Below are 60948 nucleotides of genomic sequence, written 5' to 3' on the forward strand. Positions count from 1 at the left end.
TAAATCTTATCTATAATTTCACACATAAGATCTGATGATGTTTTATTGTCATCTCTACAGTTCTGAAGAGGATGCAGCAGTATGCAGGTACTGTGTGTGTGTGTGTGTGTGTGTGTGTGTGTGTGTGTGTGTGTGTGTGTGTGTGTGTGTGTGTGTGTGTGTGTGTGTGTGTGTGTGTGTGTGTGTGTGTGTGTGTGTGTGTATGTGTGTGTGTGTGTGTGTGTGTGTGTCATTAAACACTTATTACATATTACAAACATCATCACAGAATGTGTGTATTGTGTTATGATTCATATTCTCTGTTTTCTCAGTGGATGTGACTCTGGATCCTGATACAGCTTATCCATATCTCATCCTGTCTGATGATGGAAAACAAGTGAGAGATGGAGACATTAGACAGAAACTCCCAGACACACCAGAGAGATTTGATCAATGTGCATGTGTCCTGGGAAAAGAGGGATTCTCCTCAGGGAGATTTTATTTTGAGGTGCAGGTGAAGGGAAAGAGTAAATGGGATTTAGGAGTGGCCAGAGAATCTGTTGATAGGAAGGGAAAGATCACACTGAGTCCCAGTGATGGATTCTGGACTGTGACTCTGAGGAATGAGAATGAATATAAAGCCTGTGCTGGTCCTTCAGTCTCTCTGTCTCTGAGAGTGAAGCCGCAGCGGGTCGGTGTGTTTGTGGATTATGAGGAGGGTCTCGTCTCCTTTTATGATGTGGAGTCCAGCTCTCATATCTACTCTTTCACTGCTCAGGCTTTCACTGAAAAACTATATCCATATTTCTGCCCGTGTACAAATGATGGAGGTAAAAACTCAACTCCTCTGATCATCACACCTGTCAAATACAATAAATGAATTTACAGCCCAATATGAAAAGGAGATGAAAGTAATAATCTTAATAATTAAATTGGAAAATATTATGTATGTGCTGTTTTTTTTTATCAATATGGTATATTTACATTTTTTTATTTTATAAACATCTGATGCTTGTTTAATAAATTATTTTTAATTAATTTTATTATTTCATGGCATTTTTTTTTCTCCCATCTCAACTTGGTTCAGTACTGTATATTAAAAATACTATATTAATAATCTGAAGAAAAAAATACCTTATAAAAATACCAGATTAATAATCTGAAAAGCAAGCTTTGTGCATTATAATATTTTGAGAAATGTACAATTGTTTTGACACGTACATGATCTGCAGCAATGCTTAGGTAGGTGGAGCGTGTCAAAGTAACATCCACATGGATGGAGGACCCAAGGTTTCCCAGCAGAACATCGCCCAAAGCATCACACTGCCTCCGCCGGCTCGCCTTCTTCCCATAGTGCATCCTGGGGCCATGTGTTCCCCAGGTAAGTGACGGCGCATACACCCGGCCGTCCACGTGATGTAAAAGAAAACATGATTCATCAGACAAGGCCACCTTCTTCCATTGCTCCGTGGTCCAGTTCTGATGCTCACGTGCCACTGTTGGTGCTTTCAGCGGGGTCAGGGGTCAGCATGGGCACCCTGACTGATCTGCGGCTCTGACCCATACGCTCCCCACGTGCATCACCGAGCCTTGGCCGCCCATGACCCTGTGGCCGGTTCTCCACTGTTCCTTCCTTGGAGCACTTTTGATAGATACTGACCACTGCAGACCGGGAACAGCCCACAAGAGCTGCAGTTTTGGAGATGCTGTGACCCAGTCGTCTAGCCGTCACAATTTGGCCCTTGTCAAACTCGCTCAAATCCTTACGCTTGCCCACTTTTCCTGCTTCTAACACATCAACTTTGAGGACAAAATGTTCACTTGCTGCCTAATATATCCCATCCACTAACAGGTGCCGCGATGAAGAGATACTCAGTGTTATTTACTTCACCTGGTCATAACATTATACCTGATCAGTCTATATTTAAATTTTCACTCTTGTATGATTAGACTATTCAGGATTTGTCTACTTTTGCTTTTGTTGTGCAAGTGCCTTCTGCAGCGTTTGTTGTAGCAACCGCATAGCAACGTGCTTAAAAACATTCTAAACACCATGGCAACAGCATAGCAAGTGCATCCTGGTAATGAGATTTGAATGAATATTAAAATGATTATTCAAACTGAAAGCTAATGAAAATATTTCTGGCTCCTTCCTCACTTATCCTTCTCTCCGTGATTATCGGCTTTCTCCCACCCCTCCGTTCTTCTCCAGTATTCTTCTTTGGTTGATGCAAGACCCCCTGATTTATTCCCCCAAAAACCTTCCTGCTCCGGCCCGGGGCTAATCCCCACCCCAGCTGTGGGGTCCCGCCTGGGTCATAAATCTGAGCCCCTAAATCCTCACCTGGACAGCGTTCAGAAAGTGCATTCCCTGCAGGAAGCTGGGGTGTTTGTTGCCGAGACGAGAGGAACGGAGCAACGTGATCCTCAAGCGAGCCTAAGTGGTTTGCACCAGCGCAAATCCGAGCATTTCTCCGTTGTACAGTACATCACTCACATTCAGACGGGAAGCATTCGGAAAGTGTGAGCTTTTGCTTTTCTGGGCTTGCTGATCAAGATGATGAAGCAATGTATTTTTATATTACAATGCATTGTGGGTAACTGGCCTCTTCCCACAGGGTTAAGTGGAAATCCCTTGTCCTGCTAGGTTGTGATTCCTAATGTAGCATGTGAAGGGGTTCGGAAGCGGTTTTATAGCATCCCTGCTCTGTTTGTTTGTTTTCCTGCTGTACTCAACCGATGGATAGGAGCCTAAAACTGAGACGTGGACAGCAGGAAAACCGTGCTGAATTCAAATAATAAAATACAACTGACCTAGTAATTGTGTACAGTTGTGCCTGGCTCACACTACAGGAGTTTTAAAATCCTATCAGATTGTAAAGTCTGGTTGCAGTACACACTTCAGGAGAATCTTTGCAGATTTTCTTAACTCAAATATTATTAAGATTATCGTGCCAGAGAAAGTTCGTCACGTGATCTACGCAGCAGATCGTAAGCGTGAAAACAAAATGGATCAGCCTACTACACAAATGATTGCTGTAGCCTACCAATAATGATCATTTGTTGTGGAAAAAAAACAAAAGTGTAAGAATAAACCAGTGTGGATTATAAAATGGTTGGGGAGACTGGCTTAACATGGATTGTCAGTTCGTCAGCGAAAAATGGAGGTAATTTTATTGACCTTATTTGATCATAGACAGTAAAAGAAATGGACAGAGCGATCCCATTGACGTCAACGGCGAAAAAATGAAGTCAACCTAGGGGCACTCACTTCCTGATGGCTGAGCGAACTGCGCAGGCTCAGACTGAGCTTGAGGACGTAGATGTGACGTGAGCCTCCTGTCGGACAGCTGGAGGTCTTCTAGTAGTTGTGGAAAGTGAAATCTGAATCACGTTGTTTAAATGTTTTGTCCCGTTGCTTTTGGCTCACTATGGGCTTCTCCCCATTCTTCTCCCTTGACTTTATCAGACTTTATGTCTCCACGTCCCCCCGACTGCCTCATAGACAGTAAAAGATTGCTTCTGAGCGTCTCCTCAGGTCTATACGGTAATTTCTCAACTGTGCGACAGAGTCGAGTTGGTTATGACGCAATCGTTAGCCTATTCTTACAAAAACAGCTTCTACGGGGCGATAGTGTAAGATACAAGGTAACGGAGCCTTTTATGCATTGTCGTGTTTCTTTATAAATAAACAATGGACAAATGGAGTCTTTAAACGTCTCAGATGTAAAGTTATTCACTGTCAAAGTGACTCAAAAATGAATGGGAGTCAATGGGATGCTAACAGCAGGTGATGGCTTGGTTAGCAATGGCAGCCCTTAGGGGTGGAACGCTTTCCGAGTGCTAGATTACCCCCTTGTATTTGATCCTGTCGTTCTGGCGCTCGTTGTGTGTTTGCAATGTATTTTTCCCCTCGGGGCTTGCCGTTAGAGGTAGTGCATACGCACTTATTGTACTGGAGTGTAGCGGGTTTTTCAGGCTGGTTATTACGCGTGTGACGGAGAATAAAGTGAAGGAACGTTCAGACGACTGTCATTTATTGTTTTCTTATTTCTGAGTATTTTAGGCGAACCCAGCACGAACGCTAGGTCGCACTAGTGTGCTAGAATGTTTACCAATGCCTAGTTCAAAAGCAATCATCACCTATTACAGTGTAGATTTGTGCTGTCAAATGAAAAACAAGAAATGCTGATACTCACTCTCTCTCTCTGTCTGTCTCTCTCTCTCTCTAAACTCAGAGCTAACTTTACAGCAAACTACCAAGGTGGTAATCTAGCGCTCGGAAAGCGTTCCACCCATAGGGGCTGCCATTGCTAACCAAGCCATCACCTGCTGTTAGCATCCCATTGACTCCCATTCATTTTTGAGTAACTTTGACAGTGAATAACTTTACATCTGAGACGTTTAAAGACTCCATTTGTCCATTTTTTATTTCTAAAGAAACACGACAATGCATAAAAGGCTCCGTTACCTTGTATCTTACACTATCGCCCCGCAGAAGCTGTTTTTGTAAGAATAGGCTAACGATTGCGTCACAACGCGACTCTGTCGCACAGTTGAGAAATTACCGTATAGACCTGAGGAGACGCTCGCAGGCAATCTTTTACTGTCTATGAGGCAGTCGGGGGGACGTGGAGACATGTCCTGGAGACTAGTCTGATAAAGTCAAGGGGGAAGAATGGGGAGAAGCCGATAGTGAGCCAAAAGCAACGGGACAAAACATTTAAACAACGTGATTCAGATTTCACTTTCCACATCTACTAGAAGACCTCCAGCTGTCCGACAGGAGGCTCACGTCACATCTACGTCCTCAAGCTCACTCTGAGCCTGTGCAGTTCGCTCAGCCATCAGGAAGTGAGTGCCCCTTTACTGACCTCACTTAACGCCGTAGAAGTCAATGGGATAGCTCTGTCCATTTCTTTTACTGTCTATGCAAACTACAGCAACTCAACTCGCGGTCGCCATTTCGGAATGTCCGTCTCGCCGTAGACTTGTTTCCTATTGGCTATTGTGACAGTACTGACTTTATTACAATCTTGCTCATCCCGATAAATATCAAACATGTTTGATGATCGGGGCGAGCCCGATTTGCGTGAGAGCAGATCGGGAGGTGCAAGATTTGATCTGTGAACGCCACACATTACCAGATCATCTGCGCCGAACATCGGAACCGATCGAGTAATGGAAAAAAAAATATTCTCGGTCTCGGGAGGGGAAAATCGGGCATAAATCGGCCTAAAACTCCGGTAGTATGAGCCAGGCATTAGACTGTTAAACAACTTTTATAAGGAAGGAGAAAACCCTTCTCATATCTTTTATAGTGAATGTTATTCAGTGTCCATTTAAATATGGTATTTATGTGCAAGCAATGCCAAAGTTAACAGTCAAATCTCATTGATTTTGGATAAAGTGTCTGCCAAATGCATGTAATGTCAGACACCATGAATAAAACTACACAAAGTTTATGAAAATATGACCCAGACTACATTATGTGGATACTTGCAATGAGAGGAGAGTTAAGATGGTTTGTGTCGACCACACTGTGTTTGGCTGCCGAATGCATGAAACTATTGAAATTCAAGAATATGTCAAAATTTAGAAGCAAAATTGGTCCAAAACCTCTTCAGTCCGGGTCATGTTAATATTTTTGCATATTATTGTTCTTATGCTAATAGAAGTCCATGTTAATATTTGAATTTAAGGATATTTTTGCTTGATTTGTTCACCTTGTGTAGTCCAGTGGTTCCTGAAGCAAAGCCAGTGGAGAACCGCCGGTCTGCCTCACAGGCCGAGGGCCGGTTGGGTCAATCACAGACTACAGCCTGCGGGGCCTGAGACGGGCCGCTGAAAATGAACCGTGGTGTTTGTTGGACCGCGGCTCTCTGGCCGGTAAGAAAATAAGTTAATGTGTGCTTTGAGCTTCTAAGCAGGGGACGGTCAGACCCCCTGAGAGCCGCAGCGCTAGTCTGAGGAGAGGACGGTTGGCAGGACTGCTGTCTGTTGTGCATTAGCCGGATTTCACTTCAGAGGGCCTGTGATTACAGGGCTGATGGGGAAAAAAGGGTCCGCTTGCCCCGTCATGATAAATGTGAGTAAAGAGGGTTTGATGATGTCATAAGGGCCATGTACACACTGCACAGTTTTAGGAATGACACCTGCATTTAAATGGCAGGAAATAAATCACCAAAATTCAGAGTAAGGAAAACATGTTGTTTGTTCTCGTGTTATGCAGCACGTTTGAGCTTCAGTAAGAACCAATGAGGATCATTCTCATGTTACGCATCACGTTTGAGCTTCCTCAAGAACCAATGAGGATCATTCTCGTGTTACGCAGCACGTTTGAGCTTTAGAAAGAGCCAATGAGGTTCAGTCTCGTGTTACGCAGCACGTTTGAGCTTCTGTTTATAATAATAATAATAATAATAAATTTTATTTATAATGCACTTTATATTAAACAAAATCTCAAAGTGCTACAGAATTTAAAAACAAAAACAAAACAATCAACAACAATAAATAAATAAAACCGAAAAATAAAATAAAATAAATTAAACAAGTAGCAAGTCAATTAAAAGTCAATTAAAATTATGTTCGCTGATAAATGTTTAAATATAAATAAAAGCCTAAATTCAATCTGTTCATCATACAAAGCAATTGTGTGTCTTAAAAAATGTGGACTAAACCACTCAATTCATATGGGTTAGTTTTACGATCTCTTTATGAACTTTTTGAAGCTTCAAAGTGGTAGTTGTGTAGCTGTCAGTGGGGGAACATAAATCTTTCAGATTTAATCAAAAATATCTTAATTTGTGTTCAGAAGATGAATGAAAGTCCTACAGGTTTGGAACAACATGAGGGTGAATAAATGATGACAGAATTTATTTTTTGGGTGAATTATCGCTTTAACTAATGTACATAAATGGAACCTTATTGGAAAGTGTTACCCATTAAATGTTTAATTCATTTGGTGTTAGCTTTTTTGACAATTTTTCAATCTTTTTTCAACAATTTTCACTGAAGCGAATTGGGTTGAGGTATGGAGGTCACTAAATAACCAAACTCTGTGTGTGCAGGTTGTGATCGAGTGTGTGCATTGCCAATGTGTGTGTTCCAATGCCACATCATTAAACTTCCTATTGGACATTGAGGAAATAATGACTCAATTAGATCATGATTTTGGTGGAGTTTGGTGGATTGGACATCTGTGAAGTCCTTCTGTGACCTCACAGGATCTTTATATTAGAGTTGATCCCTTCAGCTGAGTGGATGTAACTGCATAATGACAGGCCGCCCTCACTGCGGATGAGCCAATTTTCCCTAAACTCACTGAAAATTAGTCACAACTCCACCATCTCAAGAATTCATCTGCAGGCTTCTCTATTCCTTCAGTTTATTCCATCATTAGGTCATCTTCCAGTGTATGTTTTCTCCCGAAATAAGTATGTGAGGTAATTTCCTAATTCCAGCCTCTATTGCTCATAAAACAAACATACATGCGCTCTTCATTACAGTGGCACCGGTGAAAAGTTCACTCATAATAATGTTTAGAATAATATCCGTATGACACATTTTTAGCAAATTTAAAAAAGGTTAAACTACAAGCAACAAGAAATGCAAATGCTTGATTTTCATTTCATTGTCAGATTATAATTCATAATGCATCTCTTAATGTGCACAGCATTTTACATTAGCACAACTGCTGCAGTTGGGGGGCGTTTACAAAACACCATTTTCATCTAAAAACTGAAAACTTTTATGCTTTTTGTCTGTTTATTTACTCAACTTCTTTCGGAGGCCTGAAAAGGCAAACTTTTGAAAACGATACCATTGTCGTCTCTGTGTAAACTACAAAATGTGAATTTGTGAAAGCTGTGATGTCATGTACATGCGTAGTTTGTGTGTGCAGTGCTTCTTTACAAAGTCACATCGCCATCTACTGGCCTGGCATGAATAATACAGCATTTTTTATTGTTTTCGCATATCCGTGTGAACCGGGATCTTTTCGTCTGTATGTGAAACTTAAAAAACACAAATGAAAAAACTTTTCTGTTTTTAGTACACTGTTGTTGTATAAATGCACCCTTAAAGTTAGTTGACATGTTTAAAGTCAAATTCATTTTTATTTAAAGTCAAAAAAAAAAAAAAATAGAATATTTCAATATTTATTATACATTACTGTATTTATCCAAAAAATGAATGAGCCTCATCAAAATAAATAACAATGATGATGTGTTTACTTGCACAAGGGCGGGACATCCTGTCACTCACTTGAGATCCACCAATAGCAAGCCACAATCAAGCCCCGCCCTACATTTGATCTTGTCCGAGAAGATGTTTCACACAGATATACGTCACAATAGGGAAGAAAACACTATTGCAACTTCCATTTCATGCCGACTGTCCACCTCAATAATAACACCGGGTTTAAAGACATCTCTGGAGGAAACTCTATCGCCCCCTAGAGATTTGTTTTTCTATTTGATTACTATTTTTTCTTCTAGTATACTTCTGTCTTTTTAAGTATTTGTGAAAAATGTACTCAATCTCTGAGTGAAAATTGTTTCAAAGTCCGATATAGCTAATATTTTCTTATATTTTCTATATTTTTCCAGTGTAAATATGTGTGTGCTTGCAGTGCATTGGCAAAACATTTGTCTTTATTTGCATACTTGCATAGAGACCTAACATCACCAGATATTACTTTTTTTTTTAAATATAACTCTAATATTACCAATATGACCATAAGTGAATATATGTAATATAGCCAACACTTAAATTATATAATTTAGCACCTAACTATTATCTATTGTTATCTATTCAGACAATTTTACAAAATAAAAATATTAGTTGCATTGAATGCATGGATTAACCAAGATGCTTTAAAAATGCTGATTGTTAATGTTCCTTTAAATACTCTAATTAGTTCATGTAACCAGCATATACACCTTATAAAGTTAAAAGAACTAACATTAACTAAGATCAATAAATACTGTAAAACTATTGATTGTCGTCAGTTCGTTAGCTATTGAGTTACCAAATGTTGACACATAGTAAAGTGTGTCTGATTCATTTAAGGATGTTATTTATCAAGCTTCACATTTGGTTCTTTTTAAACCATACACATTAATATAAGCTTGGGCACAAACATAATTGTTTGCCTCATAGACTTCCATTGTAATAGCATTACTGCAGATGCAGTTTCCCGAGGGATGACTCAAAACTCTTTTCTGCGGTAATCAACAGCATGGCTCAGATGTTGTAACCTTTAAAGAAACAAGAAAGGCATTTGACTTAATTTACAATACACAATAAATAAAGCAAGTCACAATTAATAGTGTGTTTCCTGTCTTCTAGTTCAGAGTTCATCCAACTGAAGGAACAGCCAAACCTCACTCTCTCACTCTCCTGCTCCCACAGCCCAAAAGCTGAAAACAATCAATTTTACACACAAAAGACTGAGCAAGCAAAATCTTAACAATTATATCAATTTACCGAGGCCGTAAACCTTTGTGGAAATGTAAAACCTGATGTATGTCTGAACCAAATACAATTCATATTGAATGCAATCAATCTGGCCACCTTAAGAGAGCCATGAGGCTTTGCTGAAATGAGTCGAGGCCTCCGGAGAGCTCTTAAAAATCCAGTATCACACTTAAGGTGGTCCGGTTCAAGGCAGCGTGCTAAATGGGAGGCAGATGCTTGTGCGTGAGCCCCGGATCATTCCCTTTGAGTGCTTTTGGATACAAATGTGAATCTAAATCTGTCAGTGCACATCAGCTCACGCTCAAGCAGAAGATGCTCACGGATTCACTTCCGTCAGGCTCGTGAGGGCCCGGTTTGAGCATCTTAAAATCTGTGTCAGTATAACAGCATCAATGCTAGGTCCGAACACACCAAGCCGACGGTCGGCCATCGGGCACTTTTTGTGTGTCGGCCAACTAAGTTTCATTTACATTACATTTACATTTAATCATTTAGCAGACGCTTTTATCCAAAGCGACTTACAAAAAAGGGGAGAGTAATAGAAGCAACGGAACAGACAAGGCCAAAAACCTGTAAGAGCTGCAAGAAATCTCAATTAATTAGCACAATACACAACAAATTTTTTTTTTTTTTTTTTTTTTAAAGACAGACATCTACAACAAAAACTCACGTCCGCAAAGTGCCGAACACTGGATTTTGATAGCTAAGATTCCTCGGTGTGTTCCACACGGTTCCAGTCGGCTGGCGTTGGTCCTCATTGGCTGTTTTTCAGCCGATTTGACAGGTTAAATCGGCGTCACCACTTGTCGGTCAGTCGGTACATATGATCGTTCTGGTTTACTGTTCAGCGAACCAGTGCGTGAGAAGAAAAAAACAGAAGTGACGAAGCAAGTAAACGACAGAATCAAGAGGAAACACAGAACGCCTGTTTCGTCTCATTTGTTTATATTCCTCATTCCGATACACATGAATATTTAAAAAAAGATATGGCTGTGTGGACGAGGCAAGTGAAGACAAACTGATCGGCATGATCCAGGAAAGGCCGGCTTTGTATGACATTACGGAAAAATGTTATGTCAACTGTGTGGCGAAAGCGGAACTGTGGCGTGAGAATGCCAATGCCATTTGCAACGTATCAGACAATTCTGAAATGCACGAATCCGTCTGTGTGGTGAACGAGATTCTGAGCTGATTTATATCTTTATAGCTCTTCCGGTTTCCCGCTTCGAATAACGAAAACAGACGACTGCCACCAGCTGGTACGGAAAGGTATTTCCTCTTACACAGGCGCAGAGCGGACGTGCAACTTGGCCGTCGGATGTCAAGGGTCGGCTTGGTGTGTCAGGGCAACTTTGGACCCAAGATGCTGCCGACGTGAGCCAACTAAAGCAGTTTGCTTTCGTCGCCACTAGTGGCATCTACTTGGTGTGTTCCTTTTAGGGTATCTAATCTTGAATAAGTCATGCTTTAAAGTTGCAGATATATAACATGTTGTCCGTCTTGCTGTCCTGTTCAGATTTTTGCACTGTGGATCTCCAGAACGAGGAGGGATTGAGCCTGCAAATAGAAAATAAAAACCCAGAGTCGTACTGTGAAATGAGATTGAACTCCGTGGTGCAGGAGAAAATAGTGGTTCCTGCGGGCTCCAAAGCTGACCTGTCCTTCCTCGACTGTCCCGTGCAGGACCTGCAGCTGACGGCAACCAAAACCATCGGTAACTATGAGCGCATAAATCCTGAACACTTTCTCAGTGGATTGACACACAAACACAATGACAAGACATGAAGAGTCAAAGCCTGACCAAAGAAAGCATTGTTTTCAAAACGGAAGGACGGACGTACGGACTGAGACTGACAGACTGAGACAGAAAGACAGACAGACAGAGACTGACTGAAAGACTGAGACAGACCGATCGAGAGACAGACGGACCGACAGACAGACGGACCGACCAACAGACAGATAGACCGACCGACCGACTGACTAACTGATGGACTTCATTCATGATAGATGGATTTTTTGTGTGTGTATTTTTTTACAGTCAATGGTTCCTAGCTTTAAAGGTGATCATTCAAACTCACAGGGAAAAAAGAGTTAATGTCACAAAAAAGGTCCAGGTCATTTCACCCAAAATTAAGAAAGAAAAGAATGAAACCAGTGAGATTATTTAAATTTTCCCTACATTTACACAATTTTTGTTTTGTTTTTTGAAATTCCCAATATTCTCATTAGTTTGCTTTGTAAATATCAGTATAACAAATGCTAAACAAATACTTAGTTTAGTAGTATTTTATATATAGTTTGTATTTTATTTTAGAAATTGTATTATATATGCATCATGTATATTTGTATATTCATTTTACATTATATATTTAAAAATATATTAGGCCTGCTTTTTTATTTCATGTTATAAAAGATAACTTTTGTCATACATAGTGCGCATTACTTTTTTCTTTTTCTTTTTTTAATTGAGAGAAATGTAATCATAAAAATATTGCAAAAAAAGTTAGTCCTTAGGGTCCTAATATACAAAGAAGGAAAAAAATGAGGTAAATACTGTATTTGTGACAAGTTTAGAGTGATTCATGTGAATTGAAGTGAACCAAAAAAGCTATTAAAGGTTTAGGATAGGCTACCGTTCGGATATATTTTTAATATGCTGTTCACGTGTCGTTTTGTCAATAACAGTGATTTTCCTAATAATCAGTGCATTAAATGTACTCTGTGCAAAAACCCTTGAAAGTTCGCCGAGGTCAGACGCAAGCTGTGTCCCAAAGTGAAGTGCGCGCACTTCGAAGGCCGCATTTGAAGTGCGATTACGTCATACCTGCACTACGAAGACTGTCCCAATGTGAAGGCTGCACCCTCTGAAGGCCGCATTTGAAGTGCGATTACGTCACAGCGGCACTACGTAGGCTGTCCCAAAGGGAGAGCTGCACCTGTGAAGGCCGCATTTGAAGTGCGATTGCGTCACAGCGGTGCGACGAAGGCTGCCGCAATTCATGAGCGACTTCAAAATGCGCCCTTCGGTTCTCAGGCAAAGGAAGGGTACAGCAGATGGGACCTTCCCATAACTTCGCACCCTTCCCTATCCCAGAATTCATAGCACACTGGTGACTACAGGATTTGACTGGTCCGCATTCCCGCGGCACTCGATCAGATTCCAGTTAAAGACGGTAGCGGTCGGTGCACTCAAGTGTAGCCTGGGTACTATTGAACACAACAGCAAGCGCTGGAAGTAAATAAAACGTTCAACGTTAGTGCATTCACACAGTTCCCAGTTCCCTGCCCTGAGCAAGATAAACTTTAATTTCCCAATTTTTAAATGCTATTTATTTCTCAACCATTATCTCAAGAAGAGGAATTAGTCCATTATCACCCTTTTCGCTGTTTCTTTTTTCCCCCCATACACTTTCTTTAAATAGCCTTCAAAATATAATCTGCGCGGCGCTGTATTTTCGTCCTGCTCCCGCTATTCCGCACCATTCCGCTCGCGCAAAATTCACTCCGAGCTCACCCGCAATAAATTATTTTATTCCCGACCCTGATCCAGCTAAATTTAGATTTTGTTTCCAGAATCTATCTTTTAAATTTCCCTTACAGAAAGAGAGACACTGGATAGGAATTGTCCGTGCAATCATTTATTTTTCTTACAGCCTATTGTAGCCTAACACCGTAACTAAAACAAATATCACAGAAAAATAGGCTAAATCAAATGTGACATCTGTCACTCAGAAATATAAGAAAAAATACAAATAAAACGAAAACTGCTGACTTAGATGCTAAAATAAAGTTTTTTTTTTATTATATGAATGAATGAATGTTCTCTGACGACGGTCAACGAAACATCGATCCTCCAAAGGCTGAATGCGTGGCCGACACAGAACAATTTAAATGGCTAGCTTATTATTTTTTATGCAAGTTATTTGTAAATTAAACGAACTGCTGTCTATTGTTCATTTTCGTTAACTTCAAACGTAGGCTAAATTAAAGAGAAGTGGTTTTTCTATAGCCTAGCTATTGTTTATTTTTGTAATGCACGTTATAATTTGTAGCTACATTAAACACATTTATGTTTAGGCTATACATATATTTTCTTGTCATGTAATTTAAAATGTGTAAATGAAAATAAATTGGTCTATTAGCCTACGTAGGCTTTTTACAACTATAGCCTATTTATAGACCAATAAAATAACTTAAGTTTAACATTAGAAACAACAAATTTTTATTATCAGCCAAACCAGAAGAAAACACTTTTCAACACTTTCATTGCGCTGAGCGGGAGAAGCTGGAGCTGGACCGGGATGGGGAATAATGCACAACAGAGACTCTGGTAAGGCCTGAGCGGGACATCATCTTCTGGGATGAGTGCATATTTCCACTGTCCGCAGCTTTGCGGGGCCGAATCGGTCGACGGCTGCATGGCATGCCATAAAAAAATGCATCAGAGATGATGAGTTGAATAAAAATAAGTAGGCCTACTTAAAAAATAAAAAAAAACTTGGACGTATATAGGCTAAATGTTTAAAATATATTGTAACAGTTACATTTAACATAAGAAATAAACTGTTAAAGAATATTTGCAATTTGACAATATTTAACCGGCTACAGATTTACATGCTTATGGTCCAGCCCTTATCGTCGCAGGCTTTGAAGCATGTCAAAACCCAATAGAAAGCTCAAAAAAAGTATATATATATACTTTTTTGCTTTGGGGCTACTGTTGCTTTGGGGTGTTTGTAGCCTATAGTCCACAGGTTAAGTTGTCTTTACTTAAGCAATATTTCTACTGCCCGCGCCCCGCATTTTGGGATATTTTGGCCCATTCTGGCTGTGATTCCGATACTTTTGAATAACAATTGGAGGGGTTTTATTATTCAGACCTGGCAACCCTGTCCCTTGGTTCGCCCTTCGTGCCGCTTCGTGCACTTCGTGCACTTTGAAGGCGTGGCCTGGTCTGGCCTTCGAAGTGCATGGCCTTCGAAGTGCGCACCCTTCACTTTGGGACACAGCTGCAGTGTGGCCGGCTTTAGTTCCTGCTCCTCAGACAGGCTCAGGCGACCTTGGCCGGTCCAGCTTTTGACTGACTGCATTAGCCTGTGTTTTGTTCCGAGACTGAAAACGATCCGGGGCTGACGGCAGCCTCTCGATCCCGCTGAAGGATCAGGTGCCGTTTAACAGCGGAAGAGCGAAAGCCGCAGATTCCACAGCGACACTCGGCGCGTCACGGGCGGGAGCAGCGCTGCACTACCGGGCTCAATCATTTGAATCTCTCTCATGTTTGCCCCCATGCTGACACTCCCAGCGCTGCTGACGCCCCTCAATCCATCTTCATCGGCCGGTGGAGCTCCGTGACCCTCCGGGTGGGGCGGCCCAGGTAGCGCAACATCACAGGTCTTTAAAAGGCAGTTCGTGGGAAAAAAAATGGACAGAAACGCTCGCGTTGACAAAGTGCTAAACTGTGACGCGCACTAATGCACATGTGGTTTTGATTCCTTGTCCCACGTTAATGGCAAATGTCAACCTGAGGTAATAACTTTAGTCTATGGGACAGAATGAAAACGGTCAAATGTAGGGCGTTTGTTGTTGAACATTAAAATTAAATAATTTTCCATATATTTTATAGTAAACTATTGTATCAATTATTTTCAAAAATTATTATTACAAAATAATATATATTTTATGTCTTTATAGACTGATCAGGCAAAACATTATAGGTGAAGTAAATAACACTGATGATCTCTTCATCGCGGCTCCTGTTAGTGGGTGGGATATATTAGGCAGCAAGTGAACATTTTTTCCTCAAAGTTGATGTGTTAGAAGCAGGAAAAATTGGCAAGCGTAAGGATTTGAGTGAGTTTGACAAGGGCCATTTGTGATGGCGAGACGACTGGGTCAGAGCATCTCCAAAACTGCAGCTCTTGTGGGCTGTTCCCGGTCTGCAGTGGTCAGTATCTATCAAAAGTGCTCCAAGGAAGGAACAGTGGAGAACCGGCCACAGGGTCATGGGCGGCCAAGGCTCATTGATGCACGTGGGGAGCGAAGGCTGGCCCGTGCGGTCCGATCAAACAGACGAGCTACTGGAGCTCAAACTGCTCAAGAAGTTAATGCTGGCTCTGATGAAAGGTGTCAGAATACACAGAGCATCGCAGTTTGTTGCGTATGGGGCGGCATAGCCACAGGCCAGTCAGGGTGCCCATGCTGACCCCTGTCCACTGCCGAAAGCACCAACAGTGGCACGTGAGCATCAGAACTGGACCACAGAGCAAGAAAGTAGAGAGAAGGAGAAAGAAGGTGCACTGGTCTGATGAATCACGCTTTTTTTTTACATTACGTGAATGGTCAGGTGTGTGTGTGTGGTTTACCTGGGGAACACATGGCCCCAGGATGCACTATGGGTAGAAGGCGAGCAGGCGGAGGCAGTGTGATGCTTTGGATAATTCAAGTTCAAGTTCAATTTTAATTTATATAGCACATTTCCCACAGCCCCCAGGCTGACCAAAGTGCTTTACAGAAGGTCAAGAATAGCATACATACATAAAAATAAAACCAGAAGAGAGTAAAAAATTAAAAGCACAACTTTTAAAAGTCAAACACATCAGGGTAATCAGTACGCTAAAGTAAATAGAAAAGTTTTTAACAGTGACTTAAAAATAGACAGGGTAGGAGCCAGTCTGATCTCTAAGGGCAGGGTATTCCAGAGTCGTGGCCCTGCTACCGCAAATGCACGCTCACCTCTACGCTTCAGTCTAGCGCGTGGAACGACCAGCAAAGCATGATCACAAGAACGGAGTCTTCTGGAAGGAGTATAGGAGTGAAGGAGTTCTGATAGATAGACAGGCGCTATGTTATGAAGGGATTTATAGACGAAGAGGAGAATTTTAAAATCTATTCTGTGACAAATCGGCAGCCAATGAAGTGATCTAAGAATAGGACACTCTATTCGGTCGCTCTATAATGTTCTGCTGGGAAACCTTGGATCTTGCCATGTAGCTGTTATTCTGACACGTATCACATTGTTGCAGACCATGTTCACTCTTTCATGGAAACGGTATTCCCTGGTGGCTGTGTCTCTTCCAGCAGGATAATGCTCCTGACACAAAGCAGGCCCCACCATGTAACTTATAGGACTTAAAGGATATGCTGCTAAAATCTTGGTGTCAGATACCACAGCACACCTTCAGGGGTCTAGAGGAGTCCATGCCTTGACAGGTCAGGGCTGTTTTGGCAGCAAAAGGGGGACCAACACAATATTAGGTCATAATGTTATGCCTCATCAATGTACTGCATATCAAATTAATGCATGCTTGCTGAATATAAGTATTATTATTATTTATTTATTTTATTTAATACTGAAGCCAAACTTTTGAATGGTAGTGTAGTGATCAACAAAAGCTGTTGACGCAGGCTTTTACTGAACCCGACGTGCTCCTAGACGGGCAGAAGTAAATGACGTTTTGGAATTTTAACTGCGGTATTCAAGGTTGCAATGAAAATATTATTGTTCTGTCATTGACAGAAATATGTGGGCCAAACAAAAGGAGAACTTGACCGTTCAGGAAACAGTGTGGTTTATACCACTGCACTAAACATTTCACGATCAAATTTGGTGATTTACAAACTGGCCCGGTTTGATGAGATGATTGGGGACGGACGAAGTGTGAGCGTACACCTCTTTTTTCCCTGAAAGTGTTCACTGCGCTCCTGAGATGCTCAATTGTGGTTTACAGCTGTTTAAACACAAAGATATTCTCACTGTGGTCAGTATAAGGAACCCAATTAGGCAGTAAAGCTGAACTGTAGAGGGGAATAAAAACTAGAGGACGATCCAGTCAGTGAACTTCTGCAGTTGCCAGAGGTCGCCGTGAAGTGGAGCCATTTGGCATCGGCCTTTATTCTGCCGGGATACAGGAGCTTTATTTCCCGCTCCAAACAGTGGTGTTACCCTGATTTATAGACAACGGGGTTTATGATATGAAACGTGTCAGTTTTAGGTTAAAACTCATGAGAAGGTGAGAGAGAATTCGCAAATATATCACCCGTCACCACATATAGAACACGCTGTGAATTTGGAAATCATTTTTTTTCCAATAACAAGTTCTGCTTCTCAGGTGAACCGGCTTCACGCAGCTGTACTGGAAGACTAGGGGATATTGTTTCCATTGACTATAAGCACATACTGGTTTCAAAATGTTGTTATTTGTCTGTAAATGATGTGATTATATCACAATCAATCATTGTTTTGTTTTTTTAATAAATGAGTAGCCTATGCATAGCATTGGAAAGTTCAATTAATTTTAATAGAGAATCTTTTTTCTTTCATTCATTGGCATTTTATAGGCTACTTTAGAATTTTAGATCTATGTTAGAGGAGAAAAATATTTAGTATATACAAATTAATAAATAAAAAAATATACAAGTTTAGACACTGTACAAATTGTGAATAAAAAAGGAATCCAATAATTTACAAAAATCTCATAAACTTATATATTTTTTCTCAATAGAATATAGATAACATATCACATGTTGAAAGTGAGACATTTTGAATGTCATGCCAAATATTGGCTCATTTTTAATTTCATGAGATTTACACATTCCAAAATAGTTGGGACAGGTAGCAATAAGAGGCCGTAAAAGTTAAATGTACATATAACGAAAATCTGGAGGATCAATTTGCAACTTATTAGGTCAATTGGCAACATGATTGGGAATAAAAAGAGCCTCTCAGAGTGGCAGTGTCTCTCAGAAGTCAAGATGGGCAGAGGATCACCAATTCCCCCAATGCTGTGGTGAAATATAGCAATATCAGAAAGGAAGATTACAAAGAAGAAAAATTACAAAGAGTTTGAAGTTATCATCATCTACAGTGCATAATATCATCCAAAGATGCAGAGAATCTGGAACATTCTCTGTGCTTAAGGGTCAAGGCCAGAAAACCATTCAGGATGCCCGTGATCTTCGGCCCTTAGACGGCACTGCATCACAGAGAGGAATGATACTGTAATGGAAATCACATCATGGGCTCAGGAATACTTCCAGAAAACATTGTTGGTGAACACAATCCACAGTGCCATACGCCGTCACCGGCTAAAACGCTACAGGTCAAAAAAGAAGCCATATCTAAACATGATCCAGAAGCACAGGCGTTTTCTCTGGGCCAAGGCTCATTTAAAATGGACTGTGGCAATGTGGAAAACTGTTCTGTGGTCAGACGAATCAAAATTTGAAGTTCCTTTTGAAAAACTGGAAAGCCATGTCATCCGGACTAAAGAGAACAAGGATAAACCAAGTTGTTATATCAGCGCTCAGTTCAGAAACCTGCATCTCTGATGGTATGGGGTTGCATGAGTGTGTGTGGCATGGGCAGCTTACACATCTGGAAAGGCACCATCAATGCTGGAAGATATATCTAGAACAACATATACTCCCATCCAGACGTCTCTTTCAGGGCAGACCTTGCATTTTCCAGCATGACAATGCCAGACCATATCCTGCATCAATTACATCATGACTGCATTGAAGAAGAATCCTGAAATGGCCAGCCTGCAGTCCCGATCTTTCACTCATAGAAAACATTTGGGGCATCATAAAGAGGAAGATGCGACAAAGAAGACCTAAGACAGTTGAGCTACAAGAAGAATGTATTAGACACGAATGGGACAACATTCCTATTCCAAAACTTGAGCAACTTGTCTCGTCATTCCCCAGACGTTTGCAGACTGTTAAAGAGTGGCCTTGTCCCAACTTTTTTGAGATGTGTTAATGCCATGAAATTTAAAATCAGCTTATTTTCCCCTTAAAATTATAATTTTTCTCAGTTTAAACATTTGATATGTTATCTATGTTGTATTTTGAATAAAATATTGAAATTTGAAACTTTCACATCATCGCATCTGTTTTTATTCACAATTTGTAAAGTGTCCAAACTTTTTTGGAATCGGGTTTGTATATATTGTATATAAATAGTTTAATTATATAGGGCAAGACGGGAAGATGCCCCCCTAAAGAGCAATTTACTTTTAAATTGTAACATATTTCAATATTAATTTAGTATGCATGATGATGATGCATCCGCCAATGTGTTATTATAGGAAATAAATAGAAACATTTGCTAATTTAGTAGTTGTAGAACTACATAAATTACAAAATGTATAAATAACATTTTTATCAATATTTATATATTAGTGCTGGGCAAACGATTCATCAAAATTAATCACATTCAAAATAAAAGTCTGCGTTTGCATTTGCATAATATATGTGTGTGTACTCTACAGTAACTATAACTTTCACATGAATGTGTCCACAAATCCTTCATTAACACACAGACACACACAAAAAACGTATGTTTTAACATAATACAATGATAGATCACAATTTTTTCAGATGTGCAAAATTAGATCAATTAACCTCAAAACAGCTTCAGCTGACTATGTTGATATTCAGATGAAATAACGAAAATAAAAATAGCAAAGCCATTCATCAAAAGTTCTTAATCTAAATATGGGGTCATTTTACCCCATCTTCGTATGGTACCCAACAATCGTATGGTTTTTAATGTCACATCTTAAGCCTTCATATTTTGAGCATATTTGTGAAAACTGTATATGATTCTAGTTTAGTTATAATAAATATAATAAATAAAAAATATATATAATTAAATATTAAGTCATTTTAGTGTAGTTAGCCTCTTCTTGTTTTTAGTGTGGGTAACTGTTTCAAAAGAGCTTGAATGTAGTTGTACACACTTACTGGTAGTTTATTGAACTGTTTAAAAGTAACTCCTCTAACATGGGTTATTGTTGGCTTATACATGTCATCATCTGCAGGTCATTCATGGACCATGATATCGATCTCAAGGCTTTTAGCAGGTTTAGTCTAAAACATTATTCAACCGTTCTCTTGCCTTTATCTTTAATATTTCTGTGGTTTGAAGATGTAAAATTTGACCTCTTCTGTGAAGGATGGAATTAAGACACCTCAAAATGTGGATGAGAACCCCAGTGGACATTTATTTAAGCAGCACTGGATATTTTGGCTTATTTTAAGTAATTTGTTATTCTTCCTGGTTTGCGCTGGCCTGCTGTAGAATCGCAGGAGAGTGCTTTCAGTGGCGTACTTCCATCTGGTTTCTCTGGGCTTCCTGGTTAATTCTCTTACCACCTGTTCAACAGCTCATCTCAATCCCACCAACCCACCCGGCGCTCAGCAGAGGGCCTCATCAAACCCCAATCTCCACTTTAAAACTCACCAGGCTGTCAGAAGGATTAATATTGACTCGGGCACCTGTGGGTTTACAGATAAATGACTTTCAATAACATGCCATCAATGATGTAGACTCCTTTCAGTCATGTTCTTAATCTATTTATGTTTAATGAAATTCAAAAAAAAATGTTGTTGTTGTTGTTCATCAAAATATAGGGTAGGCAATTTGTTTTAGAAACCTTTGTTGTTGTTGTTGTTGTTATAGCCAACTGATTGAAACTCTTCACATCCTGATAGCAAATAGAAGTGGTCTAAATAGACACCATATTGTCAAAAGTATTGGGACACGCCTCCAAATCATTGAATTCAGCTGTTTAATCACTTCATGTCCACAGGTGTATAAAACAAGCACCTGGGAATGCAGACGCTTCTACACACATTAGTGGAAGAATGGGTCGCTCTCAGGAGCTCAGTGAACTCAAGCGTGGGGCCGTGATAGGTTGCCACCTGTGCACCAAGTCATTTGTGAAATGTCCTCTATTAAATATTCCACGCTCATCTGTTAGTAATATTATAACAAAGTAGAAGCAATTTGGAACAACAACAACTCGGCCACAAAGTGATTGGCCATGTAAAATCACAGAGCGGGGTCAGCGCATGCTGAGGTGTGGAGAAATGGCCAACTTTCTGCAGAGTCAGTCGCTACAGACCTCCAAACTTTGTGTGGCCTTGAGATTAGCTCAAGAACAGTGTGTAGAGCTTCATGGATGGGTTTCCATCATGGCCGTCGGAACCACCCACCCACTTGATAAGAGCAATGATATTGGACCCATTCACTTTTATCATCTCTAATTCAGCACGTTTGTTCACCTACCCCTTATTGATAAACACTTTTATTAAACACGTTAGATGCTTTATTTCCACTTTTCTAATATTTTCTTCATTTTTATTAAATAAATGCCTTTCCGCTCTGATATGTGATGGGAAAAGGGAGTAGAGCAAGTTTGGCAAAATGCAAAATTGAACCTTGGGTCGATTTGTGTCAAAACTTGATCTCATGCATCTCGCCACTACACTATTGCCCCTCTACATGAGTCAGTGATTTCCGAAATCTTGCCTGGTCCAGATAAGTTTAGTAAACAACGCAGTATATTTGTACTTAATGTAAATGGCATCTACTCAAATGTTCTGAGAGAGGACCCACCCGCATGTTTTTGCTTCCGATGGCCATGGTTTCCATTGCCGAGCAGCTCATCCAAGCCTTACATCAGCAAGTCCAATGCAAAGTGTGGGATTTTAGTCTTTTACACCAACCCTTAGATTACCAGCTTCAAAATACTGTACTAGTTTGTTAACCTCACACGTTTTTTTTAAAGTCTATAGAAGATTGGAGATGAATATATCTTTATAATATAAATCACCCTACAGCAATTTCAAAGACTACTGTCTAAAAATGTTGAAGAAGTCAGAATACCATTCGTCTTTTTTAAGATATACAAGATCCAGCTGATGCACATTCAATGTCTTTAAATCTGCTGGAAGATCCAGCTAAAAACAGTTTAAGGTGGTATCTGTTTTGAAACGTAGTGGCTGGTATCTAGCTGGTTCATGCTGATTAAGGTGGTTGAACACCCAGACTAGACCAGCGTATACAAGCAATAGTGTGACCTGGTATCTTCACCACCTGCTAGTCAACTCCATAAACCAGCTTAGAACAGATTAAAAAACAGCTATGTTATCCACAAACCAGGTTTGTGCATTCTTAATACAGAAGAGGTCAAAATCCATTGTTATGCAGAGCTTTTTATTCAGTGATGTTGTACATTAAATTTAATCAAGTCCATTTCAAGAAGTAAATGTTTGTTTATTGTGTTTGATGTCCTTTTATCTCTCCAGGCCCTGTGGAGATTCATTCTGGTTCTTCTCAGTTTCCTGTATGTCCTTTTCGATTTGTTCCTGCTCTTTGGCATCCAGTTCTTTCAGTTTTTCCTCCACGTCTTTGGGAATCTCAATCTCCATCAGATTCTCCATTCCCTCCTCCGGCTCGTCTCCAATCAAAACCTTAATGAAAGACACACAAAATTGCACATAAAGCCCTAATGGACCTAAATACGTTCCGTCAAGAGCTGCATATCAAGAGAACAGTGGTAATGGCGCAGGACGGGAGCTAATGAGATGCCAGGCAGCACTTCAGTTTTACTGTCATTCCCCAGCACCAATTTCGGGAACCCGACAACATGGAAAAACGTCAGTAACATGATAGCTGTTAAAGTCGTGTTAGTTAGAAACTGCTGCATTATGAAAAAGTGCCCATTAATCCTGGATAAATATTAGCTTCGTTCTGTGCTTGGCATATTAGCTGTTTTATTGACGCTAATTAAAATGGTTGGGTTGAGGCAAATGGCCGAACCACTGCTTCTGGCCGGGAGTTCAAAAGGGATCTCCCAGACGTTATGGAGAATATCATGCTTTAATAGGAGACCCTGTGACATCTTTTCCATGGGGCCGTACCCAAATATACGCCTGCCACGGTACAAGGAACAGGCTTTTTCCACCAAATTAGTGTCTCCTGCTTTTTTCAACCCAACTCATAAATCCTGGTTTTGGAGGACTGGAACTGATCTGCATACTGTCTGGGGTCTTCCAAAGCACAACATCCACAGAAAATGTTGCATGCAATGACCTTGCAAAAGTGATGCAATAGAGATGCAATAGCAGGACCGGTGCCATGGGGAGGGCATCGCCCCTTAACCCGGACAATCCTGCCCCCTCAGTCAGGATGAATGTGAAAGAGGATTTTAAAGGCCCACTGAAGTGCCTTGAAATGCACAGCATTATTTAATGTAGTTATTTAATTTCCACTGAAACAGGAAGACAAGGCCGGACATATTTAACAGCTCCTCCCCTTTTTTTTAAATAGCTGCATTTTCCTCCCAATCACTATCCTAATCTCCTCCATATCGCTTTAAAATATCATTCTGTGCAGAATTCAAACGGGTGCGATAGGTTTTCAGGTCTGCCGACTCGATCACATGATCCGCTCTGTGCTCTCGTGTCGACCGGAGCTGTGGTGGTTCACTGACACTAATGTGAAACTATCGTGAATCCAGACTTCATTCGCCCCAATGGAAAGCATATTCTGAATCGTTCCCTATCCCCTATATAGTCCACTATGTGCCATTCACCATGTAGAAAATTGTAAATGTGTGAACAAGTTGCAGATTTTAGCCGCAGCTCCAGCATCTGTATATAATGTAGGGGGCGGAGCTTCAGATTCTAGAGATCATTTGATTGGACAGAATCTGTTGAGAAGCTGATGTGCAGTGATGTCATCAAAATCATTGATCCATATTGGCAGACTGACATTTGCGAATCCAAATTTGTCATTGTTTTGGAGCACATTAGCTTATAGATACCAGCAATGCTAACATATTCATACTAAAAGCCAAAAACTTCCATTTTGATTTCATGGGGACTTTAATGATGACAGACTATTTTTATTAAAAATCACAATTGCCAAGTGCATAGTCTTTCTAGCGTTAATATTAGGCTTCAAAAGCAAAAGGACAGTCTGTTTCACAGTCACAATTTGATTGGCACAATTGACACGAACTTACAGCGCCACAAAAACGCAGCTCTACTGATTAAGCTAAAGGTATGATGAAATATTTTTTGGTCACAGTGAGTGTGTTAGTAAAGCGTTTATTTCATGGATATCGATGAGTTAAATTATGAAGTATGTTGGCCTGGGCAATTTTCCTGTTTTATGTAGTATATTATTCAGTGTTCTGCCATCTGTATTTGCCTAGTAGCTTTTACTTTTATAGTAGTAGTATTTATACATAGACACCCCATTGTTTCTATGGGCCGCTATACGTAAGCTGTCCGCCATATTGGAACAGTCAAAGCTAGTCTGTGAACTTTCAAGAGCACGTTGAATGAGCGTCTGCAACCATAGACACATGTATGTATGAATATCTATATCTGCAATAGACTTCAGGCGTGAATGTGTAATCTACATATACATATCTATGATTGAGTTAGCGATTTGTTTACAGTCTGAAAAATACATGAATAGGCCATGTTTTTTACATCATCTCTGTGCAATAGTGAAACTGGATGGAATTGCACTGATTTGTACTGAACTGGACCTAATGGGCTAATAATGTGTACAGTAAATAACACAGTACCCACAAAAATGCGTAAAATAGCCTCATATCAACTCGTACTCATTGCTTAGAGAAAAAAGCAATGTTTTTTCCATAAAAGATTTATGCAATGCTGCCTATCTTTACAATACCTGGACGAGTTTCTCACAGGCTGAGACAACATGCGGATCTGTTTCCCAATTGTGAAACTCCCTCATGATGGGATAAACGTTCTTGTTCTTCATGATGTCTCGGCCCGCTCTAGTTGCTGTAAGCTGAACACAAACAGGTCATTAAGAAGCTGAACTACAGGCAGACAAGAGGAAAAATATAGTGATTATTATACTCTATCGTTCAAAAGTTTGTGGTCACTGGTGGTCGGTATGATTTTTTTTTTTTAAAGAACTTCATACTTTTGTATAAAAAGACATTTATAATGTTACAAAAGATTTCTAATTCAAATAAATGCTGTTCTTCTGAACTTTCTATTCATCAGAAAATCCTGAAAAACCATATCATGGTTTATTTTCACAATTACTTTAAAGGGGGGGTGAAATGCTGTTTCATGCATACTGATCTTTTTACACTGTTAAAGACTTGGAATCCCATACTAAACATAGACAAAGTTTCAAAAGTTAAGGTGGACGTTTGATGGGAGTATTTCTTTGTCAAAAATACTACTTCCGGTTAGTCATAAGTTTCGGCAAGTTTTTTGAGATCATGCGTCCCCTTTGACGTTAATGGGGGCGGAATTTCCTTGTATGGGCCTTACGGACAATTCTACCGGAAGCGCGTGAGAGAGAGCGAGGGAGAGAGAGGGAGAGAGCGAAAGCAACAGCCTACGCCCATCAAAGCGCTGGCTGCACAGATTCCCCAAAAACCCTGCGTTAAGGCAACAGTGGATGTAATTTGCTTTTCCGGATCAGCAACTGAGTTGCGCGAATGTTTATATCTGTTCGCTGCATTTCGGTGCCGACTGTTTCATAAACAAGGCCCAGCTCGACGCCGGATTTTCCCAATCGCCTAATGCTGAATGATGGAGCAGTCCCAACGTTAGAAGGGTGAGTGAGACTGCTTCAAATGTCTGTGTTTTTTTTAGTCCGCTTACTGTCTACAAACCACGCGTAAACACACACACACACGTGCACAACTGCACTTCCCACATGTACACCTTCAAAGACAAAAATACGACGATATAATTCAAGTATAAATATGTAAATAACACAAGCCGCTAAGCATATTATATAGTTAGTGTATAACTTGTACCACATAGAGACGTCCTGCTCTAGTCGTTTTTGCTGCTGCTCCTGTTCAACTGCAGCCTCTGGGTCTGATTCCGGATCATAGATGTATGGCTGTATCTGATTAAAAGCCATATTTTTATTTTGAATAAAGTTTTTTTTCCGCTGTTAGGGATGAGACAGCTTTACGACGCACTCGACTCAACACAATAGCAGCGGCGTGCACACGTCATTATTTAGCTCCGCTCACACGATACGCCCCCACCCGCTCGGCTTTTTTCAGAAAGACTCGGAACAGCGCATCTTTCTTATATAATTATAAAAAAAATAAAGACTTTTCGGAGATATGCAGGATGCAATGCTACTCTATAAGTACTCAAGATTGACATGACACTGACTGAAACTGAGTGTTTCACCCCCCCTTTAAATTGTAATAATATTTAATAATATAACTGTATTTTTTATCCCATAAATGCAGCCTTGGTGAGCAGAAGAGACTTCTTTCCACAACATTAAGACATTTTCCCAACCCCAAACATTTGAATAATAGCATATTGCAATTAGTTAAAAACAGGGAAATGATAGATATATGTGAAAGATTTGAGATTTTTACGAGAATGAGTGTTTCTAAGAGCATCTTGCGGATATCAGGATCATCTTCTCTCTTTTTATCATCCGGCAGGTACTGCAAGTCCACCGGCAAACCTTTAAAACAGACAGAATTATAGGAATAAATATGTTAAAGGCGTATCATTGTTTTGCTGTTAAAATAGTGGCACAAAAATGACACACGTCACCTTTAAAACACTTTCTGAAGTAAAAACAGTAAGTATGAGCAATGCTTGCCTATTATAAAGCTCAAACATACTGCAAACGAATGAAGTACAGACCATGAAAGCACTTCAGTAAGGTCATATAAGGTCATTTATTAACTAGAAAAGTTCCTATCCTTTTTGCAATCTGTGTATAAGCTATTGTGGTCAGAAAGTGTGGTGCATTAAGAGGAGAATATGGCACGTATAAACATTTCAAACAGCTTTTATGAAACCGCAAACTTAGTATTTCCACTGTTCCTTCCATTTTCCTTACACGTGTTGTTGGAAATACAATAAACGTTCAACCTGTGTGTCATCAAAATGAGTAAAGAACGCCATCTACTGGACGAGTGTATCATCAGACAGCAGGCGAAGGAAAGTAAAGCTTTTTGAGCTTGGATCTGTGAGCTTAAATGTGATTTAAAGAGCATCACCTTCATTCTCTTCCTCAGAGAGCTCCTCTGGTCCAGCCAATGGTAATAAAAGAAACGGCAAAATATCCACCGCATCACCAAGCAACCACTCATGATGGGCTGTATGGACAAAAATGATTAAATGCACTCATTTTTGCATTGACGTCCTTTAGATGATAGACATTGCAGACAGTAATCGCATGCTCTTTACGGTTATTTACACCGCAGATGATTGAAGCCAACACAAGCGCATTTGGTACCGTAGTCAAAGCAGCAGTTTCTGAGCGTTCCCACCACTCCTCCTCTCCTGATGCTCGACTCCTCGTACTGTGTGTACGGCAGAATCCTCTGAACCACACACCTGTGCAAACAATACACAACCACTGTCATACTGTCTAGTATCACTGCATCACCATGCCTTTGGAGATATACTGTGATAATACTATGTTTTTGTTGCCTGTAACATAATAATACCATGTTTTTTGGACATGAACTATGGTAATATCACACATTTTTAAGCCATACCTTGATAAGCCATACCATGATAATACCAATCTTTTTTTTACTCCTACAATAATAATAATACCATGGTTTTTGGACATGAACTATGGTAATATCACACTTTTTTAATGTTTTTTTTTTTGATGTTTTTAAACATACTATGATAATGTTCTATCTTTTTTTACTCCTACATTATAAATAATACCATGGTTTTGGTCACGTACTATGGTAATATTATATCTTTTTTACTTCTACCACGATAATACCATGTTTTTGTTGCCTGTAACATAATAATACCATGTTTATTGGACATAAACTATGGTAATATCATGCATTTTTAAGCCATACAATGATAATACCATGTTTTTAAATGTACTATGATAATGTTCTATCTTATTTTACTCCTACAACATTAATAATACCATGTAATACCATGTTTCTGGTCATGTACTGTGGTAATAATATATTTGTTTTACTCCTACCATGGTAAAATAGAAATACCATGTTTTTGGTCACACTAAGGGTATTTTATTTTTGTTTTTTACTCTTACCATAGTAATACCATTTTTTCGGTCATGTACTATGGGCTTCTTCTTTATCTTTCGGCTGTTTCCTTCAGGGTGGTCGCCACAGCGAATCATCTGTATAAACATAATCATCCATAAACCTCCTCTTTGGTCTTCCTCTTGACCTCCTGTCTGGCAGCTCTAACCTCAGCATCCTTTTACCAATATATTCAATCTCCTCCTCTGAACATGTCCAAACCATCTCAACCTGGCCTCTCTAACTTTGTCTCCAAAACATCTCACATGTGCTGTCCCTTTGATGTACTCATTCCTGATCCTATACATCCTCATCACTCCCAAAGAGAACCTCAACATCTTCAGCTCAACCTCTAGCTCTTCCTCCTGTCTTTTCCTCAGTGCAACTGTCTCCAAACCATACAACATCGCTGGTCTCACAACTGTCCTGTACACCTTTCCTTTCATTCTTGCTGGTACTCTTATCACACAACAGACCTGACACTTTTCTCCATCCATTCCAACCTGCCTGCACACACTTCTTCACCTCTTTTCCACACTCCCCATTGCTCTGGACTGTTGGACCCTAAGTACTTAAAATCCTGCACCTTCTTTACCTCTTCTCCCTGTAACCTCACTGTTCCACTTGGTTCTCTCTCATTCACACACATGTATTTTGTCATGCTGCGGCTAACCTTCATTTCTCTTCTCTCCAGAGCAAACCTCCACCTCTCTAGACTTTCCTCCACCTGCTCCCTGCTCTCACTACAGATCACAATGTCATCCGCAAACATCATAGTCCATGGAGATTCCTGTCTGACCTCATCTGTCAGCCTGTCCATCACCACCGCAAGAAAGAAGGGGCTCAGAGTCGATCCTTGATGCAGTCCCACCTTCACCGTGAAGTCCTCTGGCACACCTTACCCCTGTCCTACTGCTCTCATACATATCCTGGACCACTCTAACATACTTCTCTGCCACTCCAGACCTCCTCATACAATACCACAGCTCCTCTCTTGGCACTCTGTCATATGCTTTCTCTAAATCCACAAAGACACAATGCAGCTCTTTCTGACCCTCTCTGTACTTCTCCATTAACATTCTCAAAGCAAATAATGGTCATGTACTATGGTAATATATCTTTTGTTACTATTATGGTAATAACATGTTTTTGTTCATGTACCATGGTAATATCTTTTTTTTTTACTCCTACCTTAGTAATACCATGTTTTTGGTCATGTACTATGCTATGGGAATATCATTTTTATTTTACTCCTACCATGATAATACTATTTTTTAGACATTTATTATGCTAATATTATATCTTTTTTTACACCTACCTTGGTAATACCATGTGTTTTTATATGTACTATGGTAATATATATATATATATATATATATATATATATATATATATATATATATATATATATATATATATATATTTTACTCCTACCATAGTAATACCATGTTTTTTGGCCATGTACTATATGATAATATCAAGATTTTGTACTCCTACAATGATAATGCTATGTTTTTTAGCCATGACGCACAGCATTATGGTTTTTTCTTACCTGTACCATGATAATACCATGTTTTATTTGACACTATGTTAATACCATGGATTTTTTGGAAATATGATAATGCAGTGTTTTAGTATGTAATGATTGGGTCCAGCTCTAGTTAGCGCACCTGTCCTTGTCCAGGATGAAGTTCCGTGCCTCGGGCAGCTGTGTGAGGTTGGACAGCAGGGGTCCCAGATAGTGTAGCGAAGCTTTCTTATTGAAACCCTCAGTGCAGAAGATTTCCACCACTCGGTCCAGTCCGATATTCTGCTCCTGCAGAGCTCTGAACACCTCCTTGCACGTCCGCTCGTGTCGGCTCAGGTTACTGAGGATGGTGCAGATCCGATCCGCAAACACGTACTCTGGGTCCAACAGCTTCGGGAGCAGTTTGGTCAGTAAGTCTGTCTCTTTGACCAAAGGCTGATGAAGAGTCTCGTCCGCTGAGAGGTTAATCAGGGCATGAAAACAGTCCTTGACGATGGCGATAGAGGGGTCGCTGGTTAAAGTCACCAGGGCTTTGAGGCAGTCTGGCTTAGACTGCAGGTACCGGCACCCATCCCGGTTTCCTGTGAGGCCCAGGATGTATTCTGAGGCCTGACCTTTGACATCAGCTCTCGTCCCCAGGGTGAGAAATGACAGCAGTTCTGTTGCTTCTCCATCGCTAAGCATCTTGGCTCAGTTTAATCCAGATTTTGTTTCCCTTTTAGTCTAACCTCAAAAGAAAAAAATACAGTTTAAGCACTACTAGAGTAATAATAATAATAATAATAATAATAATATCAGACAGCTAAAGTCCTATAATAAATATGTTTTTAATTAATATGCTAGAATATTTAATAACTAAGTTTTATTCAAACTGCAAAAGAAAACACTGATAGTTCCAGCACTTCCCTGATAATAATAATATCAGACAGTTATCAGTCATCAGTTTATCATGGTATCACAGTGACTTAACACCGGTTTTGTAAGTAGTCAGAGTTTATTATGATTGTGCAGCATTACAGTAGAGAAATATTATAATCATAACAAACCGATCGCCATGTTTACAGTACATCGAACACGCAAAAACAAAAATCTGACCTATCATAGTTCAACACAACTGTATGGAGCGCAGAATATATGTGATATAATATTAATCGTTTTGTTTACATTTTTGTATGTGTTTAAAAAGAATATACATACCACATTGGCGATATACAGAACACATGTGCGCTGAATGTAGTTCCTGCTGAAGGAATTGACATAATCCCGACCCAATCAGATTCCCCATTACGCACAATTTTTTTAACGAACTGGCATATGATTGGTTGGTTAACTCCAGGCTCCGCCTTCGCTGGCCGCTCCTCGCGCTTTGTGATGACGCAGAATATAGTGCGTGTGTTTGAAACATGGCAGCAGTTCAAGTGAGCGAAGCGGAGAAGGTTTATCTAATCCATGGAGTTCGAGTAAGTCAAAGCACACGGTTGAAATATATGATTTGTGTTTATTTAACTTTCAATTAATAAGGCAGAAAAAATGTGTACATCTATAAAAACCCGCATATACGTGAATTCTGATGTGAACTGTGTTCATGCTGTGAGTTTGACTGTAGTGTATTTATATTTGTGATCCTAGATGTGTCAGTAGTATAGATTAAAAAAAAAACATGACAATAATATAACCTTTAACTGTAATATGTTTTCTTCTTTTTTTTATGTGTCCCTGACATAAACAAACCCCATTGACAGCTCTTAAATGTAAATGTATGCAGTGTAACAAAGCAAATAAAAACATCTGAGACCCCAAAAGGCTAATATTTGTCCTGGAAAATGTTTGAAGTGTTTTATTCGCCTGAAATTAAGTCTATAATCCGTTCTTATGAGTTTCGGAAACATCATGAGGATGTTCATCATGAGCACCTCAGGGTTAAATTGTGAATATCGTTGACAGGATGACCTGAGATTGGACGGACGAGGATGTGAAGACTACAGACACATGGAGATCGAGACGGATGTGGTTTCAAACACTGATGGTTCTGCTAAAATTAGTCTTGTAAGCTGAATTAAACAGATTGTTTTAATGACATGGGGTCCAATACCAGGGTTTTTGTGATGCAGTGTGTTGTGTGTGTGTGTTTGACAGGGTCACACAGATGTTCTCGTAGGAGTAAAGGCAGAGATTGGGAAACCCAAACCCATGGTGCCAGACGAAGGTTATCTGGAGTTTTTTGTAGACTGGTGAGTGTTTTATATATATATATAGTATTAGTAGAAAATAACACATTTCTATAGTATATATATATATATATATATATATATATATATATATATATATATATATATATATATATATATATATATATATATATATATACTTTACTTATTATCTACAATATTTAAAAAATAGGTTAGTTCTGTTTAAGCAGTTCTCTAGGGAAGCTAATTTCCGGCCAAGAATAAAACTATTTAAAAGAAAATGTTTATTATCTTGCAATTTTGACTTTTATCCTCATAATTGTGTGTTAAAAAGTCATAATTGAGAGATATGAACTGACAATAGTGAGAAAAAAAGTTTATATCTCACAATTCTGACTTTATAACATGCAATTGCGAGTTTATATCATGCAGTTCTGAGAAAAAAAGTCAGAGTTGTGAGGGGAAAGGTTGCAATTACCTTTTTTAAATGTTTTATTCTGTGGCAGAAACAAGCTTTCATAGTTCTCCCATGAGCAAGATTAAGTATATCTCGGGCTTTTGTTTTGAATATATTTATTTATATTAAAAAGTTCCCAAAAAAAATTATATTTAAAATAATAAAATTCCAATGATTAATGCATAAGATACAACGCAATTAATAAGACAGTATAGAGATGCACCGATACTGTTTTTTTGTTTTGTTTGTTTTTTTAGAAGCGATCCGATGCATTTTATTAGACAGTTTAGCACATACAGTATGTTTCGAGATATGCACATAATTGACCAGTGCTGGTAGCCTGACAAGCCGGACCCACATCAAGATGTTTGGTCTGGAAACTCACCATTGACAGCTCAATCTGAGGGGCGGATAAACGGTTGTCTTTCAAACTCCCTCTGCACGCGATAGGATAGCGCTACAACCAACCAGAGCAACGAAGGTGAAGCGGAGCTCGCTGACAGATTAAACATTCGCTGTATCCGGTCGGCTAAACTCCGAACACATCTTCCCTTTTTAAGAATGACTTCAGTGCCGTTCTTTGTTCTTTTCTCAGAGAAAAGCTTAACTCCAAGTCTTCCAGAGTCGCGGTCAAAGCTGATTCGAAAGACCGCCGCCGTTCGCCAGCTTCTGTGTTGACTAGAAGCACGCAAACGCAACTCGGCCGTCGTCATTATGGCCCCGCCCACCGACTCTATACACGATGTGATTGGGCCGTCCAGATTCTGAGGAATACAGCTCAGAAGGGTATTGAGAGTGCCTAGATGACACTTGCTGGCAAATTAAATTTGCTGCCGCTAGGGTGCGTCTAGATTTCTAGGCTACAGTGCTGGTATTTCATTGTATTTCATTGTATAAATATGCAAATTAGCAGTGAATAGCCATAGATGATGTGTGGTTATATGTCTATGATGTATGTGCGAATAAGACACAGTCACATCAGTTTTCTCACCTTCCTGATGTGTATAAAGTGCTTGGCGTTTCTTTTGCAGCTCAGCAAACGCCACTCCGGAGTTTGAGGGGCGTGGTGGGGAGGAGCTGGGGGTGGAGCTCAGTAACGTCCTCTATAAAGTGTTCAACAACAGGCACAGCGTGGACCTGCGCTCCCTCTGCATCTGCCCGGGCGAGAACTGCTGGGTGCTGTACGTGGACGTGCTGGTAAGTCACACCGCATCCTGAGATTGGCCCATTGATAATGTGACTAAATGCCATTGGTTTATTCTTCATTTAAATGCATGATTGTCTGGACAGCTGCTGCAGTGTGACGGGAACCTGTTTGACGCCATATCCATCGCTATCAAAGCTGCTCTGTTTAATACACGGTGAGTTACTACTGTATGTGTCTCTTCCCATCAGAACTGAGGTTTCCATCAGGAGATGTTACAACTGGCACTGCGTTATTTTAGTATTATTTATGATATTATTATATAATATTTTAAATTACCTTTTATTTGTATATTTTCAGTGGTCATTTTAGTTTTTCATTCATTTATATGCATTTTTAATTTTATTTGTTTTATAAATTTTAATAATTTAACTTGTTTGACAAGGCAACATTTCTCATTTTAAAATGTTCTATCTAATATTTTATTTTAGAATTATTTAATGATTCAGGATTTTTTTTTAAAGTTTTAGTTAACAATAGTAAAACTTTTTCCAGGTCATGGCCATTTTTTTAATGTATTGTTTATTAATTTTTATATTTACTTTATAACTAAAGTTTTTAATTGCATGTCAGTTTGTTGTTTAATATTTCTATTAAGCATTTTTTCAGTTTTAGTTATTTTAGTACCTTAACTTATACTTCTAATTTTAAGTTTTTATCTAATATATACATTTTATTTTTTCAGCTTTATTTCATTTAACAAACCAATGTAATAGTTTTATTTAACAATAGCAACTTTATTTAATGAATATGTTTTTTTTTATTATTATATTGCACAGGTTTTAATTTTTTAGCAGTTATTTAGTATATTTCAGGACCTATTTTTGTTTCGTACAAATATTTGTACTAAAAAGTTTACCTATTAAATCATTAATTCCCAGGATTAATGCATTCACCTGTCAATCCACTATAAAATATTTTTTTATGCTTTAATCATAAACATTCAAAATAATGATTGAAATTTCCTGGTTAAATGTTGTGAAAACAGTAAATGAGTGACAAGAAAAGTAAAAGTATCCTTTTTCCCGAAACAGAATTCCCAAAGTGCACATATCTGAGGATGAGGAGGGCGGGAAGGAGATCGAGCTGTCCGACGACCCGTACGATTGCATGCGAATCAATGTGGAGAATGTGCCGTGCATCGTAACCCTGTGCAAGGTGCAGTAAAGCCCGGGCCGTTACCCACAATGCACCACTCTCCTCATGTCATATACCGCTATGTGTTAATGTAACTCTTACATGATATATTATATTATATATGTAACATTATATCGTATGTGTTTGTGGCCTTCAGATTGGTCACAGACACGTGGTGGACGCCACACTGCAGGAAAAGGCCTGTTCTGTGGCCAGTCTCCTGATATCAGTCACACACAAAGGAATGGTCACATGCGTCAGGAAGATGGGAAGAGGAAGTCTGGACCCGGAGAGCATCTTTGAGATGACAGAGGTCAGATTATTTTCCATAGTAGTTTTAAACTTTGCTGATCTTTTATTTTACTCTTATAATTAGTGATGTTTGCTAAGGCATCACTTTTACTCCCAGAAGAAGGAGTTTGTTCAAATCCCTAACCCTGCAAAGCATGACATATGAACTCAAAGTCAGAAAAGAAAGACTTTTTTTTTCTAAATGGAACATTTTATCAAACCTTTAGACAGAATATACAACAAAAACGTAACAAAACGTTTCCATATGTATCATTTAAAAGTATCATTCATCAGACTTTTATGGTTCATATAGTATCATATAGTGAGAATATGGAAGTCCATTTTATTCAGAGGCCCAAACTGAACACAAATTTGAAATTACTGTATGTTTATATGGCCAAAAAGTAAGATGTACAAGGACCAAGCATAACATTATGACCAGGTGAAGTGAATAACACTGATTATCACGGCAAGGGAAAGCCGGCGGAGGCAGTGTGATGCTTTGGGCCAGTGTTTCTCATTGCGCGGCTCACGAGCCTCATGCGGCTCGCCAAGCTTTAATTTGCGTCTCGCATTATATCATGTGAATGCGTATCAATAGTACGAGTGTGCAATCTCGTGGAATGTATATGAGTTTTGGCGTGCATATGCTACGCAGTTTTTCACATGCATATGATATGCACTTTATGGCGTGTATATGACACGCTCTTGGATGGGGGTGGGGGGTTCGTGCGTATAATACGCGTATCATATGCACGCGAAAAACTGCATATTATATGCACACCAAATACATTCCACGACGCTAAGTTAGGACGATTCTAACAGAGAAACCACCTCACCAATGAACATCTTGCATGCCTCACAAGGATTGCAACGACAAGCTACAAATACAACATGAAGAAAGTCAAGGACATGCATGCATGCTTCCGCTCATCCCAGCATTAATGTAATCCTGCTTTTTTGGATGGCGGGAGGCTTCTGCTTCGTTCCGTCTTTTTTAGTCTGCGTGTTCTTCAATCCGCAGCGGCGCGGAGCAGAGCGCACGTCAGAAGCAGAGGTGTGTGTGTGTGTGTGTGTGTGTGTGTGTGTGTGTGTGTGTGTGTGTGTGTGTGTGTGTGTGTGTGTGTGTGTGTGTGTGTGTACATCTGAGCCTCTGTAGCAGATAGATGCACCTTTTGTAAAAATGAAAGTTAAGACATCTGTCATTTATTTTTCTCTTTTGCGGCCAAGATTTATTTTCACAAAAATATTCAGGCAAATTAATAAACTTTTGTCTACTCTAATTTCACAATTTTTAACTGAAAATATGCCTATGTGATTCATAATGTAGGCCTAATTAACAAACAAGAAATATTAACAAAGCCATTTTCATCAGAACATCTTAAAATGCATATATGTAGATCATAGAAATCAAAATTTTCCAAAATTTCCCAGACAGAATTTAACAAAATAATATATATATATATATAGTCGAGGACATGCTGCCGTTGTCGGATTCTTTCCGGGAAATCATTGCGAAAATACCCACGGCAGAGTGGCTAAGCCCGCCATACAAACAAGACTTGAGAGCACTTCACTTCTTGTTAAACTATTTACTTTTGTGTGGAAGAAAATTATTCGAGCAGGCTACAGTATATCTACCAGTTGTGAAGTTGTGTGACAGTTTTAGAATTGTAATGTGCACTACAAAGAGTAGACTATGTAAGTTAGGCTAGTAATATATTTATTATTTTTGTTATTTTCTATTTTTGGTAGACTTTTCTTAAGGAGCATCATTTATTTTTAGATTTGATGGCCAGTTGTGGTCTGTGCAATAAATATTACAGTTCAAAACAATCTATTTTGTTTTATTATTCCACTATATTACTGATATTTACAATAATGTATTGAATTTGATAGGTGTATCTCACATTGTCCCACAGCAACATTAAAATAGAGTAGGTTAGTGTACAATGTTTTATAATAATAATTTATTCTATTTAGTGTCCATTTCATTCATTTAACATTTAATATTGGGGACAACACGTAACTTGACCAACACTGGCAATACATTTCGAAAGTTATGTACAAACACTTGTCTGATCTACTAATTTCATCTGACTTGTGAAAACTGGTTTAAAAAAAATCTAATATTATAATAATATGATAATTATAATTAAAATAATTATAATTATTCAAAATTCTATGATTTATAGGAACTTTTTTTTTTTTTGAGTAACGCAAATAGTTACTTTCCCTGGTAACGAGTTACCTTTATTATAGAGTAATTCAGTTACTAACTCAGTTACTTTTTGGAACAAATAGTGAGTAACATTAACTAATAACTTTTTTAAAGTAACGTTCCCAACAGTGTATATGATACAGTAGACGTTCTTGGGTTAAACTTTGGCTCCACACACTGGAGTTTACATTACTGTGTATTAGAGCTTCCTCCAGCTCGTGTTGTTTATCTGTGCAGTCTGAGTCTGTCTAGAGCTTTTATTTTTGCACACTTTCACTTGTGTAAAGTTGCTCATGTATTCACTGTGATGAAATGTTGTGTCGTAGGCCGGGAAGCGTGTGGGAAAGACTCTTCATGCGCCGCTCATGGAACTGCTGCAGAAAGAAGAGAGTCTTGGCAACAAACGACAGAAAGTGGGATTCCTTGGATAGCTATTTTTGTACCTTTTTTTGTTTTTGTTTTTTCAAATAAATGAGTTCAGTTTCCTACAACGTTTGTGATGTGTTGATCTAACATAGAGTCCTTTATTGCGAGGTTATGTAACGTTGCTGTTTTTGTTTTCTTCATTTTTCCATCTGTCTGAACTCAGACTAGGCTGGTTTGAATGGTCCTTTTCATAGACATCATGTAGGTTGACGCCACGAGAAACAATTACCGTCCGAATAGGACTTAAGAATATTAAAATACGCTGAACCATGTGTCTTGTATCATAGCTACATTAATGACCTTTGCAGCAAAAAAACCCGCGTTACAATCGGTTAGGTATTCAGTGAGATTTGATTAAATGCGCTGACAGCTCACTGCACCTGACAAACAAGTTACACTGAGTGGAGCTGGCGACCGGTCCAAGATGGCGGCTCCACGGCTCGACGTGCCAATAGCGCTCAATAGGGCGTTGATCTATATGATGTCTATGGGTCCTTTTAATATGACTGAATGCTGAATTTTAGTGCGATTTAAGGCTTTTTAATACCTGACTTTACCTGAATACCTAAAAATAGATGAAATGAGAATCCTTGAAGTCGCTGTGTGTTGGTGATGTTTATGTCTCAGGGCAGGACATTTCTTCCCTATTGTGACGTGTATCCCGGTGAAATGGCTTCACAAACAAGAACAAATGTAGAGTAGGACTTGATTTTGTCCAGTGGGAATTGATTGTTTGGTTGTGGTTTGCTATTGGTAGTTCTCTTATGAGGGACAGGTTGCTCCTCCCACACCAATCAACTTTATTTATAAAGCGCTTTTACAATCACGATTGTGTCAAAGCAGCTTCGCAGTGTCAAACAGGACAATATTGCAACAAAATTAGATTTGGCTGTACAGTCGTACTGGAGAAAACAGTGATGTTATCAGCTTATTTTAATTTATCATATAGCGACAATGTTGGCATATCAGTATTATAGTTTATAGAAATAAATAAAACCTAATTCATACATTTTATTTGTATAATTAGTTGAATAACTTTAATCATAGTGTCCCCAACTGAGCAAGCAAAGCCAAAGGCGACAGTGGCGAGGAACCAAAACTCCATCAGGGCATGATGGAGAAAAATAAACCTTGGGAGAAACCAGACTCAGTCGGGGTGCCAGTTCTCCTCTGGCCTATTAACACACCGTGTAAGATTATTATTCTGGCAACCTTACAGGTCAGAAATCATATTAGATTGGAATATTCAAAATTTCAGGGTATCCCGGAAGAGACGGATTTATTTAGGATGGGGCGTCAATTACACAAGAGTATGAATACATGAAAGATTTACTCACGGCAGTAAACACATCATCAGTTATTATTTTATCATCAGGCGTTATTTATTAATGATGTGCATAGATTAATCATTTATATACTGCAATATATCATTGATTTCATGGTGACTTTAAACGGTTAGTTCACCCAAAAATGAAAATTATTTCATGAATTACTCACCCTCATGTCGTTGGACACCTGTAAGACCTTCGTTCATCTTCAGAACACAAATGAAGATATTTTTGTTGAAAGCTGAGAAAGGCTTCAGAAAGGCCTCCATTGGCATTCAGGACATTCCCACTCACAAGACCCATAAAGGCACTAAAGACGTCGATACAAAGTCCATCTCACTACAGCGGCTGTGCAATCATTTTACAATGTGACGAGAATAGTTATTGTGCGCACAAAAATCAAAATAACGACTTTATCCGCCAAGATATTGACGTGAACTCGACGCATGCGCGAGAATATGACGCAGATCCGCCGTTCATGACCCAGAAGGCACGTCCAAGACCTACACGGAAGACAATAACTTGGCGGATAAAGTCATTATTTTGCACAATAACTATTCTCGTCACATTGTAAAATGATTGCACAGCCGCTGTAGTGAGATGGGCTTTGTATCGACGTCTTTAGTGCCTTTATGGGTCTTGTGAGTGGGTCAGTGGGAATGTACTGAATGCCAATGGAGGCCTTTCTGAAGCCTTTCTCAGCTTTCAACAAAAATATCTTCATTTGTGTTCCGAAGATGAACGAAGGTCTTACGGGTGTCCAACGACATGAGGGTGAGTAATTCATGAAATCATTTTCATTTTTGGGTGAACTAACCCTTTAAGGATTTATAGACTAAGTTGACAGGTGCTGTAGATTGTGTCCAGCTTGTGTCTTCTGCCACGTGTCGGCTGAGGAAGATCCGAGCGCTCGGGCCCTCCAGACAGCCGATGTGAGTCTGGATCTATTCCATCCCATAATAGCTCTGCTTCTTCCTCTGGCATGAGCCCAAAACAAACAGCAGCTATCATGCACAGATAACAACTTTATACACCAGAGGTATGCATGATGGGAGAAGTGTCCTGACCAGACCTCGCGTGCTCTGGGACTCTGAAGGAGCTCTGAGTAACCTGAGAACCGGCTCGTCTGTGTTAGTAAAGTCATCCTAAATATGGATCCCATTTTAGAATCTGCTGAATAAATCACAGGAGCTTTTTAAAGGAGTGGGAAACAATGGAGAGAGAAACCGTGCAAGGCAGTTCTATATATACTATTGTTAATATTTAATACAAATAAAAATATGTACAAGCGCTACCATTACTGAATACACACGTTCAACCCTTTTTCATACATTTTTTATGTTAAGTATATTTCCATGGCATTTAGCAAAATTTAAACAAAAAATTAACTAAAACTCAAAACAATTAGTGTGAAGGAAAAAATGTCAAAGGTAACATTTTGGACAATAATTTATGTGATTGTCTGTGCATGTGTAAGTGTGAGAGAGTATGTGTGTGTGTGTCTGTGAGAGTTTGTGTGTGAGTTTGTGTGTGTGTGTGTGTGCACGTGCAAATGTGTTTTTGATTGTGCGTGCGCGTGTGTGTGTGTGTATCTGTCTGTGTGTGTCTGTCTGTCTGTCTGTGTGTCTGTGAGTCTGTGAGTGTGTGTATATATGTGTGTCTGTGTGTGTGTGTGTGTGTGTGTGCGTGCGTGCGTGCGTGCGTGCGTGCGTGCGTGCACGCGCATATGTGTTTGTGTATCTGTCTGTGTGTGTCTGTGAGTGTGTGTATAAGTGTGTGTGTCTATCTGTCTGTGTGTGTCTGTGAGTGTGTAAATGTGTGTGTGTGTGTGTGTGAGTGTGTGTGTGTGTGTGTGTGTTTGTGTCTGTGCGTGCGTGTGTGTGTGTGTGTGTGTGTGTGTGTGTGTGTGTGTGTGTGTGTGTGTGTGTGTGTGTGTGTGTGTGTGTGTGTGTTTGTGTCTGTGCGTGCGTGTGTGTGTGTGTGTGTGTGTGTGTGTGTGTGTGTGTGTGTGTGTGTGTGTGTCTGTGAGTGTGTGTATAAATGTGTGTGTGTGTATAAGTGTGTGTGCGTGTGTGTGTGTGAGGAGGTCACTCCTCCTCTCCGCTCAGGATGAAGAGCGACTGCAGCGGTTCTTCTTCCAGCAGTTTTCCTGCGTGAGCTGGACTGAGAAGCAGAGACTGAGATCTGTCCTCGTTCTCCAGACTTCACCATGAGACTCAGAGACGGCTGTCTTCTGTTCGCAGTCCTGCTGCTCCTCACACACTCCTCACAGCAGCAGAACACTCTCAGAAAAAAACCCACCACTAAAAAAGGTAAGACAGGAGGATTCCTGCTCATTTTTGTCTTCAGTTAGATCATTTATTCATTTGGTTATTCACGTGGAAAGCTGCATAGATGAAGAGAGAGTTCTGTGCATTGATGTGGATTTTACTTCTTTTTTTTTATCAAGTTAAACACAGTTTTAAGGTTTAAAAATCAGTTGCAAAAAACAACTCATTTTAAAACAAATTCACTAATCTAATGTAATAAAATGTATTAAACATAAAAAATAATGATTTTATGAAAATGTATTGCACATCTATACATATGGGAGTAAACTAATTAATTTTTTGCATTTTACTTTTTTGTAATTAAATACATTAAATAAAAATAATAAAATATAATATCTAATTTTTATATATATATATATATATATATATATATATATATATATATATATATATATATATATATATATATATATATATATTGCATTTAGGAAAAATGTACTATTGTAATGCATGTATTTTGCTATTTTTCTTTTTTGTGATTCCCATTATCTTCGATGATTCTCTTTACTGTAACACTAAAAAGACTTGAGTGTATTTGCTTATTTAACTGGTTGTTGAGTGTGTCCTGTGTGTGTCAGACTCAGATGCTCGAGCCAGCGCTGCTCTGGAGGACCTGCAGCAGCAGATCAATGACATCGTGGAGGAACTGAATCATCTGAAGGAGCAGCAGGCTCTGCAGACGGGTGAGAGAGAGAGAGAGAGAGAGAGAGAGAGAGAGAGAGAGAGAGAGAGAGAGAGAGAGAGAGAGAGAGAGAGAGAGATACACACCAATCATCTGCATCCAGACGCTGTGATATAAAAAACTCAAACAGTAGAGACTCGAAAACGAACACGCTGTACCATAAACCGTGGCGTATTGTTTGGATTAGAGTTCATCCACTTACATAAGACACATGGGCTCCACGTGGAGCTTTTGGTGATTCTTACAGCGTGTGTGTGTTTTCCCTGGAGAACGCAGAGCCAGATGTCATTCAGTGTTTGATCTATGAGGGAATGTTGAGACAAATGTGTCATATTTTATTTCATAACACTATTACTAATAATTTAAAAATGGACTAGTTAACACAAGCCAAACATCACTCTAGTTGCCATTTTAAAGCCAAATCAATGAGTTTGTTTAAAGTTTGAACGGGTTTATTTTAAGAACTTTTTTAAGCCATAGTCTGCACCTTTTTTTCATCGTTGTATATAAAGTTTTGCCTGCAGTTAACTTATAATATTAATAAAGGTTTCCTGCACCAAAGTCAGTCATAATTTCATTTTAGGTGATCATTTCCCACTCACCCTAACGGTCACCCCCCTTTTTGAGAATAAATGTGAAGATGCACTGTCCAAACCTAAATGGCTGTAATTCAGGAATGCTTTGGATATAGACTGAAGTTTGGTCTTGTTTTTAGAGAAGACACTCTGCAGATTATTGCTTCAAATGAAAGTATGACAAGGTTATGGAAGTTTACATTTACTGTTAATCAAAAATGTAAATAAATAAAAAACCTGCCTTTTTTTCTTTTATGTAATATAAAATATATATTTTAACAAAATAAACTATACAATTATACAAATAAACTAAAATTACTATAAAATCAGAGCCATATGCCTAACCAAGTTGTGCTCCAAATGTGAAGTTCCCATGAGATATTGTTCAGGCGCTGTACCAAACACACCCACCGGGTGTCACCCACATTCCACTGATTTTTTAATGCCTTCTCCTTTAATAAATGAATACATTTGTGTCCAAATATTCCCAAACCTGTCCTGGAGGACCCCCAGCACTGCACATTTTTGCATGTTTCCCTCATCAGACACACCTGATCCAACTCATCAGCTCATTAGTAGAGATGGCAGGACCTGAAGTGGGTGTGTCTGATGTGCAGGGCTGGTGTTCCTCCAGGACAGGTTTGGGAACCACTGACTTATATCACAAAATATAGAACCTTGAGACTCCGACCTTTCCGACAATGTGCGTTTAGTCAAGATTAGGAAAGGTTTTGATCATACAGGAGTTAAAATAAATGTTGTAATAGGAAATCTGACACCGCCCACGAGGGGAGGAGCCTGCTAAAATAATTGAGAGTACCGTTTCCATGGTAACAGTGACCATTTTCAAAACGGTTTAACAGTTTGTAAGCTTTCGAACGATACCAAATTTATGATTATTTAAATGTTAATTTAAAAGCACTAAGAGCCCCGCTAGCATGTTGGTGAGTTAAAGGTGCAGCGTGTAATGTTTATAAGGATCTATTGACAGAAGTACAATATCATATTCATTACTATGTTTTCAGTGGAGTATAGTACCTTACATAAGGAACCATTATGTCCTTTGAATGAGACGTTTCTATCTGCATACCCTGCGGGTCCCCTTACAGTGGTCCCCGTTTTGCAGCGTCATGTTCCTACAGTAGCCCTAAACGGACAAACTTCTCTATAGAGCATTAAACTAATCTCTGCTGTCTCAGACGACATGGTTGTCCTGTGGGGAGGGGTGAGCGGTGGACGGTTGCAATTCACAACCTCACCACTAGATGCCGCTAAAATTAAATGGTTAAATGGTTGTTTATTCTGCACCTGAGATGTAAATGACCTCTGTTGTGATTGGCTGACCTGTATATGTGGGCGTGGCTCACTCCGTGTATCAGCGAGGGGCAAGTTGGAGACATTAATATGTAGACTAAATAAGCTAATGAGCTTAAAATGCCCTGGGTTTTGAGTTACACTTTTATTTTAAAACAACAACAATCAGACTTTACAGTATATGAGCCAAGTTTTAACACACAATGCATTTTATTCTCCGCTAGTCTGCCTGAGAGGCATGAAGATCCCCGGGAAGTGTTTTCTGGTGGACGCCGTGAAGAAGCGCTACCACACGGCCAACGAAGACTGCATCGCAAAGGGAGGAATCCTCAGCACGCCGCTATCATCAGACGAAAACACGCAACTCCATGGTTATGTGCGCCAGAGCATCGGACCAGACGCTGACATCTGGCTGGGCATAAACGACATGCAAACTGAGGGCGTGTGGGTGGACCAGACCGGCTCAAACATCCGCTACAAGAACTGGAAGCTCCCGCAACCCAACGGCGGCAGCGCGAAAAACTGCGCCGTGCTCTCCGGCGGAAAGTGGCTGGACGAGAGCTGTCGCGAGGAGCGGGCCTCCGTCTGCGAGTTCAACATCGTCTGAGATCATCCAGCCCTTGACCTGAAGCTGTCCTTTCCATTGCACAATCCTGCTTGTATATTATCCTGCTTCCATAATTGTATATTTTTCTCTTGAGGCGAGCACAGAATGTCATTTTACTCCATAAAAATGTTCAGATACGAAAGCTGACCTATAATCAAAGATTGAACACTGTAATAAAGTTCATTTTTGAACGGTCTCCATTAACATCCAGCCAAAAACACTCAGCCTAAATCAGATGTCATGGCCTTTGACTGTTAAAAACCCAGAACGATGATTATTTCAGATAGCTAGCTTTGTTACTTGTTTATTTTCTAACAAACTAATGTCTAGCCTGATATAACCTGAACATTTACTCTCAATAAAATGTTATCAAATATGTGCTTGTATATTTTTCACATTTGGCATAAAAAAGGCCAATGTAAAGTAAAGCAGAAAATTGATATGCCTTTAATTTATTAAATAGTTGGGCTGATTTGATTATGCTTTTATTCAAATTGAGTGTTGAATTGTCAGATTCATGCATCACATTTTAGGGAGGCACAATATTGGTTATCTGCCAATTTTAGACATTTGAAAAACTTTTAAATGGTAATTTCTGCCCGTTTTTATATTTAGATGACCTTCTAACACTCACTTAAAGGTATAAACAATGTTAAATGTAAGCTTTAGCAAAATTAATATACATTTTTCTTATAATACCTACATTTACTTTGATCCCTTCTATTTTTTAAGACAAAACAGCACTTTAATATCAGCCATTTATCAGTTATCAGGCATGACATGAAAATAATTAATTTATCAATATCAGACAGAATTTTTATATTGGCGCTTTCATCATTTTACCATGTAAAATGTTTATTTTAACTATTTTTCTCCAAATCCATTGTAGGAAATATGAAAAGTGTGTCTGAATCTGGTCTGTGTTTTATTATATTCATTCTTACTATATTCTAAACAGACAGAAACATCTGTTAAAATACCTGAGAATTTATTTTAGGAATGCATGACGTAAACACAGAATTTAAAAACAGAAACGCATATAAAACCTGTAGCCTGGAGACAATCACAGTTAAAACAAAACACATATCCAATAGAGAAAGTCCCGGTGCGCTTCCACAAAGGGATTCGACTCAAATGGCTCTGATAAGAGCGTTAATTCTGTACATTCAGGCTAAAAGCCTATAAAAAAATCTTTAAAACCAAACTTAATGAACTATACATGCAAAGTACATGTGGCCACAAGAGCGGCGAGAGCGTGTAGCCTTTTAGCATCAATTTGACTGAACGTCATTGTCTTTGTGCGTGTGTAAGCTTGAAGCCAATGGCTTTTCTGCTCCCCTGATAAAATGTTAGCAGTTTGTTTTTTAGTGAGCAGGCGAATCATCATATGAATCCACTCCTCATCCGGCTTTATTCTCAAATCGCCTCCTCGTACTCCGGCTCATGATATGAATCAGAGTCCGATTCCATTTCCCGCTGTAGTCTGGATATGTCGGCAGACAGACGAATGGGATTTATATCCCCGAAACTCTTGAAAGTGTGCAGCTCATTATCCACCATCCTACGATCTTCGAATCCTAAGCTTCCCTGCGATACCAGCGGCGAACGAGGCCTCGCAAGATTAAAGGTGTTGGGCGGTTTTAGGAAAGGCTGATATGCATCTCGATCTCCTCCTCTTCCTTCAAGCGAATATTCAGCGGACGAAATCGTAGCCGACGGGATAGAGTCCGAGGGTCCCGTGAACGGATGGTAGGAGTCCACCTGATGTCCGTTGCTCCAGGCTCCGTTGTCCACCTCTGCAGGTTGGTTCTTGTACGAAACATGTACGTACGTCATGGGGTCCTCAATGGAGGCGTAGACGTGGGACTCGTTGTCTGCTCTGGATTTTGGGAAGGTGGCGTTACCCGGAAGGAAAGGTTTCCCTCTGGGCATAAAGATGGAGGACCTGTTGGCCTGAGGTTTGCTTTTCCTTCTAAAAGAGAAGAGAATAGTTTGAAAATGTATTTATTCCTGAAAGTAAACAACGAGGGCTGAGCTTTGGGTTCTAGGCTAAATGTTTTTAGTTTCCGATTTAATATCGATTTATTTAATATCTGCAAAATGAAGTACTTCAAAACCAGTGGTGACCCTGGCAGACTCAATTGATATGGATTCATTTTACAACTTACAATTACTTTATTAACTTTCTGAAAGTGGTACTTGCATAGCAGTTAATGGAGGAACAGACAGAAAGTCTTACAGGTTTGGAACGACATGAGGGTGAGTAATTAATGACAGGATTTTCATTTTAGGGTGAACTGTTTCTTTAAGAAATTCAAAAAATAAATACAAATTTGAAGCTCTTTAATATATTGTGACAGATCAATAGTTCAAGCAGCTTGTGAACTGATCATCTCTTCTTCTTTACTACTAGTTAAAGCACAAAATAAACATGAATGAACATCAGAAAGTATGTTGTTTCAACCGTCAAGACATCAGACCCACCAGCGTTAATCTACTAAGTCCCTGTCCCAAATGGCACCCTAAACCCTCACGGTCTTCCTCGGAGTCCGCAGCTTTCATGACATAATGCCTCCTTGACTGCTGGCTAGAAGTCCTCTGCGTACCTCGCAATCTTGCGGGCTCAGCTGAAGTGCGCATCGAGGGCGCGTAGCAGCCACAAAGGGGGCGCTCACAAGCACACTTCTTTAAGCTTAAATGCAGAATGGGACACTTGTGGACTTAATGGACACAGGGCACGCAATTTGGGACAGGGCTTAACTCTACTATCTAGTTTGTTTGTTGGACAAAATGGTGGATAGCAAACGAGGCACATAATATTGACTTTATGATTGTTCAGATCACCTGTCAATCAAACTTCCTGGCGAATGGTGAATTCCCAGAGCAGACCTTCCCACGTTATCATCGTAAAATTACGGTAATTTTGGCATGCCGTGAACACACAGCATAGTCATACATTGCATATTGTGATGTCATGTGACAATATTCATTCTTAAGAAGGGAAGATGTTTCCATCCAAAGTTGCAAATTTAACTTACAGTATGCACAAAATACTTGCATTATTTTTATTATCCATATGAATTGAGCGGTTTATTCAACATTTTTACAGATTTGTAACGACAAATGAGTAAATGATGACAATTTTCATTTTGGGGTGAACTATCCCTTTAAGTGTACTGACCTACTTTGGATTTTTTCATTAATTTGACAAATTCCATGATTTTTTGCATTATACAGTAAATTACATTTTTATGAATGGGTTCTGCATCACAGAAATCATAGGGCCCTAATGTAATGCCATGCTATGAAATTTAAGACTTTCTGATCAATTAAAGAGATTTTTAAGACCCTAAATTCTGAAAAGTCAAATTAAAACACTATTAAGATATGGAAATGCTGAATTTTTATGCCCTAGTTAGACATTTTCATTAAGAAAAGGTGTGATGACAAATGAGAGAATACAGAAGAAAATTCAGACTCACTTCCGAATGATGCACACAACTATAAGTGCGACGATCACCAGCAAGAGCAGCACCCCGACTACAGCCAAGATAATGCCCAGGAAAGTCTCTGTAAGGTGGAAAAAAACTGATTAATTACCTGATTATCTTTCATTGCAATACTTGTAACAGCTAGACTGTGACCAATGCACAAGTCCACTCAAAAGAAGAGACACTGAAATGAAAGCGTTTGCTCACTGGCTTCCTTCTGCAGCGTGATCTTGGAGAGCACAGCGAAGTATCCGCTCTTGGGCTCGCAGTTGGACATGTTCAGGTAGAAGCTCTGATGTTGGATGATGGTGTCGTTGAAATTCTGATCTTCTCTCCAGGACTGCATTTGGCCTTGTGAGTCCAGCGGTCTGATCGCGACCTCGGTGTGGCCCGAGTCACAGGTGAGCTTGCTGACGTCGGGGAACTGCAGCTCGGCCTTGTGCTCTTGAGGAACGCTGACGATCCATGTAACGGACGAGGAAGCATTCATGCCGTCGGGCCAGTTGGGCGTCGCAAGGTACATGGGTCCCGAAATGAGTGGAGATACGGTGTAGATTACATTCTCTGTGAAGAAAGCAAGACGACTATGCTATGAGACTGTCAACTCTAATACAACAGAAAACAGTTCTTTTAAAGGGGTGGCTGCATGCGATTTGACTTTTGTAACTTTAGTTAGTGTGTAATGTTGCTGCTTGAGCATAAACAGTATCTTCAAAGTTACAGCACTGAGAGTTCAATGCAAACGGAGATATTGGCCCTCATTTATCAATCTTGAGTAGAAACTGGTGTATATGTTGGTGTAAGATTATGCTTACACTCCTCTCACCGCCTGATTTATGAAACTGTGCGCACCTCTGCAATCCAGGTGTACGCAATACTTGCCCTTGATAAATCCCGCGGCTGAAAACGATCGTCATTAGAATAACACACCCCTATATATTCAAGTCTCTGCCTCCCGCACGCCCTCATTTTACGTCATGGACAAACAGAAGACGGCAAAGAAACAAAACTTCTCCGACGTGGAGATCGGGCGCGCTCAATCTTCTCTTTAGTCCACTTAGTCAGGGCATGGATTAGGGCATAAGTCAACGGGCTGACTCGCTGATCAGTGCTCTGACTACTGAACTATTGAGATGATTGAGACGCGCCCATCGAGACCATCACCAGGGAAGTGGAAAAAAACCCGAAATTGTTTTAATTGGGAGTTTAAAGAGTGGGAATAAAGGCGCTTACAAAAACAAAATATGGACCCAAATTACGAGTAGCTACTGTTAGTGTGGGGGTTGAGACGCGCACTCCAGCAGTTTAAATAGCTGTTTGGATGATAAATTACCATCACTGCATTATTTTACAGCACGTTTTGAAACAATTAGCATTTAATTTCGTATCACGGCACATGTATTGGGGTGTACAATAGTGATGATGATGTGATGTGGAGTAAGATTCATTCACATTAATAATTACATGACAATTTGTAAGATTCTTCTTCTTATTATTATGATTATTATTCTTAAAGCTACACTGTGTAACTTTTTTAGTTTATTCTTAGCTAAAATCACTTAGTTCTTTCAAAAATATGTGTGCTCATTAATGTATATTTACTTCTTTCAAGTAATAAAGTATTCTGGTAAGTTTATAATATACCATTGAAAATACATACGGGTGAGGGTTCAGATGCCGGTCGCCATGTTGCTCCTCCATCTTGAAAGTACATTTGCCAAAGAGGGACATACCCGTAAATTCAAGCTTCGCTTTTCGCGTTTTCACACTCGATGGCACTGTGTTGAATATGAAGAGGAGGATTGCTTGAGGCTGCTATATGATGATGGAGGATCACTCTTAAGCCCCTTTCACACGGCACGTCGGACCCGCAATATTCCCGGAACATTGCCGGGTCGCCTTCTGTGTGAAAGCAACCACATCCCGGAATTGATTACCGAATTCGACTCGGGTCGGGGACCTAACATTGCGGGATATGTATCAGAGTCGCCAAGGAAGCGGAAAAGAGAATTAAGACGGCAACGCAACGGGCAAATCAACAAGACAAAAGTAAATATTGGAGTGGCCTTTCCAAGATGGAAAGAGCTCATGAGGAGCAACGATTTTAAAAAGAACGCCGACGTTGCCTGCTTTCTTCTCGACAGGTAATATTAATTCAGCCTATTTGTGTATATTGGAAGTTTTATTGTTGCTTGGCTAATTATATCATGGTGTGCTGTGCATAACACTAGAACGACGTCTAGGATAGTTTTCCTCGCGTCAATGATGAAAAAGTATTGTTTACCTTATAACATAAATCCGTGTTATGACGGATAACATGAGATTAATATTTTAATTGCATTATAATTTGTTTGCCTTACGCTAGTGATGTGTACAATATACAGAATAATGATAGCACTGATAAAAGTTACTTTACTAAGAGCTTGCATTCGTCTGGGAACCTGATAGCTGATGTTAGCAATGAACTGGTTAAAAATAACGAAAACGTAAAACTATTATTCATTTTACATAGATTAATTTGATCATAGATCATTTGGTAAATTAAATAACTGCAAATTATAATAGTTTCCAAAAGTAACCTCATCACTTTCAAAAGCAACACTCACCGAAGAGGTCGAACTGGAAGCCATGACTAAATCGGCCACCGTAGGAGTTGAAACGAAATCGAAATTGAGAGGAGCAGAAGCTATTATTCACTGGATGGTCATATACCTTTACACCACTAGATGGGAGAAAATATCACACAGTGTAGCTTTAATGACGCTTGTTATTTAGAAGAAAATGCCGTTTTTATTGATTTTATTATTATTTAAAAGAAGAAGGCCATTTTTATTATTTTGTCAGTCTGAATTATTTTAGTCCCAGTCCGTGCGCAGCTGCCGGGCCAGGCGGGCCTGAAACGTCAGATAAAGCGCACAGGCTCACGACTGGAGGAATACATATGCCTACAGATCAAACACTTTGGTAAAGTCACACAAATTAAACATTGACGTTCATGTTGCACAAAAATAAACACTGAATGTTGTTGTTGTGGTTTTTAACAGTGGGTCATATAGCATATCTTGTCAGTGCGTTTTGTGGTGTTAGGAATTGTTTTTCTGCGCATTTTCCCACTAACTCAAACGTGCGTACACCACCTCCTGAGCTGGCGTAGGATTTGAGCGTGCCGTACGCCAACGTCCATATTGATAAATCTCAAAGTCACCGTGGGTTTGGGTGTACGCAAGGTGTACGCTGGAAATTTGGTGTACGCACTTTTGATAAATGAGGGCCATTGTCTTTTAAAGTTATGGCAGTTTATTGCCTACAAAAATGGCCGGTTTGGACTACAGCGAGCTTCTTCCTGGGTTGGTGACATCATAAACCCTCGCTGGTCTCCGCAGATGTGACGTCGTCTGCCCGTAATGGGAAGGGGTGTGGCGTTTCCGGCAACCTGTGCTTGGCACTTCAGCCAATAAAAATACAGGAAACTACATTTGGCCATTTAACCAATCTAAGACCATTGCATTTTTCAGAGGGATGGGCTTCATAGAAGCAGGAAGCAAACGAGCCGTTCAAAGGACAGTGGAGACAGCGGTGTGGAAGAAAGGGAAAATATAAGAAAAATACGGCATTTAAAAAAAAAGAAGTATTAAGACATGTTATGCTGCACCCCATAAACTCAACCAAGCCTAGGAAAAAACTACTTACAAAAAACTTTTTTAACGGTAGTGACATACCAGCGATCTCTGGACTCATGGAGACTTTTAATATAGGTCCTTTCTCCTCTCTCAGGTCTTTTATCGTGTTAGGAGCAACGGTGATGGAAACGTTCCCTTTGATTTGGATCTTCTGGATTGTGCCTTCCGGCAGAGAGCAGAACTGTCCGATGTTGGAGCCGTCCGTCTCCGAGATCAGCAGAGAGACCTTCTCTGAGTCACACTTCTTTAATGGGACCGACTGGTGCAGGTTTCTGTTCGGGGACGTGAGATCCACTGTGCCTTGATCGAGCACACGGAGCAGCCAGGTGAACTGACTGAGGGGAACGGGCAGACTGGGGTCCAGCGGAGGAATAGTGAGGGACGTCCCGCTGATGTCACGAGAAGAGGTACTCGGACAATCTGGAATTAAATGGAGGAATAGAAAAATCTAAAAATGTGGTCTCAAAATAACTCTGTCAAGATTGTGATTTCATCTACTGTATCTATCCGTCTGTCTATTCATCCGTCCATCCATCGTAAATGAAGTCCATCTGTCTATCAGTCTATCCATCTCAGTATTTATATAGTCGTCTGTCTGTCTATCAGTCTGTCTATCCATCCATCCATCTACCTATCAATCCGTCTGTCTGTCTGTCTGTCCATCCATCCATCTATCGTGAATGAAGTCCATCCGTCTATCAGTCTGTCTTTTCACTATCTATCCATCCATCCATCCATCTCTGTATTTATCTGCTTGTATGTCTGTCTGTCTATCTATCAGTCTGTCCGTCCATCCATATATCCATCTATCATGAATGAAGTCCATCAGTTTGTCGGTCGGTCGGTCTGTCTGTCGGTCGGTTGGTCTGTCAGTCAGTCTGTCGGTCGGGCTGTCGGTCGGTCTCAGTCTGTCAGTCAGTCTCAGTCTGTCAGTCAGTCTCAGTCTGTCAGTCAGTCTCAGTCTGTCAGTCAGTCTCAGTCTGTCAGTCAGTCTCAGTCTGTCTGTCTGCCGGTCTGTCTGTCGGTCGGTCGTTCTGTCGGTCGGTCGGTCGGTCGGTCGGTCTGTCGGTCGGTCGGTCGGTCTGTCGGGCTGTCTGTCGGGCTGTCTGTCGGGCTGTCTGTCGGGCTGTCTGTCGGGCTGTCTCAGTCTGTCAGTCAGTCAGTCTCTGTCTGTCGGTCGGTCGGTCGGTCGGTCGGTCGGTCGGTCGGTCGGTCGGTCGGTCAGTCTGTCTGTCTGTCGGTCAGTCGGTCGGTCTGTCTCAGTCTGTCCGTCCGTCCATCTTGGAAACAATGCTTTCTTTGGTCAGGCTTTGACTCTTCATGTCTTGTCATTGTGTTTGTGTGTCAGTCCACTGAGAAAGTGTTCAGTATTTATGCACTCATAGTTACCGATGGTTTTGGTTGCCGTCAGCTGCAGGTCCTGCACGGGACAGTCGAGGAAGGACAGGTCAGCTTTGGAGCCCGCAGGAACCACTATTTTCTCCTGCACCACGGAGTTCAATCTCATTTCACAGTTCGACTCTGGGTTTTTATTTTCTATTTGCAGGCTCAATCCCTCCTCGTTCTGGAGATCCACAGTGCAAAAATCTGAACAGGACAGCAAGACGGACAACATGTTATATATCTGCAACTTTAAAGCATGACTTATTCAAGATTAGATACCCTAAAAAGTGATATTTCACACAGCTTTTTTTCTCCTTACATGGATTCCCACCCCTGAACACCGCCACGTTTATGTTCAAAGAAAGTCCAGGAGCCCCTTTTTTTGTTGCACAACTCCTCAGAGTCAGGCTGAAATCTCCCTGTTTATTGGTCGGCTGATTGTCCTTCGGGTCCTTTGTGAATGTAGTCTTGTCCCCCAGTGCATAATCAACCAAGACCTTATTCGTTTGGCATTCTGGTGCAGTGTAATGTGGAAAGAGAACTGTGAAATTGTTAATCGGCTCAACAGCAAAGTTCCATTTCATTTTGTCTTCAGTGTGGTGGCCTGTGTCGAAATTTGGTGTGAAGAAATCAGCAGATGACAGTCCTCTGGGCAGCTTGACATCCATCACAACCAATTCTGTAGCTGTGAAGAACAAGAAATAAAATGACTACAATCAAAAACTACATATTTAACAAAATGTTTCTGTTCCAGATCACTCTTTCAAACCTTTTGTATCTGGTCCCATGGACACTTTGAAGTCAGATGGGTTAAGGTCTATATCTTTGGGAACCTCCAGAGACACACGTCCTTTATACAAGGCCAGGATACGACTGATGGTACCGTTCCGACAAAACGTGCCGATGGAGTTCGGTCCAGTGCGCTGGTACGTAATGATGGTGTAGGTGTGTTGGTCTGGACAGGATTCAGAAGGCTTGATCTGTCTCATTCCTGGAGCTGGAAAGTCCAGTTGAAACATCCTGGCTTGTTGAACCTTCAGATCCCAGATGAAGGTTCTGCTGAACTCCAGGAATCGGGTCGAATCCGGATGCACTACAGTGTTGCTGCAGGCTGGTGACGAGCAATCTGTACTTGGGACAAAAAGTAAGATTTAGTGTTTTACAAAGTGATTTATATCATATGGATAATTCCGACTCGAATTCAGACTCATTTTGCTACTCGCCGATGTCTTGGATGATCTCCACAGTAAAGATGTCGCCCGGCTGAGAGCAGTTGAAGGTCACGACGGTGGGCCGAGCTTCAGTGAGTTGGAGGTTGGGTTTACAGCTCTGAGACGGGCCTTCATCCTTACACACATCACAGTCCAGACCCTGAGCTGCCTTCTTATTGAAGTTTACTATGGTGCCAGAGTCAGGGGTCACCTCAATTTTATGACATTCTGAAAAAAATATAATATTACTGAATAAAAAGAATAATAATAGTAACCATTGGACACAGCTCTGGAAAAATATTTATATAAAAGTAATGTATTTTTATATTATATATTAATATATATTTTATATGAATTAATACAATATCTATATACACAAGAAAATTTTTTAAATACAGGTCCTTCTCAAAAAAATTGCATATTGTGATAAAGGTCATTATTTTCCATAATGTAATGATAAAAATTAAACTTTCATATATTTTAGATTTATTGCACGTCAACTGAAATATTTCAGGTCTTTTATTGTTTTAATACTGATGATATTGGCATACAGCTCATGAAAACCCCAAATTCCTATCTCAAAAAATTAGCATATCATGAAAAGGTTCTCTAATGAGCTATTAACCTAATCATCTGAATCAACTAATGAACTCTAAACACCTGCAAAAGATTCCTGAGGCTTTTAAAAACTCCCAGCCTGGTTCATTACTCAAAACCGCAATCATGGGTAAGACTGCCGACCTGACTGCTGTCCAGAAGGCCATCATTGACACCCTCAAGCGAGAGGGGAAGACACAGCAAGACATTTCTGAACGAATAGGCTGTTCCCAGAGTGCTGTATCAAGGCATCTCAGTGGGAAGTCTGTGGGAAGGAAAAAGTGTGGCCAAAAACGCTGCATGCTCCATGCCACGCCGCATTGAAGCAGTCATTTCTGCAAAAGGATTCCCGACCAAGTATTGAGTGCATAACTGAACATAATTATTTGAAGGTTTACTTTTTTTGTATTAAAAACACTTTTCTTGTATTGGTCGAATGAAATATGCTAATTTTTTGAGATAGGAATTTTGGGTTTTCATGAGCTTAAGGCCAAAATCATCAGTATTAAAACAATAAAAGACCTGAAATATTTCAGTTGGTGTGCAATGAATCTAAAATATATGAAAGTTTATTTTTTATCATTACATTATGGAAAATAATAAACTTTATCACAATATGCTAATTTTTTGAGAAGGACCTGTATATACAGTGTCTTTCAAATACAAAGTGTCTATTCAAATACACAATAAATACACACACACACACACACACACACACACATTATGTAAACAAACTTTTATTTTGGATGTGACTAATTGTTTAACAGCCCTAATATTATATATTTAAAAAAATATATATATAAATGTATGCGTGCCATTTCCTATAGATGTCATTAACTTAACTTAAAATGTATTAAATACATTAAAAATGAAATACAATCAATAATAATAATAAAAAATGAGGCCTAAGAAAAACTAAACTTTTCCATTTGCTAGATCCATTGGAATTAGGTTTAATAATATTTTTGCTTTGTGTGAAGTGTGAACAGGCCAATGAGGACAAAAAATATATATTTAAATAAACAACGCAAGTATAATATAAGTAAGGGATAATCCACGGCTGGTCATGCATTAAAGAAATGTATTTGTATTAAATATATTTTTGAATATAAAATTGAAGTTGGCCTTGGAGAAATCTAGAAATGCTCTACAGCTAAAGCCACAAGTCTGACCAAGTTATATTTCAGATCTGAAGATGATAAGTCTAAAACTCTGAATTTTATGAAAAAAAATTATGTGTTGATTTTGAGATTTCTCTAAAATATCATCTGATGTTTATTGCCATTTGTATTTAATACAAATACATTTCTAATAACTTTACAAAACTTTGAAGCTTATTATAGTTATTTTTGATTCTGAAAATAATTATAATTATGTCTTGTGAACTGCCAAGTGTTTGCTTTCAAATAAAAACATATAGACCATATTTATGCTTTTAGTGCAAAAGATTCATGAACTGATTATGCATTTCTTAGGCTTTTTTCAAAAGTGGGGGTGCAGCCTAACAGGTTAAAAAAAAAGTTTGAGCTGAAAGAATGTTAACTCTGCTGTCTGTAAATTAATTTTAGCGAGCTCAGTAAAATTAGCTAATGTTAGCTACATTAGGTGACATTGACGTATAACCACCATCATCCGCGGAAAACACCGCTCGAGTCTGAAGTCTTAATTTAGACTTCTGGTCTTTATAATCAGGCTTTCAATCTCTGTCTCACTCTCACGATCGCAATCTCTGCCCATGTCAAACTGCATGAACAAAATGCCAAACCTGCTTTTGATATTAAACAAAGTCTAAGCTTTAAAAATGTGTAAAGTTTTAATATGAAATTCAAACAGTAAGTACCATTTTGGCACACTTATAAAGCCAGAGCCATTGAAAAAAGCGAGTTGCGACAAGCTTTCAGCTCGCGGCGGCGCACACGGTCGTGAAGTTTTAAACAAACCAGCGCTGTCAATACATTTGAATAGATAGACAACAGCTGTACTACACATAACAGGTATTTGCAGCATTTTTTTTGGTAAACAGTACAGCAGTGTTCTTTGATTATTACGTCAAACACATTTACAGTATTAATTTATTATGTAGAGTTAATGTTTTTCTTGTATTTAGCCCTAAAGTAATCCTTATTAATTAATCACACTCATAGGTGGTCAAATGTGACCATACAACTTAACTATTTTTCAATTAAATTATTTTATTTTCTTATAATATTTGTATTATTTAGCTTTATTACACGGCTCTGTGAAATACTTGATTCTGATTGGTCAATCGCGCATTCCAGCGGTACGTTATTTCCAGATAACACCCGCTCATACGGGTACTACGAGTTATCTTGACCGGTACTACTTCTGTGCTTAACGCTGGCGCCATCTTCCCGCTTAAACAGCCGTGGGTTACAATGGAAGACTTCAAGGCAGGTTTCCTTTATAACGTTTTTAATATAGATCTTTTTCTTACACAATGCATCGATTCGAATCAGAAGGCTCTATTAACCCATCGGAGTCGTGTGGAGCACGTTATTTGACGGACAGCTGCATTTTATGGACTTCAAACACAACTACAACTACTGCTTGGATTAACGTTAGCCTGGACTTTTTAAATATAACTCTGATTGTATTTGTCTGAAAGAAGAATGTCATATACACCTATAATGACTTGAGGGTGAGTAAATCATAGGCTTGGTTTCATTTTTGGGTGAACTAACCCTTTCAGCATTCATTTTAACATTTAGCAACAATAGATAAAGGCTTAAAGCAGTCTGGAACTGTTTTTCTTCGCGGAAGCTTTGCGTAAGAGCTAATAAAATATTTAATCTCAAGACAATATTTTGTGTCTAATTTATTTAAGACTAGTACCCGTGTAATAAGCGGGATAATGTACACCCAGCCGGTTGTTATCGCAGAATAAACCCCGACGGAGGGGTCTTGCATAACGCACATGCGAGTTCTTTATGTGTTTATTTGCGGTTGAAGTCATCAAATTCTGCCAAACTTCCCATATTACTTCTGAAAAGGAGGTTTAATGGAAATATATGGTTCAGATTACCGAAACCATATGGAAATGGAGGCGCCTTATATGGTCAGTAATGGAGCTTGGATGTCATCTAGTGAAAAAGTGTGGTAGCCTACTGCGCCCAAACAAAGTCTCACTGAAAGCTCATTTATTGAGATGTCAACCTAAAATTTGGAACACAACTTACTGATTACTGGCTTTGATTTTCTTGCAGTTTTAGATCAAACCATGTTTTGTTAAATATAAAATATATTTTTTACAGTTTTATAAACGTATATAATTCTGTTTCACTTACATAATTTATTTATTACTTCTACAATAATCTGTCCAATGTCTTCTTTAAAACGAGATCAGTCTTATGTCTAAAGCATTCCTGGATTACAACCATTTTTCAAGAGTTTGGATAGTGAGTACATACATGCATAGCATACATATTAGAATAAAATGCATTTTATTTAAATGTATGACATATTAAAATAAATTAAGATACAATCAAATTAATATATTAAACAATAAAATCTAATAATATATTATCAATTTTTTTTTTTAAATGAGCCCTATTCACATTATTTTATTCTAAACTTTACCATTTTGCTATTGATTTAAAATGACTTCTGTCTGTGTTTATAAGAGATTTTTTTATTGGCAATTGGTTTTATATATTATTTTTTGCTTTGTGTGAACAGGCCTTTATAAGGACAGAATCTATTATAAAAATTATGCAATCAAAATCAAAATGAAGTGTTTAATTAATCTAAACTGCTCTTGGACAGAGAGTTACCCTACAAAACAATCAATAAGGATCCATGTGAAAGTACAGTCTGAATAAAAGCAGAGTTGTAATCCACATAAAAGCAAACAGAAACACAAAGGACTGATTCAGGACATGACCAGGAAGAGGTCATGAGCGAACACAGACGCACATTACACTACACATGTCAGGCATTCTGGGAACCTCCCGGATTACATGAGGAAAAACGAGCACCTTGCCCATAATACCTCTGGGAACTGCTGACGTTGCAATTATAGATATGCTTAATAATTAGAAAATAGGTGTAACAATAAAGAGGTTGGCTGTTTAAAATTAAGTCTACTTTGTTCAAACGCTGGTACATGTGCATTAATATCTTGCACAACACTCACAAGTTTAGACATGATTTTGATTGCACAAAAATGTAACTGCCTTTCAACAAGACAGAAGCATCCCTGCAGATCAGAAATCTATCCCCACGGTCTCATATTACTCCAAAAGAGTGACGACAACGTCTGCAAATATTTACTCATGTTTGTGACAATAACAGTCAGCGGACACACACTCCCCCAGCCTGACCAGGTTATCAGCAACTAAATCATGTTAATGGTTTAGAGTGGCATAACTGTTATTAAAGATGTAAGGGGAAGATATTCAATGCAAATCACACCTGAGAGTTTGTTTTGATGTACATTATCTCGTTTAGCCATCTTTGGCATTAAAAAAATAACTTCATCATGATATGACACCTATATGATTATGACACATTACACGTCATGTTTATATGACACATTACACATTATCAGCCCAAGAAAATGTAACAAATCAACTCATTTTAATCATTTCAGATCACAGCTTCACTCTGAAGGTCACTTTCAACACTGTGAAAATGAAAGCCTATTGTCCCAAAAGCTGGAATGTCAATAGAAAAGTAAAGAACAGTTGACATTTTGAGATATGCATTTCCCCGTGGTGAAAACAGTGAAAGCCTTATGTTTTTCCCTCCCTGCCCAAGAGCATGTCACAGCAAACTGCCCTCCATTTGTACAGTAACAGATTGTCGGTCAATAATTAACAAGATATTTATCACAGCAGCTGTCATAATTGCAAAAGTGTTCATAGTAGGCCATGATGGACGCCAGATGCAGAAATGCAACTCTCATTTTACATTGCATTAATATAAACAATTTCATATTAACACACAGCATACATTCAATGAAATTAACTGCCTCAATATAATCATGCTAAATTTTTACTCATAAACATGAGGGCTATCTGATATGAGATATCATGAGGGCTATCTGATATGAAATATCATGAGGGCTATCTGATATGAGAGCTCATATCAAATATTAATACAGATTTTAGGAGTTTCGATTTTTCAAAACCTGATAAAGGACAAATAAATGAAACATGACAGTGACGAGGATAAACGTTTTCGGGGTGGCGCTTCTTTGAGGACTCACCTGAGATTTTGTGAATCTGCAGTAAAATCAATCCAACGAGCACTGGAACCACACACGAGCCCATCATTCCCCTTCAGAGGTTCCTAGACTTTCCAAAATAAGTGTGTGTTTTAAAAAAAAACAGTCGTTTGATTTAAATCCTTGGATCGTGCATGGTGCATTGGGTTATCTGACCGCACGGGCGCTTCCTGGTTCTGATACCTGTTGTGCGCACGGAAGGGCGTGTGCGCGCGCAACTTACCTGTCCAAACTTGTGTAGTTCAGGAATACACAACAGCTGGAAAATTGCGATTGCATTATTCAAGAACAGTTGACCTAACATGAAGCGAAGATATAAAGTGATACATACGAGAGATTTAACTTCAAAGTCACACAAATCAGGAATTGATAATCCGTTCACAAAATCCACACGCTTCAATGTCTGAGACTGTGAAGTTTATACGATTGACTAACTAGCATCTTTCTTTGCTTAGTCCATTGATTACGCGTGCATTTCAGCTCACGCCCTGCGGACATTGATTAGTTATTCATGAGCCAAACTTTCCTCCATTGGAAGGTTACCGAAGGAACGTCATCGTATCTAATTAATATTCATGAGCCTGACGGCTCTGCTCCATTTGAAGGTTACCGGGAATTTCATCACACTAAATTAATATTCATGAGCCAGACATTCACTGAGTTAGGATGCGTAATTTAGCACAGTCCTTTGATTGTTACTAAAATCGAAGATGTTAACTTTTTAATTATTTTG

At 39.4% G+C, this 60948-nt stretch overlaps 5 protein-coding genes across 9 annotated transcripts in view; 3 read left to right on the plus strand and 2 right to left on the minus strand.

Annotated features, from left to right (window-relative positions):
• Nucleotides 1–979, plus strand: part of LOC137048130 (E3 ubiquitin-protein ligase TRIM39-like) — a 6172-nt gene extending 5193 nt beyond the window's left edge. For all 3 annotated transcript variants that reach the window (XM_067426143.1, XM_067426141.1, XM_067426142.1), the window contains exons 7-8: nucleotides 61–87; nucleotides 312–979. In XM_067426143.1, the coding sequence (XP_067282244.1) occupies nucleotides 61–87; nucleotides 312–859 (575 nt within the window). In that variant the 3' untranslated portion in view covers nucleotides 860–979. The remainder of the gene's footprint in view (nucleotides 1–60; nucleotides 88–311) is intronic.
• Nucleotides 980–22445: 21466 nt separating this feature from the next.
• On the minus strand, nucleotides 22446–31115 carry hgh1 (HGH1 homolog (S. cerevisiae)). Of its 2 annotated transcripts, none has more exons than XM_067426034.1 (7): nucleotides 31045–31115; nucleotides 29990–30575; nucleotides 27536–27636; nucleotides 27297–27395; nucleotides 26661–26752; nucleotides 24959–25081; nucleotides 22446–22719 (listed from the first exon to the last, which is right to left on the minus strand). In XM_067426034.1, exons 2-7 carry the CDS (start codon nucleotides 30529–30531, stop codon nucleotides 22543–22545), a joined length of 1134 nt encoding a protein of 377 aa, XP_067282135.1. In that variant the 5' UTR covers nucleotides 30532–30575; nucleotides 31045–31115; the 3' UTR covers nucleotides 22446–22542. The 2 variants fall into 2 exon arrangements, with proteins under 2 accessions (XP_067282135.1, XP_067282134.1); XM_067426033.1 differs by having other exon boundaries at nucleotides 29990–30570; nucleotides 31045–31113.
• Nucleotides 31116–31180: 65 nt separating this feature from the next.
• Nucleotides 31181–37835, plus strand: exosc7 (exosome component 7). Its single transcript, XM_067426035.1, has 8 exons — nucleotides 31181–31307; nucleotides 31792–31893; nucleotides 31984–32078; nucleotides 33525–33690; nucleotides 33784–33854; nucleotides 34732–34855; nucleotides 34992–35147; nucleotides 37673–37835. Exons 1-8 carry the CDS (start codon nucleotides 31251–31253, stop codon nucleotides 37775–37777), a joined length of 876 nt encoding a protein of 291 aa, XP_067282136.1. The 5' UTR covers nucleotides 31181–31250; the 3' UTR covers nucleotides 37778–37835.
• A 3305-nt stretch (nucleotides 37836–41140) lies between these two features.
• clec3bb (C-type lectin domain family 3, member Bb) lies at nucleotides 41141–44984 on the plus strand. Its single transcript, XM_067425807.1, has 3 exons — nucleotides 41141–41412; nucleotides 42009–42113; nucleotides 44226–44984. The coding sequence occupies exons 1-3, from the start codon at nucleotides 41310–41312 to the stop codon at nucleotides 44606–44608; spliced, it is 591 nt and encodes a 196-aa protein (XP_067281908.1). The 5' UTR covers nucleotides 41141–41309; the 3' UTR covers nucleotides 44609–44984.
• Nucleotides 44985–45516: 532 nt separating this feature from the next.
• On the minus strand, nucleotides 45517–60689 carry cdcp1b (CUB domain containing protein 1b). Of its 2 annotated transcripts, none has more exons than XM_067425805.1 (10): nucleotides 60439–60689; nucleotides 60198–60280; nucleotides 54386–54601; nucleotides 53932–54288; nucleotides 53482–53847; nucleotides 53169–53366; nucleotides 51819–52199; nucleotides 48307–48663; nucleotides 48091–48178; nucleotides 45517–46580 (listed from the first exon to the last, which is right to left on the minus strand). In XM_067425805.1, exons 2-10 carry the CDS (start codon nucleotides 60262–60264, stop codon nucleotides 46025–46027), a joined length of 2586 nt encoding a protein of 861 aa, XP_067281906.1. In that variant the 5' UTR covers nucleotides 60265–60280; nucleotides 60439–60689; the 3' UTR covers nucleotides 45517–46024. The 2 variants fall into 2 exon arrangements, with proteins under 2 accessions (XP_067281906.1, XP_067281907.1); XM_067425806.1 differs by having other exon boundaries at nucleotides 60547–60672.
• Between the last annotated feature and the right edge of the window lie 259 nt (nucleotides 60690–60948).

Source organism: Pseudorasbora parva, chromosome 19 (assembly GCF_024679245.1).
Source record: "Pseudorasbora parva isolate DD20220531a chromosome 19, ASM2467924v1, whole genome shotgun sequence".
Lineage (NCBI taxonomy): Eukaryota > Metazoa > Chordata > Actinopteri > Cypriniformes > Gobionidae > Pseudorasbora > Pseudorasbora parva.

Excerpts from the sequence above, each read along its gene's own strand:
- hgh1 (XM_067426034.1), bottom strand. The coding sequence starts at position 30,531 with ATGCTTAGCGATGGAGAAGCAACAGAACTGCTGTCATTTCTCACCCTG. Across the intron at positions 27,396-27,535 it reads AAACTGCTGCTTTGACTACG|CCCATCATGAGTGGTTGCTT; the intron begins GTACCAAATGCG and ends TTGTCCATACAG. Across the intron at positions 25,082-26,660 it reads TCTTAGAAACACTCATTCTC|CTTACAGCAACTAGAGCGGG; the intron begins GTAAAAATCTCA and ends GTTTGTGTTCAG.
- exosc7 (XM_067426035.1), top strand. The coding sequence starts at position 31,251 with ATGGCAGCAGTTCAAGTGAGCGAAGCGGAGAAGGTTTATCTAATCCAT. Across the intron at positions 32,079-33,524 it reads CTGGAGTTTTTTGTAGACTG|CTCAGCAAACGCCACTCCGG; the intron begins GTGAGTGTTTTA and ends TTTCTTTTGCAG. Across the intron at positions 33,855-34,731 it reads GCTGCTCTGTTTAATACACG|AATTCCCAAAGTGCACATAT; the intron begins GTGAGTTACTAC and ends TTCCCGAAACAG.
- clec3bb (XM_067425807.1), top strand. The coding sequence starts at position 41,310 with ATGAGACTCAGAGACGGCTGTCTTCTGTTCGCAGTCCTGCTGCTCCTC. Across the intron at positions 41,413-42,008 it reads AAAACCCACCACTAAAAAAG|ACTCAGATGCTCGAGCCAGC; the intron begins GTAAGACAGGAG and ends TGTGTGTGTCAG. Across the intron at positions 42,114-44,225 it reads GCAGCAGGCTCTGCAGACGG|TCTGCCTGAGAGGCATGAAG; the intron begins GTGAGAGAGAGA and ends ATTCTCCGCTAG.
- cdcp1b (XM_067425805.1), bottom strand. The coding sequence starts at position 60,264 with ATGATGGGCTCGTGTGTGGTTCCAGTGCTCGTTGGATTGATTTTACTG. Across the intron at positions 53,367-53,481 it reads GTTCAGGGGTGGGAATCCAT|ATTTTTGCACTGTGGATCTC; the intron begins GTAAGGAGAAAA and ends TGTCCTGTTCAG. Across the intron at positions 48,664-51,818 it reads CATGAGTCCAGAGATCGCTG|AGAATGTAATCTACACCGTA; the intron begins GTATGTCACTAC and ends CTTTCTTCACAG.